Source organism: Lethenteron reissneri, chromosome 56, assembly GCF_015708825.2.
Source record: "Lethenteron reissneri isolate LAM-NWPU_2019-01 chromosome 56, ASM1570882v1, whole genome shotgun sequence".
NCBI classification, from domain to species: Eukaryota; Metazoa; Chordata; class Hyperoartia; order Petromyzontiformes; family Petromyzontidae; genus Lethenteron; species Lethenteron reissneri.
Window position 1 is genome coordinate 1,223,573 of NC_083834.1, and position 72,089 is coordinate 1,295,661.

Below are 72,089 nucleotides of genomic sequence, written 5' to 3' on the forward strand. Positions count from 1 at the left end.
TATCATCTCCGTAAGGCCACGCCGTGGAACGATCCGTCTAGGAGCCAATCTCATGGACCGCTCCATCTCCCCAGTGGACGTCCTCTGGCGGGCGCGTTCTATTCCGACCCCCGGTGGAACGGCCCGAGGGCAGCAGCACTCGCTACAGCTGGAGAGTTAAAGCTGCGTGCATTGTCTCTCTGCTGGAGGTGGGGGGGAAGAGTGTGTGCGAATATGACAAAGATCCCCCGTATAGCCTTCAACAGACCGTAGGGGCAAGTGCTGTGAGTCAGTAACACCTATGAAGGCCGGCACGCCACACGAGGGGGTGGGTGGAAAGCACCGCGCCCGGCCGCCTTTGCCTACCCAAAGTTTAAGGCTGAGTCAACCCAGGGGATGCCCTGCACCGGTTCAGATATTCGTCACTGGTGTTGGTGGCCGTGAACGGGAATCGAACTCGGGTGGCCGGGTTCGTGGCGCAATGCAGTGCTAACCATAGCGCCACTGCTCCTCACGCTCGCACACGTCGGTGGACATGACTCACACTGATTGAAAAACTTTATTTAAACCATCTCAGTAGAGCGGCGGGAGAGGGGGTTGGGCCAGTCGCGGGAGGCTGGGCAAGCTGAGTGGGGGGCCCGGGTAGTTGAGTGGGGGGCCGGGCTCGTTGAGGGGGGGGTGGGGGGGGGGGCGACTGGTTGAGGGGGGGGTGGGGGGGGCGACTGGTTGAGGGGGGGGGGGGGGAGAGGCCCGGCTGGTTGGGTTGGGGTCCCGGCTAGTTGAGCAGGCAGGACTCGTAGGTGGGCACCATGTACTTGATGTTGATGAAGGCATCCTCGCCGCCGTGGCGCTCCAGCGTCTCCAGCGTCTCCTCGATCAGCTCGCCCACGTTCTCGCGCTTCTGCTGGCTGTAGTCGATCTCGTCGCCAGAGTTCCCTACGGGGAGTGGTGGGGGGTGGGGTGTGGGGGAGGGGAACCGGGGAGAGCGTTACCGGAGTGGCACCTGGGGGCAGGCAGAGCTGGTAATGGTAGTGGTGGTGGTGGTAGTAGTGGTAGAGGTGGTGGTAGTGGAGGTGGTGGTAGTAGTGGTGGAGGTGGTGGTAGTTAGTGGTCATGGTGGTGGAGGTGGTGGTAGTTAGTGGTCATGGTGGTGGAGGTGGTGGTAGTTAGTGGTCGTGGTGGTGGAGGTGGTGGAGATGGCAGAAGTGGAGGTCGCCGTGGCGGTGGTGGAAGTGGTGATGGCCATGGTGGTGGCGGTGGTGGGTTTATCTTGGCTGATTGTCTCACGGTGTTCACTTCACTTGGACTCGTCGGGGACAGGCGCTGAAACGGGGTCAGGGCTGGAGAGAGGGTCACAGTCACAGTCGGAGTCATGGTTGTAGCCAGGGATAAGGTCGATCAGGGTCAGGGTTAGAGTCGTCAGGGTTAGAGACAGGAGCAGGGTCAGGGTCACGGTTGGGAGTTTCATATCCGCGCTGCACCGGAGCAACTCGGCGGTTGCTACACGCGATGCAGTAGATTCAACCTGATTACTATCTAAAACAATTTTGCAGGGTTCTAACGTTTTTTAGCGGTGAGAAAAAATGTGTGTACTGGGGCGTTGCACGTGACCGAGTTGCACGGGGCTGAGTTGCACGTGACTGAGTTGCAGCACGGGGCTGCTCGCTCGTGTGTTGGCGAGGAGTCCGGCTGGGTGATGGGGGGGGGTCGTAGGGTTCGAGTCTCCGCTCACGGTTCTTGTTCTTGAAGATGTTGAGGATGGGCAAAATCTGGCGGTAGTAGGGCACCAGCGCCTCACCCACCATGTCGGCCGACAGCACCAGGTGCTGCAGCACCTTGAGCGACGTGCACATCACCTGCGTGTTGCGCGTGTTCAGCGCATCTGGACACACGCACGAACACACACACAGACACACACACACCAACACTCCCGTGTAGCCATAGCACACACACACACACTCCCGTGTAGCCATAGTACACACACACACACTCCCGTGTAGCCATAGTGCACACACACAGACTCACGTGTAGCGATAGTACACACACACACTGACGTGTAGCCATAGCGCACACACACACTGACGTGTAGCCATAGCACACACACACTGACGTGTAGCCATAGTACACACACACACTGACGTGTAGCCATAGTACACACACACACACGTATAGCCATAGCGCACACACACACTGACGTGTAGCCATAGTACACATACACACTGACGTGTAGCCATAGCGCACACACACACTGACGTGTAGCCATAGTACACACACACACACGTATAGCCATAGCGCACACACACACTGACGTGTAGCCATAGTACACACACACACACTGCCGTGTAGCCATAGCGCACACACACATACTCCTGTGTAGCCATAGCACACACACACTCCCGTGTAGCCATAGTACACACTCACGTGTAGCCATAGTACACACACACACTGACGTGTAGCCATAGCGCACACACACACTGACGTGTAGCTATAGTACACACACACTCACCTGTAGCCATAGTACGCACACACACTGCCGTGTAGCCATAGCGCACACACACATACTCCTGTGTAGCCATATCACACACACACTCCCGTGTAGCCATAGTACACACACACACTCCCGTGTAGCCATAGTACACACACACACACTGACGTGTAGCCATAGTACACACACACACACACTGACGTGTAGCCATAGTACACACACACACTCACGTGTAGCCATAGTACACACACACACTGACGTGTAGCCATAGGTGTCTCTGGGTGCGTCTCTGGCATCTCGTCTGAGATGGTGTCTTCCAGGTGCTGAACCCCTCTGGCACAGGAGGACCTGTCCAGCGCCAGTGGTTCCATGCTGGAGGGATTCATGTTACAGTGCTTCAGCAGGTCCTTGCTGTGGTCGTTGAAGCGCTTTTTCTGTCCTCCAGCGTTTGGCTGCGCTGAGTTGGCAATAGAGAACTCGACGGAGGAGGCGGTGGTCAGACATGTGGATCACGTGGCCAAGCCAGTGGAGGTGTCATATGGCCATGCTTGCCTCAATGCAGGACGACTTGGTGTTGGTGAGGATCTCAGTATGTCGAACTTTGTCCTTCCAGGTTAGCCCGAGGATGCGCTGGAGGCATCTGATTTAGAAGGCCTCCAGGATGTTAATGTGCTGCCTATATGGGGTCAGGAGTCATGGTCGTCTGCATATTGCAGTTCAAAGATCTGTTGGGTTCTGGGCTTTGTGTGGGCTTGGAGGCGTCTTAGGTTGAGGAGATTTCCATCCAGACGGTACTGTCGCTGGATTCAGTCGATTGAGTTGAGGGAGTTGTGTGCCAGGCTTGTGATGGCAGCAAGGAGCCATGTTGAAAATGACTGGAGCCAGAACACGGCATTGCTTGACCCCGACCTCCACGTTGAAGGGCCCTGATTGAAGCCCACCAAGCACCACTCTGGCATGCATTCCTTCATGGAACTGTTTAGAATGCTTAGAAACTTGGGAGGCACCTCAAGTTTAACGGGCTGCTGCCAGAGTATCTCGCTGGTTGATGGTGTCGAATGCTTTGGTGAGGTCGATACAAGCTATGAAGAGGTCTTTGTTTTGCTCCTGGAATTTTTCCTACAGTTGCTTTTCCACATGCCGGCCTAGTACCCAGGCATTGAAGTCTCCCATGAGGAGTAGCTTGTCGGTATGTGGTGTGTTGTTAATGGCAGTGTCGAGAACTTTATAGAAGGCCTCCTTGGTGTCATTGTCTGCTTCTAGTGTAGGCGCATAGCCACTGATGAGCGTGGCAAAGCGCCCCCCATCCAAGGGAATGCGCCACGTCATCAGCCGCTCACTAATGCCAACAGGGGATTCAGTGACGCGTTGAACGATTGAGGTTTTCACAGCATGTTGGGAGCGTTAATCTTCTGGAACACCCTTCCAGGTGTAGCACCAACCTCTGTGAGAGAGTCTTCTCCATGTAAGTGGCTTTCACTGAGCGCTGCAATGTCGATGTTGTATTTCCTGAGTTCATGGGCCACGAGGGCTGTCCTTCTGTACGGTCTGTCGGTTTTTTCGTTGGAGTCCAGGAGGGTGTGGACGTTCCATGAAGCAACTTGAAGGAGTAACCCAGTCTTGGATTTCCTTGAGTTTTGGCCGCTGAATGGGATGTTCCGGTGGTAGCGGGTAACCACTCGGCGTGAGTGGAACAGACAGTTTTTAGACCACCTTTTATAGGTCCTTTCCCATCAGGGATGAGCAGTGCGGGGTTGCTCAGACATGATGGAAGCTGCCGAGGAGATACGCTGTCCCATCACTTGTCTTGGCGACCTACACGCCATCGCTGCCTACGTGCAGAGTTTGGCTAGATGCTCCCAGTCACATCCTTGACCTGCATGTTCTGCCATTCGCTGTCGCCGTAGGGCTTAATAATAAGGGGGGGGGAGGGGTTGGAGCAAGAAGCCTGCGCTGGGAGTGGAAAAAGGTGAGAGTCGGGGTGCGATAGTCCCTACGCCAACCATCTTCACTCAAGCCAAACAGACTCAGGTGGCATGAGGAACTCACTGCAACCTTCGTCTGACAAGAGCTGCAGAGGACTACCGGAGATCCGATTTGTTGAATACCACCATTGCAGGTCCCCACCACATATTTGGAGTCAGGGTTTTCTCCTCTAGCCAAAGTTTACCCACAAGGTAGTGGGGCAGTGGTTGGCAAGTTGTAGATGCCTCTGGGGACCACTGCAGCTCCGAGATCCCCTACTGGTTTGACCTGGTGTCGCGGGACACCCATTACTATGGGCTGCCAACGGGGAGGCACATTCGGAGTCTTGGTGATGGAGAGGCTCTGTACTGGCAAGGAATACTTACGCACTCGGCTTCCTGTTTCACCATGATGGCTAGCCAGCGGCAGCGTTTGAAAGCAAGGGTAGCAAAACATAGCAAGCAGAGCAGCAGGCAAGCAAGCAAGCGGGCATGCACCTCAGCTAATCGTGATTACTGCACTATGTGCATCACATCACCTTGTGATTTAGGCAACCACCAACCCACCAGCCATATTATATAGTACACACATAGTACACACACACACACACAGACTCCCGTGTAGCCATAGTACAACACACACAGTCTCCCGTGTAGCCATACAGACTGTACATACAAAGACAAAGATGCCCTGTATAGTCTGAGAAGACTGTTGGGGCAAGGCCGGCCTTCATTATCTGCCACGGTGCTCGAGGGCATGGGTGGCCAACACTGTGCCCCACCGCCTTTATCTTCCTAGTAGACTGGTTCAGATAATCGTCACATGGTAGGGATGATAATGATGGTGATGACGATTATAGTGATGGAGGCGCCGCTTACTCTTTACGGAAATGATGATGGTGACGACGAGGGTGACAACGATGATGGTCTCTCCAGTGTTGCCGCTTGTTCGAAGTGGAGAGACCAAGTACTACGAAAGCACTTGCAAATGGCAACATCATCACCTCTCGCACTTTCCTGTTTTTTCACCAGCCAGCCCAGGCCTGCCGGCATACTGGAGCTGGCTTCTCATTATTGATGGGGACGTCGAATTGAATCCAGGCCCGTTTTTCCCTTGTGGCGGCTGCGGCAAGAACGTCAATGCAAATTCTATCCAACGCAACGGTTGTCAAGCTTGGTACCATAAATGCTGCACTACTTTAGCCTACATCCCAAGTTCAAATTCCGGCTGGTTCTGCAAATATTGTACATTATCTACTCCAACAACTCCACCTTGTAAAATCACACTAGCACCACCACCTCATCCATTGCAACCACCGTTTCAACCACAACAAAACGTCCACAACAAAAACAACCTAAAAATCCTTCAACTAAACATCAACGGCATCAACAAGAAATCTCTTGAACTCAACACCTTCCTACAACAAAACTCCATTAATATAGCCGCCATCCAAGAAACAAAATTTAAATCCACTTCTCGTCCGCCCAACTTACAAAATTTCACTTTCCTCCGTCGAGACCTACCAACAGCTGGTGGCGGTCTAGCTTTCCTCATCCATAACAGCATTCAATTTGAAGAAATTTAGATCCCAATGCCTCCTTCTGATATCACCACAGAAGTCTTAAGCGTCCGTATCAAATCCCATCTAGGCCCACTTACTATAATCAATGTCTACATCCAACCAACCAGTTCTTGCCCTCCCAACTATCAGTTCAATATAAATCGACTTTTACCAAACAACGACTCAATTGTTATTGGAGATTTCAACGCCCACAACAAACTTTGGCACTCTTCCCTTTCAGACGCACGTGGCGACCTCATTGCCAATATCTTCAACGGCTCCCCCTATGGGGTACTTAATGAAAATATTCAAACCAGAGTTCCATCATCTGGCCCTTCATCCTCACCAGATATCTCAATATCGTCAGGAAACCTCCTTTCATCAATCGACTGGCAAGTCTTTACGATCCTTGGATCCGACACCTACCCATTGTGTTGACCCTCAATTATGCCAGTCCCATTTGGTGCCCAAACCTCTACTCTACAGGTTACCAAAAGCTCCAAACCGCCCAAAACCAAGCACTTATACTAGCCACATGATGCCACCTCATGGCGCCCATTGACCATCTCCACCAAAAAACCAAAGTTCTTACGATTAAAGAACACTGCAAGCTTCTCACTGATCAATATCTGGCTTCATGCCATTTGACAATGCATCCTTGCACAAAGCTACTCAAAGCCCCTGCACCTGCTAGGAAAAGTAAATCCACCTTGCTTTCCTTCAGCTCTGCCAACGTGCAATCTACTTTAAATGCTCTTCCACCAAATAGCACCACCAAATCAATTTTTAACCACTTGCACACCGCTGGCACCATGCACTGCCTGAACGCCTACACAAGCCCCCAATGTTGCGCTTGGGGGTTGGCCCCCACCCATAGCAAAAATCCCTGACCCGGGCAACTCGCACAAAACTGGCTAAACTCCATTCAGGTTACTGCTCCATGCTAGCCGATTACCAAAATCGATACAACCCAAACACCCCAAACTGCTGCCCTTTGTGCCAAGCAACGCCAAAAGACGTCTCCCATTTTCTCAGTGGCCCACAACGCGGACCAAAAATTAAATCTATTGTTCTCTGGCTAAACCCTTCCAAAGTGGCGACGCAACACCACCTATAAACGGAAAGTGCGAGGAAAACAACAACAACGATGATGGTGACGATAGTGACAATGGTGATGATGTTTGTGATGGTGACTACGATGATGATGGCGACGGAGGTGCCGCTGACTCTTAAAAGAGATGATGATGGTGACGATGATAGTGACGATGATGATGGTAATGATCGTGATGATGATGATGGTGACGACGGTGATGATGGTGATGGAGGCGCGGCTCACTCTTGACGGGGATGATGAGTTGCGGGATGACGGGGAGGACCTTGGCGGCGCCGTGCTCCAGGAGGTCGTGCACACCCTGGCGTGCAAAGAACTCGTAGGGGTGCGCCGTCTCGCAGAGGCCGTCGAAGAAGAGCGGCAGGTAGTGGTGGTAGTCCAACTTCTCAATCTCCACCTGGGGAGAGGCGCTCGCTAACTCGTCGGCTCACAGTCGTCTGCCTACTTCTCCACAGTCTGCCTACTCTTCCACCGTCTGCCTACTCCCCCACAGTCTGCCTACTCCTCCAGTCTGCCTACTCACCCACAGTTGACCCGGGTTGAGGCCAGGGTTGGTGGATCACGCAAGTGTTGTGCTGGTTCTGCCTCTTGGCGCCTCTGAGTCGCCCCCCCCCCCGCCCTCTCTCTATCTCTGGAGGAGCGAGCAGACGCCGCGTGGCGGCTGTGACTCTGCTCCACCGTTACCGTCCCAGGCATCTCCGGCAAACGGCGCTCTCCTGGTCCCCCCTCTCACCTCTCGCACCCCCTCCCCACCCCCACCGTGTCTGCGACTAGAAGCACCGCGTGCCCAGCAGTGCCACGAGGACCCCTCCTCGGCACCCTCCCCCCTTGCACTTCTCAAGCTGTGCCTCCTCCCCATCTCCGACCGAGTCCACCTCCTCCGACCGCCCACCACCAACGAGGCCAGCGGCGTGGCTAGCGGCGTGGCCACCGCCGCCTCACTGGGCCCCGATCCCCACGTGTCCCGCGCGCACGACGCGGCCTCGGCCGGCACCCGCAGCTCAACGACGACACCGAACCTCAAGTCCTCCTCCCCTTCACCGCCCACCGCTGTGCATACCCCTAACTCTGCACGTTCACGGGGGATCTGCATGCCCCCCCATCCACCCCTGCCGGTCACCTTCCACGCGATGCGGTTGCCCTTGGTGTCGTGCTCCAGGGCGATGGGGAAGTCTCCCCGCTCGTAAAACTTGCGAAACGCCGTCGGCTTGGAGGGGCGCTCGCGGAACGCGCCCGCCGACGGGGGGCCCAACACCTGGGACGAGGAGGGGGGACACGCAGGGGCGGGGGGGGGGGGGGGAGGCACGTGGAGAATGTGGTTACAGATGAACGGTACGGGGGGGGGGGGCATGGGTGCGAGTAGGGGACACGAGGGGGGGCACATTGTGTGTGCGTGTGCGCGCTCGAACAGTGCAGTGGTTGGCGCGCTGCGCTATGGACACGGCGACCCGAGTTCGATGGCCAACACCGGTGACCATTATCTGAACCGGTCATGGGCCTCTCCGAGGTTGACTCAGCCTCAAACAGATACGTGGTGTGGTGTGTGGTGCTGGCTACCCACGCCCTCGTGTGCCGTGCCAGCCTTCGTAGGAGCTCCCGAACAGCACTTGCCCCAAAAGTCGTGGTCCACAGAGACCGCCTTCCTACTAGTTCCCTGTCCTTCCCCCGCACCTCCGATTAGCACGGTTGGCTACGTACAATGCTAATGAAGTTCAGCGCACATACGAGGCTAAACCGGGGGGGGGGGGGTGTTTATTTGTGTGTTTTTAATCGATAGTGGGAGGGGTGGCTTAATGGTGTGTCCATGTAATATTGTGCATGGCCAGCTTCCACCAACTAGGACCACGATCCATACATCTCCCACAACCATCATCGTCGCAATTGTAAGATTGTCAACTCAAAATCGTACACATCAGTGGCATTAAATCATCACCACCACTACACCACCAGCAGCATTACTACCATCACCAACATCACCATTATCCCCCATTATCATAGCTAACATCACTGCTACCATCAACACCATTACCCACACTTCCCCATCACCACCATCACCACAACCAAGATTACCTACACTACCATCACCAACATCACCATCACCAAAATCACCGCTGCCATCATCACCACCACCAGCACACCACCACCATTGTCCACACTACCCCATCACCAACATCACCAGCACCATCACCACAACCAAGATTACCCACACTACCATCACCGCCACCACCACCACAGCACCACCAACGTTATTCACACAAACATCACTACTGCTAGCATCATAGCCACCATCACCACTTTACCATCAACATCACCGCTACCACCACCCTCACCAATATTACCACCACAACCCCATCACTAACATCACCACCCCTATCAACATTATCTTCACTTCCAACACCACCACCCCTCTGCCAAAATCACCACTACCATCGCCGAAACCACCATCAAGCGGATGTCACCGCCGCGACCATCACTACCAACAACATTACCCCCACAACAACATCACCAACATCGTTAGCGAGCACCTATAAGGGCCGACACGGAACATAAAGGGGATGGGTGGCCAAGACCACGCCCGACCGCCTTTGTCTCCCCAGTGGTGATGTTTACACACCTTCATCAGGTACTCATTTGAGGCTGAATCGACATAGGGGAGGCCCAGGACCGGTTCAGATAATCGTCACTGGTATTGGTTTTGTACTACTATCATGTTTGTGTGTTGTATTGTTGTTGGAACGTTCTTACCCGCCCCTACTGGGCATCTGTGAAAAAAATCTTTATAGGTCATCGGAGTCCTCCTGCAGTGTAAATACATATTCTGATCCCGGCTCGCCGGATTCGTAGCGCAGCGCGCTGACCGCTACACTACCGCTACCCCCACACCCCCATCACCAACATCACAACAACAACAACATTACCCCCACTACCAGAGCCAAATCACCGATACCAGCACCAACAACAACAACATAATCCACACCACCATCACCACCATCACCACCAAAGACTAAGATCCCCCGTATCGCCTTAGACTGTAGGGGCAAGTGCTGTTAGCGAGCACCTGTGAAGGTCGGCACGGCTTGCGATTGGGTGGGTAACCAGCACCACGCTCGGCCACCTTTGTCTCCCCAGTGGCGATGTTTACATACCGCACCAGGTACTCAATTTGAGGCTGAGTCGACCTAGGGGAGGCCCAGGACCGGTTCAGATAATCGTCACCGGTGTTGGCCGTGAGCGGGAATCGCACTCGGGCTGCCAGGTTCGTAGCGCAGCGCGCTGACCACTACACCACCACCATCACCACCACCACCATCACCACCATCATCACCACCACCATCACCAGCAGCAGCAGCCACCACGCGGATCTCACCACGGCGTTCTTCATCCTCGCCTTCACGGTGAAGCCCTGGGTCATAGCGCCATCTCCACTCCTGCCGCTGCTGCTGCTGCCTCCTCTCATCACCTCCATGGCCAGGGGCATCGCCACTGCACACACGGGGGGGGGGGGGGGGGGGGGAGATGATGGGGGAGACGTGAGGGGAGAGATGATGGGGGAGACGTGAGGGGGGAGATGATGGGGGAGACGTGAGGGGGGAGGTGATGGGGGAGACGTGAGGGGGGAGATGATGGGGGAGACGTGAGGGGGGAGATGATGGGGGAGACGTGGGGGGGTGGGGGGGAGATGATGGGGGAGACGTGAGGGGGGAGGTGATGGGGGAGACGTGAGGGGGGAGATGATGGGGGAGACGTGAGGGGGGGAGGTGAGGGGGGAGATGATGGGGGGAGACGTGAGGGGGGGAGGTGAGGGGGGAGACGTGAGGGGGGAGGTGATGGGGGAGACGTGAGGGGGGAGATTATGGGGGAGACGTGAGGGGGGGAGGTGAGGGGGGAGATGATGGGGGAGACGTGGGGGGGTGGGGGGGGAGATGATGGGGGAGACGTGAGGGGGGAGGTGATGGGGGAGACGTGAGGGGGGAGATGATGGGGGAGACGTGAGGGGGGGAGGTGAGGGGGGAGATGATGGGGGGAGACGTGAGGGGGGGAGGTGATGGGGGAGACGTGAAGGGGGAGGTGATGGGGGAGACGTGAGGGGGGAGGTGATGGGGGAGACGTGAGGGGGGAAGTGATGGGGGAGACGTGAGGGGGGAGATGATGGGGGAGACGTGAAGGGGGAGGTGATGGGGGAGACGTGAGGGGGGAGATGATGGGGGAGACGTGAGGGGGGAGATGATGGGGGAGACGTGAAGGGGGAGGTGATGGGGGAGACGTGAGGGGGGAGATGATGGGGGAGACGTGAGGGGGGAGATGATGGGGGAGACGTGAGGGGGGAGATGATGGGGGAGACGTGGGGGGGTGGGGGGGGAGATGATGGGGGAGACGTGAGGGGGGAGGTGATGGGGGAGACGTGAGGGGGGAGATGATGGGGGAGACGTGAGGGGGGGAGGTGAGGGGGGAGATGATGGGGGGAGACGTGAGGGGGGGAGGTGATGGGGGAGACGTGAAGGGGGAGGTGATGGGGGAGACGTGAGGGGGGAGGTGATGGGGGAGACGTGAGGGGGGAAGTGATGGGGGAGACGTGAGTGGGGAGATGATGGGGGAGACGTGAAGGGGGAGGTGATGGGGGAGACGTGAGGGGGGAGATGATGGGGGAGACGTGAGGGGGGAGATGATGGGGGAGACGTGAAGGGGGGAGATGATGGGGGAGACGTGAGGGGGGAGATGATGGGGGAGACGTGAGGGGGGAGATGATGGGGGAGACGTGAGGGGGGAGGTGATGGGGGAGACGTGAGGGGGGAGATGATGGGGGAGACGTGAGGGGGGAGATGATGGGGGAGACGTGAAGGGGGAGGTGATGGGGGAGACGTGAGGGGGGAGATGATGGGGGAGACGTGAGGGGGGGAGATGATGGGGGAGACGTGAGGGGGGAGATGATGGGGGAGACGTGAAGGGGGAGGTGATGGGGGAGACGTGAGGGGGGAGATGATGGGGGAGACGTGAGGGGGGGAGGTGAGGGGGGAGATGATGGGGGGAGACGTGAGGGGGGGAGGTGATGGGGGAGACGTGAAGGGGGAGGTGATGGGGGAGACGTGAGGGAGGGAGATTCATTATACAAGGAGGCGATGGGGGGGGGGTGTCAGAAGGGAGATGTAAGAGAGATGTAAGGGTACCACACGGGAGATGTAAGAGAGATGATGTAATGGAGATGTAAGAGAGATGATGTAAGAGAGATGTAAGATAGATGGTGTAAGGGAGATGTAAGAGAGATGATGTAAGAGAGATGTAAGAGAGATGTAAGGGAGATGTAAGAGAGATGATGTAAGGGAGATGTAAGAGAGATGATGTAAGAGAGATGTAAGAGAGATGGTGTAAGGGAGATGTAAGGGAGATGTAAGAGAGATGTAAGAGAGATGGTATAAGGGAGATGTAAGGGAGATGTAAGAGAGATGGTGTAAGGGAGATGTAAGAGAGATGATGTAAGAGAGATGTAAGAGAGATGTAAGGGAGATGGTGTAAGGGAGATGTAAGAGAGATGGTGTAAGATAGATGTAAGAGAGATGATGTAAGAGAGATGTAAGAGAGATGGTGTAAGGGAGATGTAAGAGAGATGGTGTAAGGGAGATGTAAGAGAGATGTAAGAGAGATGTAAGAGAGATGATGTAAGAGAGATGTAAGAGAGATGATGTAAGAGAGATGTAAGAGAGATGTAAGAGAGATGGTGTAAGGGAGATGTAAGAGAGATGATGTAAGAGAGATGTAAGAGAGATGGTGTAAGGGAGATGTAAGGGAGATGTAAGGGAGGTGCAAGGGTACCACACGGGAGATGGAGTCGAGACGCTGCGTTGCGGCAGAGAAGCGAGCGGCGCCGTTGGAGCGGCGTCGTCTCCACGGCTCCAGTTTGTCAACACCGGTTGCCATGGCGACCATCGCCACCTTGGCAACGGGGCCACGTCACCCCCCCCCCACCAAACTCCCCCCTCCACCAGCCCCCAGCCCCACTGACCCCGCCCCTCCCACCAATCGCCTCCACTCATCCACCGCTAATTGCCTATTAATTCCATCCGAATTCCATCGGAATTGCATTTTAATTGAAAACGACCACCGCTGCGGGTGCCCCCCGGGTGCCGTTGTCGCGCGCAGAGCAAACAACCCCTCGAAGGCAAAGGCCCCCCGGGTAGCCTTCGCAGACCGCTGGGGGCAAGTGCTTGCTGCGAGTAGCAGTGGACAGAGCAAGCGCCCATGACATCCGGCCGGCACTGCGGCGGCGCACGAGCGTTGTGGGCGGGCCAGCACCGTGGCCCGGCCGTCTTTGTCTCCCCAGTGTCGATATTTACTGCACCCCCCACCCAGCCGCCAGGCACATCAAGGAGGCATTGGTGCTGCCCGGGCACGGAGCGCTGCTTCCCCACGTGTCCCCCTCCTATCTTCATTATCTCTTAGACTTTCATCTGCATTATCTCTTAGAGATGTATCGTCATTAACTCTTACAAATGTATCTTCATTATCTCTTAGACTCGTATCTGCATTATCTCTTAGAGATGTATCGTCATTAACTCTTACAAATGTATATTCATTATCTCTTAGACTCGTATCTGCATTATCTCTTAGAGATGTATCGTCATTAACTCTTACAAATGTATATTCATTATCTCTTAGACTCGTATCTGCATTATCTCTTAGAGATGTATCGTCATTAACTCTTACAAATGTATATTCATTATCTCTTAGACTCGTATCTGCATTATCTCTTAGATATGTATCGTCATTAACTCTTACAAATGTATATTCATTATCTCTTAGAAATGTATTTGCATTATCTCTTAGACTTTAATCTTCATTATCTCTTAGAGATGTATCGTCATTAACTCTTACAAATGTATCTTTATTATCTCTTAGACTTTAATCTTCATTATCTCTTAGACTCGTATCTGCATTATCTCTTTGACTCGTATCTTCATTATCTCTTAGAAATGCATCTTTATTATATCTTAGAAATGCATCTTATCTCTTAGAGATGTATCTTCATTATTTCTTAGAGATGTATCTTTATTATATCTTAGAGGTGTATCTTCATTATCTCTTAGGGGCCGTCCATAAATGACGTCACGCACCTAGGGAGGGGGGAGTCAGACATTTGTGACGATGTGTGACGGGGGGGGGTGTTTGAGAAATGTGACGTCACATCAAAATGCACAACTTTAAATAAATATAGACAACACGTTCTACTTAATTAAATAGACTTTTTCATAAATTATTTTCCTACACATTAAATACGCACTACAATGACAATAGTTTAAAACGATTTGAAGCATGTTTTATTTTCAAAATGGAAATATGGTTCTGGTGACAAGAGAACAGGCGGGAGTGGTTAAGGAGGGGTGTGGGGTAGTGATGGTGGTAGTGATGGGGGTAGTGATAGGGGTAGCAGTGGTGACAGTGGTAGTGATAGGAGTAGTGATAGTGGTTGGGGTAGTGATAGTGATAGGGTAGTGATAGTGGTTGGGGTAGTGATAGTGGTTGGGGTAGTGATGGGGGTAGTGATAGGGGTAGTGACAGGGGTAGTGATAGGGGTAGTGACAGGGGTAGTGATAGGGGTAGTGATAGTGGTTGGGGTAGTGATAGTGGTTGGGGTAGTGATGGAGGTAGTGATAGTGATAGGGTAGTGATAGTGGATTGGGTAGTGATAGGGGTAGTGATAGTGGTTGGGGTAGTGATAGTGGTTGGGGTAGTGATGGGGGTAGTGATAGTGGTTGGGGTAGTGATGGGGGTAGTGATAGGGGTAGTGATGGGGGTAGTGATAGGGGTAGTGATGGGGGTAGTGATGGGGGTAGTGATAGGGGTAGTGATGGGGTAGTGATAGTGGTTGGGGTAGTGATAGTGATAGGGGTAGTGATAGGGGTAGTGATAGGGGTAGTGATAGTGGTAGTGATAGTGGTTGGGGTAGTGATAGTGGTTGGGGTAGTGATAGGGGTTCGGGTAGTGATGGGGTAGTGATAGGGGTAGTGATAGGGGTTGGGGTAGTGATAGGGGTTGGGGTAGTGATAGTGTTAGTGACAGACTGATAGTGATAGTGTTAGTGACAGACTGATAGTGATCGTGTTAGTGACAGACTGATAGTGATCGTGTTAATGACAGACTGATAGTGATAGTGGTTGGGGTGTGTCTGGGTGCAGAGAGTAGCGGTAGCAGCAGGATGATGATGGTGATGTTGGACTTGGGTAGCAGCGACGCGGGGAGGTTGTTTTCAGGTCGGAACGGAAGCATCAGCAGGGGCTGTGTTGAGCACGTTGACTTATTGCGATTAAGATGTCAACCACGTTAAGACTCGCGGCACACACCTCACCATGCGCATGCAGCCGATACCCGAGTGTGAGCGAGTGTGTGCGCGTCCCTGGGAGATCGGCGGGGAGCGGTGGAGTCGCGGTTAGCGCTACGCTGCGCTATGGACCCGGGCGACCCGAGTTCGATCCCCGCTCACGACCAACACCGGTGACGATTATCTGAACCGGTCCTGGGCCTCCCCTAGGTCGACTCAGACTTATACTGTATCCGGTGTTTTGTTTAAACGTCTTCACTGGGGAGACAAAGGCGGCCGGGCGTGGTGCTGGCCACCCACCCCCTCGTGTGCCGTTCTGGCCTTAATAGGTGCTTGCTAACAGTAAACGCAGGGACTCACAGATGTGCACGAACAGACACATACATACACACACAGACTCACTCAACATAGACTCACTCATACGTTGAATCATGCTCAGACTCACTCATAGACACAATGACTCATATTAAGACACGTAAACTTACACATACAATACTCACACATGGTAGGCGTGCAAAGTACGAGAAAGGTACATGCTCGAGAGACAAAGGCGGCCAGAAGCAGTGGGCCGTCCCGGCTTTAATAAGCGATCGCTGACAGAGCTCGTCCCTCCAGTCGACACCGGGGGGGGGGGGGGATCTTTGTCAGTGCACCGAGCCTGGCACAAGCCCCGTGGGGAGGGCGCCGTGAGGCTGCAGCGGCCCCGCTGTGGTGGCGGCGAGGGGAATGAATGATCCTGGCCGGTGATGAAGATGCACCACACACGCACGTGCATCTAGCTCACAACACAGACTGCGTGGTCTCTCCCGTGACGGCTGGCCAGTGAGGAAGAGTAGGCCAAATACCCCCCTCTAGAGGGGGGGCTCTGTAGAGGTCCCTCTAATGGAGGCCCTTCCGCCAGCAGTTGCACTTGCAGAGGCTGCGCCTTTTCCCGTAGACACAGTATTGATGTCGGTGTTGACGATGATGTTGCTGCTGCTGCTGGTGGTGGTTGTTAATGTTGATGATGTGATGATACTTGGTGATGATGATGTTATAATGATTATCATGATCCTGCTGCCGCTGATGATGATGCTCCACCGTCCGTCTAATTAACACACGGAACTCAACACGCAAAAATGTATGATGGGCGACGTTTCGGGTGATGACCCTTGTTGTTTGTTTATTTGTACAAAATAAGTGCCGACGTAAAAAAAGAACACGAATCGATCCCGAATTCCGCCACGACTCGTGACGAACAACTACATAGCTACGGGGGGAGGGGGCAATGGGGGAGGGGGGCACGGGAGGAGAGGGGGAGGGCACGGGAGGAGAGGGGGAGGGCACGGGAGGAGAGGGGGGGCACGGGAGGAGAGGGGGGGGCACGGGGAGAGAGGGGGGGACACGGGGGGAGAGGGGGGGCCACGGCGAGGGAGAGGGGGGGGCACGGGGGGAGAGGGGGGGGCACGGGGTGAGAGGGGGGGGGCACGGGGGGAGAGGGGGGGCACGGAGGGAGAGGGGGTGGCACGGGGGAAGAGGGGGGGCCACGGGGTGGGAAAGGGGGGAGAGGGGGGGCACGTGGTGGGGGGATGGGGTACGGGGGACACGGGGGGAGGGCAGAGGAGGAAGGATGCTTAACAAGGAAGCTGTTAAATAGGGCCCCCTACGTCACTAAACACGACATTCAATGAACCGTCCCTGGTGAATATACCCACACTTCAGCAGTGTGGGGGTTCTCCAGGGGCAGGCATCTCGCCCACTGGCGACGTGGAGACACGCCGACCCGCCTGGACTGCGGCCTGCAGCAGCAGAAGCTGTCTGCCAGCCAACGTGAAGACAAGGCCGGATGTGTAAGCGCAATATCTAACAATAGAGTGATGGTGGTGACGATGACGGTGATGATGATAATGATGTGCTGATGATGATACTGGTGATAATGCTGCTGCTTGTGATGACGTTTTTGATGATGCTTAACCACAGAGGCTGTGGTGTCAGTTGAGTGACAGGTCTAAATAATCCTGACGCCGTGACGTCATCATGTCACATCCACAACGACCTGAAGGTGATGTCACCATGGCACTCGTGCCAGGCTATGTACACTTTTTTGGCCACGTGGCGAGTCGAAGGCTATCCGTAACGCGCCCTCAGTCAGCCAGGGTCTCTGCAGAGAGAGGTGGTCTGGACCACGTACCCAAAATAGTCGTAGCAACTGGACACGCCACAGTCCTGGACATCACTCATTTCCCCTCGGCATCGGGAAGAGTGGGGGGCGACGGGCACGATGTCAACCCCAGCTGCAAGCGACGATGAAATTCCCGCTTCCAACTTTGATAAGCTAGCTTGAGACCAGGACACTGTGGGTTTGAATTATGTCCTTGGGCAGGCGCATCTTACAGATGGGCAGTGTGCAGATCAGCTCCACGGGAAGTCCTGGTGTCCCACATTTACTGTTGGATCACGATGTAGTCCAACAGATGTCCTTCGCTCAGACGCGGCGTGCATCCGTGATGTCGTGTGGATGTGCCGATGCCGGAACAGCGTGTTGCTGATTCCAAGCCAATGTGCTGCACAGAAGTCTCGCAGCCTCCTCCCGTTATTATTAAGCTTATCTGCCCCATGCCGTCCAAATCACTCCAGCCCAGGTGTCTGCGTCACGACCCACTCGGGCATTAAAGTCACCCAAGAGGATGACCCTATCCGGAGGGGCCACCTTAGCAGAACCTGGGGCAGGAGTTCTTTGAAGGCGTCTGACTCATCGTCCTCGCCACTGATGTGCATCACCCACACACTCGCAACAACCGCCATTCAGCACTAAGCGGCGGTGGTGATGTTACGAAGCGCTTGTGCCAGGCTAGGTGCACTTCACATACACGCACGCACACAAAGCGGGAACGTATCCTCCTCCTTTTCCTTCCAGAGAAGAGAGAAATAAATAGAGAGTAACACGAACGCGCACAAAAAAACAAACCGGAGCTACACTTAAAGCCGTTCGAATCATTATCTGCGAATAAAAAAAATGACAATAAAAATAGCAATACAAAATAAAATTTAACTTTAACGACAAATGACAGTGATAGGCTCTGTTGCTCTATCTGAAATGCTGACGGCAACCCCCCTCCCCCCGGCATAACCCGCCCCCCCCCCGCATAACCCCCCCCAGCCCCTCCACCCCGACCCCCCGGTTACCCTCTCCCACCCCTCGTCCCCTGCCCCCACCACGATCTGACGATATGATCGTCGCCAATCCGGTTCGCGGTTCGATTTCATACAACCAGAAAGAAAAAAAATGATATTCAAAGAAAAGTGTTGGATGGCGGGTAAATGGTAGCTACTACTGTAGTAGCTACTATAAATGTAGTAGCTACGGGCCCCGTACTTTCAAGGGCCCCGTGCTAAATGCTTTCAAGCTATCAATTCCTGTTTAGTGATTCTGCACTTGCTCTAGTACTGTAGTACTATACCGCCTTCAACTTTATGAACGATTGGGTGTTTAAGGTTAGCGATTTGGCGTCTGTGAGAAAGTGTTTGGGCAGCAATGCACCCAGGGATCACTGGGGTCCCGGGGTCTCTGCAACCCCCTTTAGCCCCTCGAACACTCAAGAACGGCGCTGGCCGCTGTGACTGCTGGTTACCCAGCAACATGGAGCGATGACAAAATGCGCGGCTGGGTCAAAGGTTAAGGCTAGGCTAATGGGTCATATGGTAAGCGTTAGGGATAGTCCAATGGCCCATCCGTTGTTGGATCAGGTGTTACGGTAATGGGTCAGTTGGTTGGGGCTAACCCAATGACCCATGCGTAATAGGCAAAACGGTGAAATGAGTTAGGGTCTAGGGTTAAAGATATGCAGGTTACCGGTTAGGGATCAGAGTTATGTTATAGGTAAGCCTCGGGTTAGATCTAAGATTCGGGTTCAGGCTAGGGGGTTGTAGGTGGGGTCTAGAAAAAGGGCTGCGGTTATGTCTCAGGCTACATTCATGGTGAAGGTTAGAATGTGTGTGTTAGTTGTTAAAAGTGATGGAGAGAGCTGGAGTTAGGGTCATGGTTCCGGCTAAGTTGCTGGTTAGGCGTCTACCTGAACACCCACGTGACATTTGACATCACCATCAGCCAATCAGCACGCCTCCCCCACCTCACTCTCCGCTCACCCCGCGCCTCTGCGTCTGCACGCTACACGGGCCGCTGGTAGGGCCGCCACACGGCCTCCTCCATGGCCCGCACGGCCCCCAGGGCCCCCGGCGAGACGCTGGGGCAGCTGCCGTCGCTCTCCGTGCCCTCGGCGCAGGCCCCCACGGACCCCGGCAGCTCGGGGGACCTCTGATCGGAGGCGCCCGCCACCAGCGACAGCTGATAGCCCCCCGCCGCTCCCGATGGGGGCGCGCCGTAGAAGAGCGCGTAGGGGCCCGAGGGGGGCCCCCCGTTCTGGTAGGCGGAGGAGGGGGCATGTCGCGGAGGAGAGCCCGGGTAGGGGGGGGGCAGGTAGGCGTGGTAGCGCGGTGAGGGCGGTGGCGCCGGGGTCAGGTGGGGGTAGGCGAAGGCCCCCGGGTAGTGGAGGCGGGGGTCCGGCAATGCAAACTGCCCGTCGTGGTGCAGGCCCATGCGGGATGGGTTGAACACCCCCTGCAGGTCTGTGTGGGGGGGGAACAGGGGGGGGGGGGTCGGTGGATCACATGCACACGCAGTCTCGTTTTCATTCGTCACATTTTCGGGGGCGGAGGGGGTTAGTCTGCATCGTGAATTTGCCCAAATGTGTTGTCGGAAGACCCTCCATCAGCAACATTTACTCGCTGTCTATAATCATCACCGTGAAGCATTTCCCGCAGCCCGAGACGCCGCGCACCAAACTTCGGTCAAAACTCGCTGTCTGGCGCTGCAACGGCAACGACCGGGGATGACCTCTGCTGCTTCCATCGTCGCGTTTCCCTCGGCACATGAACAGTTTTATTGCCGTTTGTTCCTGGCCGCTTGGCGGTCTCTGGGGCATGCGCTCCACGAGTGTGCGTTGCATTTGAAGGGCAGCATGCGGGTGACGGGCGACATAATGGGGGTGGGGCTAGGGTAACGAAGGGGGAGTGATGGGGTAACTTCTCAAATGCCTGCTGGTTTGATCACCACCAGCGTCCGGCCACCGGGTCGCCGCATTTGAACTTCTTTCGCACCCTACGGCAGCCACCCGTACTGATCGGAGAGCTTCGGGAGACCACGGAGACGTCTGTGGTGAAGGCTCTCGTCCAGTTGACGTAGAGTCCAGTTGACGTAGAGTTCGGTTGATAACGTAGCATCCGGTTGTTGTAGCAGCGCGGCCACAGCAACCGCCGCCTTCTGGGTCCCGACCCGTAGTCGACGCTTGGACTTCTCCGAGCGCTCCAGGCGCCCTTCTCTGACCCTTTACATGAGCGCCGCTTGCCACCGTCGATCTTCGAGAGAGCGGTCGCAAAGACGAAGCGCGCAGGGCCGAACGCGCGTGGCTTTGGTCGACCGCTGCCAAGATGAGCGACCCGCCGTCGTGACGCGCGGTTCGTTGAAGCGCTTCCCCCCCCGGCGCAGGTCTAAACGTGACCTCTGCCCTTCTTGGGGATTAACCAAGAGGCAGGGTGCAAACTGTGACGAAATCCGTGGACGCCACCGACCAACACCGCCGCTGCCATCACCGGCATCGCCAACGCTCTCCACCCTCCGCCATCTGACAGCGCAGCTGCCACGTGCCTCCCTGGGGCCGGTAACGCTCGTGGAGGTCCACCGTCGCCAGACTCGCACCGACCGCTGCGACCGCTGCGACCGTGGTCTCGGCAGCTGGTCCCCCCCACAACCACCCTGCACGCTCGTCCCACCCAGCGCGGCCGATTTGTTGCCCGATCGCACCCGGCAGGGATGCTCGTCAGCTCCAGGGGGGCTTCTGCACTGCACGTCCCGTCCTGGTTACGGCCGACCCGGGTCCCCGGAGCGTCACGGCAAGGGTTGGCGGGATCGGCCTGGAGGAGGGCCGCCTCGGACGAGGCCACTCGGGACAACTTGGCTCTTCCCTCGTGGTCTTCGAACGCTCGCGACAACTCCGTCCCCATCGTCGCCGCCACATCCCTCCCTTGCGTGCCGCGACTCCCCACCCCTCTCAACTCGCCCCACCACTCCCCCAACTCTCCCAGCCCTCCCCCTTCCCTCCCCTCCCTCCGGACCACCGTACCTTGCGTGGAGAGGGTCCGCGCCGGGGAGAGGGGCCCTGATGTGGACCCCATGCCCGATGGGGCCCCCACCCCCACCTGGGGTAGGTAGGAGGGGTACGGCTGCTCGAAGGGCCACGGTGGGGAGGTTTGCGCGCTGCGGGGACCCCCTCCCTCGGAGCCTGCGGGATATGGGGGGGGGGGGGGAAGCGGGGGAGGGGGGGAAGCGGGGAGGGGGGAGATGGAGGAGGAGGCGATGATGTGGAGCTGAGTGGACTTGCCGAAGACCGGTACCAGCGGCGGTGTCAACATGGGCCTCTGTGGAGGATGCTGCTGGGCCAGTTGGGAGGCAGTCGCCTTCCGGCAGCAATGGAGGACGGAGGAGCGACGCTTACAACAGCAAGCGGAGCGCACGGCGGATAAAACGCGGCGAGTTGGAACAGTAGAGGGCACAGGTGGTGCGTTGGGCCATTCGCCCATCTGTAACATCACGAAACCAGCGCTCGTCCGCTGTGTACCTGCTGCCGCTGCTGAGATCCACCCAGCTCGAGGCAGCCGAACGGAGTCGTTCATCTGCTGCACCGCTCAGTGCTCTGGAGCAGTCTCTGCCGACTGATGTGACAATCGGTGCTTTTACGACCGGAGTTAAAATATTGATTTTTTTCCCTTTTGCTCCTCGTGTATAGCTTTGATTTTGTTAGCGCCACACGCGCTTCCATCTCAGCTGTTTGCTGAATGCGCGCGTTACAATTCTTGGATCGATCGGATTGATTGAATTGTCTCTACCGGTGATCTCGGGTGGTCAACGCACGACACATGGGCCCCTGGCCCCGCGCGAAACGCCCCCTAACGGCGGGCCGAGCGTTGCGCACTCCACGTGACAGCCCCCCCCCCACTCCGTTGTGACGTCACCGCCACAGGGCGGTCACCGCCACAGGGCGGCCACCGACGGCTGTGACCGCACGTGCCGGCATGTCGATCGCCGTGCGTGTGGCGTCACGTGGCTAGGGTCTCACCATGCGTGGGGGTCACCTGGTTAGGGGCTGACCGTGCGTGGAGGTCACGTGGCTAGGGTCCCACCGTGAGTGGGGGTCACGTGGCTAGGGGCTCACCGTGAGTGGGGGTCACGTGGCTAGGGCTCACCGTGAGTGGGGGTCACGTGGCTAGGGGCTCACCGTGAGTGGGGGTCACGTGGCTAGGGTCTCACCGTGAGTGGGGGTCACGTGGCTAGGGGCTCACCGTGAGTGGGGGTCACGTGGCTAGGGGCTCACCGTGAGTGGGGGTCACGTGGCTAGGGGCTCACCGTGAGTGGGGGTCACGTGGCTAGGGTCTCACCGTGTGTGGGGTCACGTGGCTAGGGTCTCACTGTGTGTGGGGGTCACGTGGCTAGGGTCTCACCGTGCGTGGGGGTCACGTGGCTAGGGGCTCACTGTGTGTGGGGTCACGTGGCTAGGGTCTCACCATGTGTGGGGGTCACGTGGCTAGGGGCTCACCGTGTGTGGGGGGTCACGTGGCTAGGGGCTCACCGTGTGTGGGGGTCACGTGGCTAGGGTCTCACCGTGTGTGGGGGTCACGTGGCTAGGGTCTCACTGTGTGTGGGGGTCACGTGGCTAGGGTCTCACCGTGTGTGGGGGTCACGTGGCTAGGGTCTCACTGTGTGTGGGGGTCACGTGGCTAGGGTCTCACTGTGTGTGGGGGTCACGTGGCTAGGGTCTCACTGTGCGTGGGGGTCACGTGGCTAGGGTCTCACCGTGTGTGGGGGTCACGTGGCTAGGGTCTCACTGTGTGTGGGGGTCACGTGGCTAGGGTCTCACTGTGTGTGGGGGTCACGTGGCTAAGGTCTCACCGTGTGTGGGGGTCACGTGGCTAGGGGCTCACTGTGTGTGGGGGTCACGTGGCTAGGGGCTCACTGTGTGTGGGGGTCACGTGGCTAGGGTCTCACCGTGTGTGGGGGTCACGTGGCTAGGGGCTCACTGTGTGTGGGGGTCACGTGGCTAAGGTCTCACCATGTGTGGGGGTCACGTGGCTAGGGTCTCACCGTGTGTGGGGGTCACGTGGCTAGGGGCTCACTGTGTGTGGGGGTCACGTGGCTAGGGGCTCACTGTGTGTGGGGGTCACGTGGCTAGGGTCTCACTGTGTGTGGGGGTCACGTGGCTAGGGTCTCACTGTGTGTGGGGTCACGTGGCTAGGGGCTCACTGTGTGTGGGGGTCACGTGGCTAGGGGCTCACCGTGTGTGGGGGTCACGTGGCAAGGGTCTCACTGTGTGTGGGGTCACGTGGCTAGGGGCTCACTGTGTGTGGGGGTCACGTGGCTAGGGTCTCACTGTGTGTGGGGGTCACGTGGCTAGGGTCTCACTGTGTGTGGGGGTCACGTGGCTAGGGGCTCACTGTGTGTGGGGGTCACGTGGCTAGGGGCTCACCGTGTGTGGGGGTCACGTGGCAAGGGTCTCACTGTGTGTGGGGTCACGTGGCTAGGGTTTCACCATGTGTGGGGGTCACGTGGCTAGGGTCTCACTGTGTGTGGGGTCACGTGGCTAGGGGCTCACTGTGTGTGGGGGTCACGTGGCTAGGGGCTCACCGTGTGTGGGGGTCACGTGGCTAGGGGCTCACCGTGTGTGGGGGTCACGTGGCTAGGGGCTCACCGTGTGTGGGGGTCACGTGGCTAGGGTCTCACTGTGTGTGGGGTCACGTGGCTAGGGGCTCACCATGTGTGGGGGTCACGTGGCTAGAGGCTCACTGTGTGTGGGGTCACGTGGCTAGGGGCTCACTGTGTGTGGGGTCACGTGGCTAGGGTCTCACTGTGTGTGGGGGTCACGTGGCTAGGGGCTCACCGTGTGTGGGGGTCACGTGGCTAGGGGCTCACCGTGTGTGGGGGTCACGTGGCTGGGGTCTCACCGTGTGTGGGGGTCACGTGGCTAGGGGCTCATCGTGTGTGGGGGTCACGTGGCTAGGGTCTCACCGTGTGTGGGGGTCACGTGGCTAGGGGCTCACTGTGTGTGGGGGTCACGTGGCTAGGGTCTCACCGTGAGTGGGGGTCACGTGGCTAGGGGCTCACCGTGTGTGGGGGTCACGTGGCTAGGGTCCCCCCGTGAGTGGGGGTCACGTGGCTAGGGGCTCACTGTGTGTGGGGTCACGTGGCTAGGGTCTCACTGTGTGTGGGGGTCACGTGGCTAGGGTCTCCCCGTGAGTGGGGGTCACGTGGCTAGGGTCCCCCCGTGAGTGGGGGTCACGTGGCTAGGGTCTCACCGTGTGTGGGGGTCACGTGGCTAGGGGCTCACTGTGTGTGGGGTCACGTGGCTAGGGTCTCACCGTGAGTGGGGGTCACGTGGCTAGGGGCTCACTGTGTGTGGGGTCACGTGGCTAGGGTCTCACTGTGTGTGGGGGTCACGTGGCTAGGTTCTCACTGTGTGTGGGGGTCACGTGGCTAGGGTCTCACCCTGCGTGGGGGTCACGTGGCTAGGGTCTCACCGTGTGTGGGGGTCACGTGGCTAGGGTCTCACTGTGTGTGGGGGTCACGTGGCTAGGGTCTCACTGTGTGTGGGGATCACGTGGCTAGGGGCTCACTGTGTGTGGGGGTCACGTGGCTAGGGTCTCACTGTGTGTGGGGTCACGTGGCTAGGGGCTCACTGTGTGTGGGGGTCACGTGGCTAGGGGCTCACTGTGTGTGGGGGTCACGTGGCTAGGGTCTCACTGTGTGTGGGGGTCACGTGGCTAGGGGCTCACTGTGTGTGGGGGTCACGTGGCTAGGGTCTCACTGTGTGTGGGGGTCACGTGGCTAGGGTCTCACTGTGTGTGGGGGTCACGTGGCTAGGGTCTCACTGTGTGTGGGGGTCACGTGGCTAGGGGCTCACTGTGTGTGGGGGTCACGTGGCTAGGGTCTCACTGTGTGTGGGGGTCACGTGGCTAGGGGCTCACCGTGAGTGGGGGTCACGTGGCTAGGGTCTCACTGTGTGTGGGGGTCACGTGGCTAGGGTCTCACTGTGTGTGGGGGTCACGTGGCTAGGGGCTCACTGTGTGTGGGGGTCACGTGGCTAGGGGCTCACTGTGTGTGGGGGTCACGTGGCTAGGGGCTCACTGTGTGTGGGGGTCACGTGGCTAGGGTCTCACCCTGCGTGGGGGTCACGTGGCTAGGGTCTCACTGTGTGTGGGGTCACGTGGCTAGGGTCTCACCGTGAGTGGGGGTCACGTGGCTAGGGTCTCACCGTGTGTGGGGGTCAAGTGGCTAGGGTCTCACTGTGTGTGGGGGTCACGTGGCTAGGGGCTCACCGTGTGTGGGGGTCACGTGGCTAGGGTCTCAGCGTGTGTGGGGGTCACGTGGCTAGGGTCTCACTGTGTGTGGGGGTCACGTGGCTAGGGGCTCACTGTGTGTGGGGGTCACGTGGCTAGGGTCTCACCGTGAGTGGGGGTCACGTGGCTAGGGTCTCACTGTGTGTGGGGTCACGTGGCTAGGGTCTCACCGTGTGTGTGGGGTCACGTGGCTAGGGGCTCACTGTGTGTGGGGGTCACGTGGCTAGGGGCTCACCGTGTGTGGGGGTCACGTGGCTAGGGGCTCACCGTGTGTGGGGGTCACGTGGCTAGGGGCTCACTGTGTGTGGGGGTCACGTGGCTAGGGTCTCACCGTGTGTGGGGGTCACGTGGCTAGGGGCTCACCGTGTGTGGGGGTCACGTGGCTAGGGGCTCACTGTGTGTGGGGTCACGTGGCTAGGGGCTCACCGTGTGTGGGGTCACGTGGCTAGGGGCTCACTGTGTGTGGGGGTCACGTGGCTAGGGGCTCACCGTGTGTGGGGGTCACGTGGCTAGGGGCTCACTGTGTGTGGGGGTCAGGTGGCTAGGGGCTCACCGTGTGTGGGGGTCACGTGGCTAGGGGCTCACCGTGTGTGGGGGTCACGTGGCTAGGGGCTCACCGTGTGTGGGGGTCACGTGGCTAGGGTCTCACCATGTGTGGGGGTCACGTAGCAGGGGCTCACGGGACCGAGCTGCAGCAGCCTCTCGGGGAAGAGTCCCCCCATCGAGTTGGACTTGAGCATGTCCTCCTGCCTCTGTCTGTGTCCTGTGGTGGAAGGAAAGGGAGGGTGAGCGTCTGTGTGGGAAATCAAGTGACTGACCGCCTGGGTCAGTCACCTGGGTGGGTGTCTGGCTGGGTGAGTGTCTAAGTAGGTGACTGGGTGGGTGAATGTCTAGGTAGGTGTCTCGCTGAGTGTCTAGGTGGGTGTCTGGCTGGGTGAGTGTCTACCTGGATTTCTGGGTGGGTAACTTGATGGACAGTCTGTAGTGATTTAATGTGTAAGTGAACAATAGAGTGGGTGAGAGAGGAGTGGATGGGTGAGTGGGTGTGTGGCTGAGCGGTGGTGTAGCGGTTAGCGCTACGCTGCGCTACGAACCTGGCGACCCGGGTTCGATTCCCGCTCATGGCCACCGGTGACGATTTCCTGAACCGGTCCTGGGCCTCCCCTAGGTCGACTCAGCCTCAAATGAGTACCTGGTGCGATGTGTAAACATCGCCACTAGGGAGACAAGGGCGGCCAGACGTGGTGTTGGCCACCTACCCCCTCGTGTGCCGTGCCGGCCTTTATAGGTACTCGCTAACAGCACTTGCCCCTATAGTATGTAAGGCTATACGGAGAATCTTTGTCTTTGTCTTTGTGTGGCTAGGTGGCTGGGTGGCTGGGTGGGTGAGGGTGTGAGGGGGTGGGTGAGGGGGTGAGGGGGTGAGGGGGTGAGGGGGTGGGTGAGTCAGTGGGTGGGTATGTGAGCGAGCGGGGCTGGGTGGGTGAGTGCGTGGGTGAGTAGGTGTGTGGGTGAGTAGGTGTGTGAGTGAGTAGGTGGGTGAGTAGGTGTGTGGGTGTGTGGATGTGTGGGTGTGTGGGTGAGTAGGTGGTGAATGAGTGGGTGGGTGGGTGAATGAGTGGGTGAGTGAGCGGTCGGGACTGGGTGGGTAGGCGACTCACTCCGTGGCTCACGAGGCCCGTCCACGGTCACCTTGATGGCGCGTTGATAGGTGGCCACCTGTGGTGGGCTCGTGAACACGGTGATGGTCAGGTTGAGGCTCTTGCCTGGGGGGCGGGGCGACAGGCACGGGGGAAGGGCACAGTCGTTGGGTCACTCTCTGGAACAATGGACGAGGTTGGGAGGTCAATGCGAGGTTATGGGTCTCTCTGTGAGTCTATGGGTCTCTGTGTGAGTCTATAGGTCTCTATGTGAGTCCATGGGTCTCTGTGTGAGTCTATGGGTCTTTGTGTGAGTCCATGGGTCTCTGTGTGAGTCTATGGGTCTCTGTGTGAGTCTATGGGTCTCTGTGTGAGTCTATGGGTCTCTGTGTGAGTCTATGGGTCACTGTGTGAGTCTATGGGTCACTGTGTGAGTCTATGGGTCTCTGTGTGAGTCTATGGGTCTCTGTGTGAGTCTATGGGTCTCTGTGTGAGTCTATGGGTCTCTGTGTGAGTCTATGGGTCTCTGTGTGAGTCTATGGGTCACTGTGTGAGTCTATGGGTCACTGTGTGAGTCTATGGGTCTCTGTGTGAGTCTATGGGTCACTGTGTGAGTCTATGGGTCTCTGTGTGAGTCTATGGGTCTCTGATCCACCTGCCACTTTTTAAGTCGTTCAATACCCCCGACTCCAATGCCCCCACCCACCCGAGTGTTGCTCCTCCCCTCCTCTCCCCCAGTGACCCCCTTCTACCCCCCCCCACCACCCATGGTCCCTCCCTCCCCAAATCCAAAATCCCCCCCTCGCCCCCCCTTCCCCCACCACCGCCCCCCCCCCCCCACCTCGCCCGCTCCTCCCCACGAAGCGCAGGTCGTTGAAGCGCGCCACGTGGCCCTTCATGACGGCACTCGCGTTGCGCAGCTCCGCCGAGTAGTTCTCGTCGTTCCCGGCCATCACCGCCACGGGGGTGCCGTCCGGAACGTCGGCCATCGCCATCACCTGCGGGGCGTGCGGCAGTGGTGAAGGTCGTGACGTCGTGAGGGGTTTGGGGGGGGTAGTGGGCAGGGTGAGGGCGGGTATAGCGGTGCTCTGACGACATCGAGAGTCCGAGCGATCGGTCTCGGCCGAGGAGGAGGAGGCGGAGCGGCGTCTGTTTTCCCAGAGGGCGGGATTCAGTGGGGGTGACCACGCGGGAGTCACGTGATTTACGGGAGCCTCGAGCTGGTTTAGAGAGAGAGAGGTGTCGTGACAGGTCCACGTGACCCACCCACCCCCCCCCCCTTTGCTACCATTCACCACTGGTGCAAAGAATCGGCCGCTACCCCCCCCCCCCCCACCTCGGGGGTTTCCTCTCCCCTCCCTTTGGTTTCCGCGGTCCAAAATTTCCACCCTGAACCCATTTCCTCTCCAGCCACCTCGAGTTCGTTTCTCATCACCACCACCACCATCGCCACCACCAGCATCACCACCAGCATCACCATCACCACCATCACCACCACCATCACCACCACCATCACCATCACCATCGCCACCATCACCACCACCATCACCACCACCATCACCACCACCACCATCGCCACCACCATCACCACCATCGCCGCCGCCACCACCATCACCACCATTATCGCCACCATCACCACCACCACCATTGCCACCGCCACCATTGCCACCGCCACCACCATCGCCACCATCACCACCACCACTAACCACCACTGTCATCCAGCACTGTGCGGAGGCGGCAGCAGCGGCGAGGGTTGGTGGATCACGCACAGACGGTGGTGTGAGACTCCCCTCGACACGTGGGTGGGCTGTGGAGGAGGAGCCATAAGCCCGGTTCGCCGGCAGATGGCAGCACAGCAAAGTGCGTGGACTGATCTCCCCCTCTTCGTCTTTCGTTTGTTGTCCTTCCCCGCACCTCCGATTGGCAGGGTAGGCTACGTACGGTGCGAAAGAAGTTCTGCATACACATATACGTACCTCTGGCTCTGCCAGGAGAAGGCGGTGCAGCAAAGTGCGGTCTAATCTCCATCTGTTGATTCCGTCTGTACGGGGGGGGGGGGGCGGGGGATCGAGCGTTGCCCCCTCGCCCAAGGCGTCGGGTTTTCTCGGTGATTAATAAACCAAGCTCGTCCGTAAGCAGCTCCAAACATCCTACAAATAAACAGCCAACGCAGCAGCGGCAGCAGGACCCTCCTGAAGAACAGTCCTGCTACTCTTGGATAACCATGGGCACCCAGCTTGACACGGCGTAGGCTTTCGCGACCAATATTAGCGGTGAAAGAGGCGCCCGTGGCTGTCATGAGAGACGACGTCACAAAGACGTCACAGGGCGAGGTGGCACCGTGCCAATAGAGCAGCAACTCACAAGGCCGACACGCGGCTCGGTGGCAGTCACTGCTACACATTCACTTTGAAAGGATGACCATGCAGGCGAAGTTGAATGTCAAGCGACTGGGTACTGATCAGCCGAAAATCGACATCGACCGGCCTTCAGGCGACCGGGGGAAAGCAATACTTGAGGACATTTCGCCAGAGCTGGTGTGCTAGCAAGGCCTGGCTGTGTGGATGTGCAAATCAGAATTCACTTTTCTGTTTCCCTTGCAGACTGCTTCGCACTTCCACCTCAGACAAGACCTGGAGTGCCTCCCGTTGCTGGACGAGACGGTCACCTCACTTCCACGGCAAGGCCAATGGCACGAAGGGGATTCTCTTCGTGAGAACGCCGTCTCTTCAGAGGGCACTCACAACAGCGCCACCTCGTGGCAATGTCACGAGACGCCCCTGGGAGTGGAGCGGCACACTTCGAATCCGGGCCACCCGGATTCGATTCCAGCTCACGGTCAACGTCAGTGACGATTATCTGAACCGGTCCAGGACCTCCCCCGAGGACGACTCAGCCTTAAATGTGCACCCGGTGCGGTGTGTCGACATCGCCACTGGGGAGACAAAGGCGGCCGGGCTTGGTGTTGGCCACCCACCCCTTCGCGTGCCACAATACCGGCCTTCATAGGTGGTGCTACTCGCTAAAACACTTTCCCCAATAGTCTGTTCAGGCTATACGGGGGATCTTTGTCTTTTCGTGATGGTGGTGTTGGCGGTTTTAACGACACTGATATTTACACGATCAATTGATATTTACACGATCTATTGATATTTACACGATCTAACACCCCCCCCCCCAAAATAAATACATCATCTATGGATCACGAGCACCCCCCCCCCGCCCCACCTTGAAGGCGACGGGCAGAGTTTTGTTGCAGCGCCAGTGTGGGGGCAGCGCGGAGCAGAGGAAGTTGGGGCTGTCCGTGCGCAGCATCTCGCTGCTCTGCTCCCCCAGCCCCAGCGCCAGCCCGGCCTCCTCCGGGGGGGCTCCCCCCACCTGGGAGCCCGGCCCAGGGTGCCCGGCCTGAGCGTGGGAGGGGGTCTGCTGCTGCTGCTGCAGCTTCCCCAGGCTGAGTGGAGGGCTGCAAGGGGCAGACGGCTGCTGCTGCTGATGATGATGATGATCCTGGTGCTGATGATGCTGCTGCTGTTGCTGCGCGTGAACCTGGGAGCCGTGGAGCAGCGGAGAAGAGATCTCCACGGGTTTGCCTGGGACGCGGGGAGACACGGGGGTGGGACACGGGGATGAGACGCGGGGTGGGACACGGGAGACACGGTGTCTTGAGACTGCCTTGAGAACAGATTGCGTGACAAGATGCGTGCGTGGGTGTTACCAAGAGCACTTCCCAACTTGGGAATTATCATCACGACCAACCACGTGGTCATCATTACCAACATCCCGAACATTCTGTCACTGTCATCACCATCGTCGTCGTCACCATCATCATCACGACCACAAACATTCTCACTCTCACCACCACCACCACTGTCACCATCAGCAGCAGCCGTGCTGGACCCCACGTTTACAACGTTTATGGAAAAAGTCGAGGGCGGCTCTCGAATGTGAAACTTGTAATTCACTTGCTGACCAGCGGGTGGCAGTACAGCAACAAGGCGTCAGCTGAGCGAGGTTCTGCATCGCCCAAGGGGAGGGAGCTGTCTCCCCCCTCCGCTGGAGGTTTTTCTCCTGGCTCTCCACTTTGCTTGTATCAAATGCTGAACTTCTTTTGCTCCGTACGCAGCCAACCGTGCTTACTCGGAGGTGTGGAGGTGGGGGGACAGCAAACTAAACACAAAGAGCAGTGGTACAGAAATTCGTTTTCAATGTAGTATAGCGGTGTAGCATATAGTGTAGTGTATAGTGCACTGTAGAGTACTGTAGTATATCATGTATAGTGTCGTGTATGTTGAACTTGCTAATCGGAGGCACGGCACCGTGGGTGGGGGGAAGGACAACACTACTAAACACAAACGCAATTCTTAAGACATTTGTTTTCGATATAAATAATTTAAAAGTGCATATTGGTCCAGTGGCATCCTAATATCGGTTGATATCGTCACTGCAACCATCACCACCACCATTTCTATTTAGGGTGGAAGTGTGCATCGATTAATCGACGAGTACCAATTCGTAAGCGCCACGACACGTGCTTGCTGCATCACGTGTGTAAGAATTGACGATTGTCCCATTTGTGAACGTTGCATGCTTTAGCGTGGGTTCATGTAATCAGCGGCACCTTGGAAGTTGATAGTTCGTGATGTCACTGCTTACGAACGCTTCCTTAAAGAGTCTCCTTCAGGCTTGCAGTGCGTGGACGAGTTTGACACAGTGATGCGATGCAGCGAGTGGTTTGGCCAGCGACCCATAGATTCACGCAGTGATCCACAGACTCACACAGTGATACACAGACTCACACAGTGATCCACAGATTCACACAGTGATCCACAGACTCACTTAGTGACCCACAGACTCACACAGTGATACACAGACTCACACAGTGACCCACATACTCACTTAGTGACCCACAGACTCACACAGTGATACACAGACTCACACAGTGATCCACAGATTCACACAGTGATCCACAGACTCACACAGTGATCCACAGACTCACACAGTGACCCACAGACTCACACAGTGATCCACAGACTCACACAGTGATACACAGACTCATACAGTGATCCACAGATTCACACAGTGATCCACAGACTCACACAGTGATCCACAAACTCACACAGTGATCCACAGACTCACACAGTGATACACAGACTCACACAGTGATCCACAGATTCACACAGTGATCCACAGACTCACACAGTGATCCACAGACTCACACAGTGATACACAGACTCACACAGTGACCCACAGACTCACACATTGACCCACAGACTCACACACAGACCCACAGACTCACACAGTGTCCCACAGACTCACAGTGATCCACAGACTCACACAGAGACCCACAGACTCACACAGAGACCCACAGATTCACACAGTGACCCACAGACTCACACAGTGATTCACAGACTCATATAGTGACGAACAGACTCACACAGAGACCCACAGACTCACACAGAGACCCACAGACTCACACAGTGATCCACATATTCACACAGTGACCCAGAGATTAACGCAATGACCCACATACTCCGTGATACCAGAACGGAGAGATGCATGAATGGACTTGCACTGAGAGTCGGAGAGAGGGGCACGTGGATGAGAGCACACGCAGATTTATTGGCATCAACCAGCAGTGGATACTCCGTGACGATGAAGCATGGAGATATGCGTGTCTGGCATGACGCCCACAGAGGAAGGAGCACGTGGATTGGCGAGCACACGCAGTGTGATGACATCGTCGTCGTCACCACCACCATCATCCAAACGGCCAGAGGGGAGAGTTCGAATGATGGACGACGATGATCGAGACTGCCAACGGGAATGGGGTACGCGTATCGCTAGCGGCGTTCCCCCCGCACCACGACCGTGGAGGAGACGGAGCGGTGATGATGATAGTGATGCCAGTGGCAGGAGACCTCCTTAATCCAGCAGTTGATCGAACATGGCTGATGATCCGTCTGGACCCTCGTTCCCTCCCGGGGTCCACCGCTCGGTACCCCCTCAACGCCCTCCAACCCCCCGCCCTCGGCCACGAGCAGAGGTCCCGCGCGGTCCGCACGGGACGGGTTCGTGATCCCGCCCTCGTCGCGGCGCTTATCGCGGCCTCGCGGCCCCGAGTGGAAAGTTGTTATTTTAATAAATAAATAAATCGCGCGCGACGCCGATCCGCTGCGCGGGGGAGATTAGAGACGTGCGGTGGAGACGACAAAGCGTGGCGAGCACGATACAGCACAGCCAGCACAGCATAGCACAGCCAACACAGCCAGCACATCATAGCACAGCCAACACAGCCAACACAGCCAACACAACATAGCACAGCCAACACAGCCAGCACATCATAGCACAGCCAACACAGCCAACATAGCCAGCACAGCCAGCACATCATAGCACAGCCAACACAGCCAACATAGCCAGCACAGCCAGCACATCATAGCACAGCCAACACAGCCAACATAGCCAGCACAGCCAGCACATCATAGCACAGCCAACACAGCCAACATAGCCAACACAGCCAACACAGCCAGCACATCATAGCACAGCCAACACAGCCAGCACATCATAGCACAGCCAACACAGCCAGCACATCATAGCACAGCCAACACAGCCAGCACATCATAGCACAGCCAACACAGCCAACACAACATAGCACAGCCAACACAGCCAGCACATCATAGCACAGCCAACACAGCCAACATAGCCAGCACAGCCAGCACATCATAGCACAGCCAACACAGCCAACATAGCCAGCACAGCCAGCACATCATAGCACAGCCAACACAGCCAACATAGCCAGCACAGCCAGCACATCATAGCACAGCCAACACAGCCAACATAGCCAACACAGCCAACACAGCCAGCACATCATAGCACAGCATAGCACAGCCAGCACATCATAGCACAGCCAACACAGCCAACATAGCCAACACAGCCAACACAGCCAGCACAGCCAGCACATCATAGCACATCATAGCACAGCCAACACAGCCAACACAGCCAACACAACATAGCACAGCCAACACAGCCAGCACATCATAGCACATCATAGCACAGCCAACACAGCCAGCACATCATAGCACAGCATAGCACAGCCAGCACATCATAGCACAGCCAACACAGCCAACATAGCCAACACAGCCAGCACATCATAGCACAGCCAACACAGCCAACATAGCCAACACAGCCAGCACATCATAGCACAGCCAACACAGCCAACACAGCCAGCACAGCCAGCACAGCCAGCACATCATAGCACAGCCAACACAGCCAACATAGCCAACATAGCCAACACAGCCAGCACATCATAGCACAGCCAACACAGCCAACACAGCCAGCACAGCCAGCACATCATAGCACAGCCAACACAGCCAACATAGCCAACACAGCCAGCACAGCCAACACAGCCAACATAGCCAACACAGCCAACATAGCCAGCACATCATAGCACAGCATAGCCATAGCACAGCTAACACAGCCAACCCAGACCGCCATTATCCTCAACATGAGTAGTCAATGGATCGCCCGCGTGTGTTGCACAGTGGCTGAGCGCAGGGCCCCAAACGCCACGCGGCCAGCAACACACAGCACGACGGTGGGCGCCACGGTGGCTAGGAGATGTTAACTACCTCGACTGGTGTGCAGGAGGTCGTGGGTTCGATCCCGACCCTGGCTCCTGCTGCTGTATATTTGGAGTTTGCGTGTCTCTCTCCCACCCTAGTTACGTGGATTTTTCTAAGGGTCCTCCGGGTTTTCTCTCCACATTTAGAAACACGCGTTTAGAGTATTTGACTGCTATACTTTCCACACCGTGATAAGCCACTTCATTGTGCTATTATTTGTGGGCAGGTAGCTTCTGAAAAAGAGCTACATCGCTCAGTGGGCCTTACCTGGTAAAATAAACATAGTTTATCGTTTTAGTTTTCGCACTAACGATGATGCAATAGACGAGAGAGTAACGGGCGAGTTTGTTGTGAGGGCGTCGGGAGAGAAGAGACGACGATGGTGATGATGATGGCGATGATGATGGTGATGACGATGATGATGGTGATGACGATGATGATGGTGGTGGCGATGATGATGGTGATGACGATGATGATGGTGGTGGCGATGATGATGACGATGATGATGGTGGTGGCGATGATGATGGTGGTGGCGATGATGATGGTAATGGCGATGATGATGGTGATGGCGATGATGGTGATGACGATGATGATGGTGGTGGCGATGATGGTGGTGGCGATGATGATGGTGATGGCGATGATGATGGTGATGGCGATGATGATGGAGATGGCGATGATGATGGTGGTGGCGATGATGATGATGGTGGTGGCGATGATGATGGTGGTGGCGATGATGATGGTGATGGCGATGATGATGGTGGTGGCGATGATGATGATGGTAGTGGCGATGATGATGGTGGTGGCGATGATGATGATGGTGGTGGCGATAATGATGGTGGTGGCGATGATGATGGTGATGGCGATGATGATGGTGATGGCGATGATGATGGGAGGACAGAATTCCAGAGTGGGGCAGTGTGAGGAAAGAAACAGGGAGAGAAGTTATATGACCTGCAGCGTGGTGAGTGAGTGGGTGGGTGAGTAGGTGAGAGTGTGGGTGAGTGGGTGGGTGAGTAGGTGGGTGAGTGGGTGGGTGAGTAGGTGGGTGAGTGGCCGTGTGAGTAGGTTAGTGGGCGAGTGAGCAGGTGAGAGTGTGGGTGGGTGGTGGGTGTGTGATTGCGTAAGTGGGTGGTTGTGTGGATGAGTGGGTGGGTGGTTGAGACGTGTTGCTGTGGCATGCAGTGTGGTGGTGATGCTTCAACGAGGTGTGAATGATGAGACGAGCTTGAGTCATCCCAGCGTGGCTGAGCCGTGGTTGAGAGTGGATCTTCTACGTAGTTGCGGTAGTGTCGTGGTTAGCGCGTTGCACTGCGAACCCGGCTACCCGAGTTCGATTCCTGCTCACGGACGACACCGGTGACGATTATCTGAATCGATCCTGGGCCTCCCCTCGGCCGACTCAGCCTCAAATAAGTAGCTGGTGCGGTGTATAAACATGAGCACTGGGGAGACAAAGGCGGCCTGGCGTGGTGTTGGCCACCCACCCCCTCGTGTGCCGTGCCGGCCTTCATAGGTGCTGCTCGCTAGCAGCACTTGCCCCTACAGTCTGACCCCGCACCCCTCCTGGACACCTGTGAAAAGGATCTTAATAGATCATCAGATTCCTCCTCCAGGATAACTCAAGATGATGTCTGTACGTAAATGTAACTTCTTCCATACCGTACGTATCCAGCTGTGCTCATCCGATGTGCGGGGAAACACAAACTAAACACAAAAAGCAGCTCTAAAGAAATGATTCCAATGCACCACCTGTGTCCCCTCTTAGGCCAACTTGCTGAGTTTTATTCGCCCGGCGCTCCACTCGTTGTTGTGAGCGTTGCTCCTTTGTTGTTGTTGGAGGGCGACTGCCTCCAACTGCCCAGCAGCGTCCTTCACGAACCACCTCTACAGAGGCCGATATTGACACCCTGGTAGCAGTCAACGGCAAGTCCACTCAGCTCCACATCCCATTGCACCACATCAATCCATCTCTTTTCCAGCCCGTGCCGCACCCGTTTAGCCCCCTCGATCAGGCCCAACATAACGTGGGCACGCGGGTGGCTGCTGGGCTCCATGACCCAGCCAGTGCAGCAGCCTCGCCTGCAGGAGGAGCTCACACGTGAGATTGTGCTCAGATCTCCCAGAGCCCTCCACGTGTCGCAAGCACAGAGACCGAGAAGATCCGCAACTTCGTGTGGAACGTCATGCCAGGTAGCTTACACACACACGCATACACATTGACCCATGTACACATACACCCTAAACCGTACACACACAGTACACGCTGATCTGCCGTGATGTGCTAGATGGGCCAGAGAGCTGAGTGATTGCCGAGTTCCACATCTCTGCTCTGAGTCTGGAGCTCACGAGGCCACAGCATCACCAGCAGCAGCAGCGATCCGAGGAATTCACCGCGCGCGGAGTGTGACGCTGGTGCCGACAGAAAGCGACCGACGCACACCCAAAAGCAAAAATAAAGACGCAGACCCCCCGTGTAGCCTTCACAGACTGTAGGGGCAAGTGCTGTTAGCGAGCAGCTCCTATGAAGGCCGGCACGGCACACGAGGGGGTGGGTGGCCAGCACCACGCCCGACCGCCTTTGTCTCTCTCGAGACGATGTTTACACACCGCACCAGGTACTCATTTGCGGCTGAGTCAACCTAGGGGAGTCCCAGGGACCGGTTCAGATAATCGTCACGGGTGTTGGCCGTGAGCGGGAATCGAACTCGGGTCGCCGGTTTCGTAGCGCAGCGCACTGACTACTACACTACCGCTCCCCATACAAAGGCACACACAGAGACACTCACTCACAGTCTACCCGTGTAAACATGCGCGCACACACACGCGTGTGTGTTTAATATAGTGTTCCTTGTGCATATATACAGCATTGTATATGTGTACTAGTGTGTAGTGTGTATGCGAGTTTGTTGATGTGTGTGTAGGGAGCGGTGGCGCAGTGGTTAACGCAACAGCGTTAGGAATCCGGCAGTCCGAGTTCGATTCCCGCTCACGGCCAACATCGGTGAGGAATACCTGACCCGGCCCTGGGACTCCCCTAGGTCGACTCAGACTTATACTGTATCCGGTGTTTTGTTTAAACAGTCTTCACTGGGGAGACAAAGGCGGCCGGGCGTGGTGCTGGCCACCCACCCCCTCGTGTGCCGTTCTGGCCTTAATAGGTGCTTGCTAACAGTAAACGCAGGGACTCACAGATGTGCACGAACAGACACATACATACACACACAGACTCACTCAACATAGACTCACTCATACATTGAATCATGCTCAGACTTACTCATAGACACAATGACTCATACTAAGACACGTAAACTTACACATACAATACTCAAACATGGTAGGCGTGCAAAGTACGAGAAAGGTACATGCTCTTACGTAGATTCGCACATAGACGCACGATTAGACTCACTCAGAGACAAAGACATCGACTCACACATAGACACGGACATAGACTCACACATAGACACATAGACTCACACTTAGATACGTAAACTTACACCTAGACTCACGCTTAGACTCACAGATAAAGACAAAGACTCACACAAGGACAAACTCAGAGACAAACACTCATTCAGAGACAGACTCACTCAGAGACAGAGATTCACACAACAACTCACTCAGAGACAGATACTTACTCATAAGACAAAGACTCACTCAGAGACAGAGACTCATTCAGAGACAAAGACTCACTCAGAGACAAAAACTCACTTAGAGACTCACTCAGAGACAAAACCTCACTCAGAGACAAAGACTCACTCAGAGACAGAGACTCATTCAGAGACAAAGACTCACTCAGAGACAAAGACTCACTCAGAGACAAAAACTCACTCAGAGACTCACTCAGAGACAAAGACTCACTCAGAGACAGAGACTCATTCAAAGACAAAGACTCACTCAGAGACAAAGACTCACTCAGAGACAAAAACTCACTCAGAGACTCACTCAGAGACAACGACTCACTCAGAGACAAAGACTCACTCAGAGACTCACTCAGAGACAAAGACTCACTCAGAAACAAAGACTCACTCAGAGACTCACTCAGAGACAAAGACTCACTCAGAGACAAAAACTCACTCAGAGACTCACTCAGAGACAAAGACTCACTCAGAGACAAAGACTCACGACTCCGTGGCAGTTGTGGTTGAGGCGGCATAACGAGTTAACTAGAGGGGGGGGGAGTCACTGATGGGGGGGGGGGGGGGTAACTAATAGGGGAGTAACTGATTGGGGGGATCACGAATTGGGGGGCAGAGAGTCGGATGGGAGGAGGAGGGAGGGCGAGGGAGGGGAGTGATTGAAGCACCGCACGAAGGCACTCTGGGTAATTGCGAGCAAATCGAGCAAGTGACGTGCACCCCGTCTGTGAGTCTCCACAGTAGGAATCCGATGAGCGACAAAGCTCTTTTTCACAGATGCCATTTAGGGGCACGGGGTAAGAACGTCACAACAAACACTACTAAAACAAGATGGGAGTGCAAGTTATAGGAAAGGTACGCAAATCAATAAAAAGATACAAAATAAAACTAAAAATGTTTTTAATCTTGCCAGAATAAGCCCACTAAACTCTTGGGTTGTTTTTCAGAAGCGACGTGGCCATCACAAATGAAAACCTGACCAAGTGGCTTATCACGTGGACATTTATAGCAGCCGCCAAAATACTGTGTGTGACTCCCTCGTGAGTTTTTGTGATGTGACCCTAAATCAGTATTTGAAGGCGGACTGGTATGACGTCCACTACCTCGCCTGGTCTACAGGAGGTCGTGGGTTCGATCCCGATCCTGACGCCTGCTGCTGTATATTTGGAGTTTGCTTGTCTCTCTCTCATCATCATCACGGTGGCTATGAGATGTTAACTACCTCGCCTGGTCTACAGGAGGTCGTGGGTTCGACCCCGACCCTGACGCCTGCTGCTGTATAGTTGGAGTCTGCGTGTCTCTCTCTCATCATCATCACGGTGGCTAGGAAATGTTAACTACCTCGCCTGTCTACAGGAGGTCGTGGGTTCGACCCCGACCCTGACGCCTGCTGCTGTATATTTGGAGTTTGCGTGTCTCTCTCTCTGCGTGGATTTTTTTCTCCGGATCCTCCGATTTTTTCTTCCACATTTATAAACATAGATTGAGATTATTAATATTATTTTGCTGATATAAATGTCCCAATGATGAGCCACTTTGTTGAGCTCTCATTTGTGGTCGCCAGGTCGCTTCTGAACGATAAGTTCATACTGTACTTGAGTGGGCTTTGCGTGGTAGTTTGGGGATGGTTTCGTGTTGTATTTGTTTGTGTGTTGGGTAATTTGTTTACCTTTCTTGTACTTTGCACCCCTATCGTGTTTGTGTTTGTTGTTGTGATGTCCTTACCCCGTGTCCCGACTGGACATCTGTGAAAAAGAGCTTCATAGCTCATCGGATTCCTGCTGCAGTGTGAATACTACATTCTGATTCTGAACGTAGTGAAGTGAAAACGTGGGCCAGCGAAGGGATGGAGGAGTGATTTGGGACGCACCGAAGCCGACACTAAAAAGTCACGGAGGCAAACATGCGGCCTGAGGTGGACAGAGAACCCGATGGGTGATTTAAACAAAAAAATCCGGAACAAAATAATAGATAAAATTATAGAAAAATAATAGATAAAACAATGAATAAAAGTTCGCAAAGAAGCCCAGAGAGAGACGCGTGCGCGTGGCAATTACGTCGCGAGACGTCGAGAGAGGAACACGCGGATTAGAGAGATGCAAGCGGATGGAGTGGCATCATCATCATCATCCAGACTGTTAATGAGAGAGACGCGAGTGGGGCGTGGGGCAGGAGACGTCACGGCGAGAAGGGAGCGTGCCGACGGACGACGGGAATGGTGGCAGCGATGATCATGATCATGATGATCATCACAATGATCATCATGATCATGACCATGATGATAATGATCATGATAATGATGACCATGATGATGAGCATGATGATGAGATCAGTTGGCGTGTGCAGGCGACGTGCGGATTTTGGCATCCGAAGGGTCGGGAGAGGGGGGCCCGGCGGATTCGCGGAGGCCTTCATCCAGCAGTGGATTGGCCATGGCTGATGATGATCATGATGATTAGTAACGATTATTGGTTCAAGACGTTTCAATTAGCAAATAGGGAACGAAGTGATTAGCGTGATCACGCGCCATAGCGCATCGCACACACCAATCAGTAAACTCGCAGCTGAGTCTGTCGTGTGTGTGTTGTCGTGTGTGTGTTGTCGTGTGTGTGTTGTCGTGTGTGTGTTGTCGTGTGTGTGTTGTCGTGTGTGTGTTGTCGTGTGTGTGTTGTCGTGTGTGTGTCGTGTGTGTGTTGTCGTGTGTGTGTTGTCGTGTGTGTGTTGTCGTGTGTGTGTTGTCGTGTGTGTGTTGTCGTGTGTGTGTCGTGTGTGTGTTGTCGTGTGTGTGTTGTCGTGTGTGTGTTGTCGTGTGTGTGTTGTCGTGTGTGTGTTGTCGTGTGTGTGTCGTGTGTGTGTTGTCGTGTGTGTGTTGTCGTGTGTGTGTTGTCGTGTGTGTGTCGTGTGTGTTGTCGTGTGTGTGTTGTCGTGTGTGTGTTGTCGTGTGTGTGTTGTCGTGAGTGTGTTGTCGTGTGTGTGTTGTCGTGTGTGTGTTGTCGTGTGTGTGTTGTCGTGTGTCACGACCCAACCTCAAATGAGTACCTGGTGTAGCGGCGTGTAGGCAACATCACCACAAGGGAGACAAAGGCGGCCGGGCGTGGTGCTGGCCACCCACCCGCTCGTGTGCCGTGTTGCGGCCTTCATAGGTGCTGCTCGCTAACAGCACTTGACCCAACAGTCTGTTCAAGGCTATACGGGGGATCTTTGTCTTTGCCTTGTAAATTTGACACAGTCGCGTGTCTCGTGAATGTTGTCTGTATAACACAGCCAAAGATCCCCCGTATAGCCTGCAGCCGGCTGTTGGGGAAAGTGCTGTTAGCGCGCGGCTATGAAGACCCGAACGGCGCACGAGTGGGTGGTGTGGCCGGCACCACGCCTCCCCCATCGCTCACGTCGATCATTAAACGACACACCAGGCACTTTCTTAGGACTAAGTTTACTTGGGGGCGGGGGGGGGGGTCGAGTTGAGATGTTAGTGACTTGATGTTGAGCTGGAATCTAACGGATGCAGTGCGCCTGCTCGCCACATACATACAAAGACAAAGATCCCCCGTGTAGCCTTAACAGACTGTTGGGGCAAGTGCTGTTAGCGAGCACCTATGAAGGCCAGCACGACACACGAGGGGGTGGGTGGCCAGCACCACGCCCGGCCGCTTTTGTCTCCCCAGTGGCGATGTTTACACACCACACTAGGTACTCATTTGAGGCTGAGTCAACCTAGCGGAGGCCCAGGACCGGTTCAAATAATCCTCAGCGGTGTTGGCCGTGAGCAGGAATCGAACCCAGGTTCGTAGCGCGGCGTAAACCGCTACATTACCGCTCCACACATATATACATACACGCATATATATACACACATACACACACATATATACATACACAAACACACACATATATATATACACACATACACACACATATACATACACACACATATATACACATACACACGTAAATATACACACACATATACATACACACACACACACATACACACATATATATACACACACATATATATACACACATACACACACACATACACACATACATACACACAAATACATACACACACATCTATATATTCACGCGCGTGGTCACCGGTAACGAAATCCACATCACACGTCACGTGCACAGACACACACCACGTCACGTGCACAGACACACACACGTCACGTGCACAGACACACACACGTCACGTGCACAGACACACACACGTCACGTGCACAGACACACACACACACACGTGCACACACACACACGTCACGTGCACAGACACACACATGTCACGTGCACAGACACAAACACGTCACGTGCACACACACACACGTCACGTGCACAGACACACACACGTCACGTGCACAGACACACACATGTCACGTGCACAGACACACACACGTCACGTGCACAGACACACACACGTCACGTGCACAGACACACACCACGTCACGTGCACAGACACACACACGTCACGTGCACAGACACACACACGTCACGTGCACAGACACACACACGTCACGTGCACAGACACACACACACACGTGCACACACACACACACGTGCACACACACACACGTCACGTGCACAGACACACACATGTCAAGTGCACAGACACAAACACGTCACGTGCACACACACACACGTCACGTGCACAGACACACACACGTCACGTGCACAGACACACACATGTCACGTGCACAGACACACACACGTCACGTGCACAGACACACACACGTCACGTGCACAGACACACACGTCACGTGCACAGACACACACACGTCACGTGCACAGACACACACACGTCACGTGCACAGACACACACGTCACGTGCACAGACACACACGTCACGTGCACAGACACACACATGTCATGTGCACAGACACACACATGTCATGTGCACAGACACACACGTCACGTGCACAGACACACACATGTCACGTGCACAGACACACACACGTCACGTGCACAGACACACACACGTCACGTGCACAGACACACACACGTCACGTGCACAGACACACACACGTCACGTGCACAGACACACACACGTCACGTGCACAGACACACACACGTCACGTGCACAGACACACACATGTCACGTGCACAGACACACACACGTCACGTGCACAGACACACACACGTCACGTGCACAGACACACACACGTCACGTGCACAGACACACACGTCACGTGCACAGACACACACACGTCACGTGCACAGACACAAACACGTCACGTGCACAGACACACACGTCACGTGCACAGACACACACCACGTGCACAGACACACACCACGTGCACAGACACACACCACGTACACAGACACACACACCACACGTGCACAGACACACACCACGTGCACAGACACACACCACGTGCACAGACACACACACACACACACGTGCACAGACACACACACACGTGCACAGACACACACCACACGTACACAGACACACACACACGTGCACAGACACACACACACACATGCACAGACACACACACACGTGCACAGACACACACACACGTGCACAAACACACCCCACACGTACACAGACACACACACGTGCACAGACACACACACCACACGTGCACAGACACACACCACACGTGCACAGACACACACCACACGTGCACAGACACACACCACACGTGCACAGACACACACCACACGTGCACAGACACACACCACGTGCACAGACACACACCACGTGCACAGACAACACCACACACACACAGGTGCACAGACACACACACGTGCACAGACACACACACACCACACGTGCACAGACACACACCACACGTGCACAGACACACACCACGTGCACAGACACACACCACACGTGCACAGACACACACCACACGTGCACAGACACACACCACACGTGCACAGACACACACACGTGCACAGACACACACCACGTGCACAGACACACACCACACGTGCACAGACACACACCACACGTACACAGACACACACACCACACGTGCACAGACACACACCACACGTACACAGACACACACACCACACGTGCACAGACACACACCAAGTGCACAGACACACACCACGTGCACAGACACACACACACACACGTGCACAGACACACACCACACGTACACAGACACACACACCACACGTGCACAGACACACACACACCACACATACACAGACACACACCACACGTACACAGACACACTCACCACACGTGCACAGACACACACCACGTGCACAGACACACACCACGTGCACAGACACACATACACACCCACACGTGCACAGACACACACCACACGTACACAGACACACACACCACACGTGCACAGACACACACCACGTGCACAGACACACACCACGTGCACAGACACACACACACACGTGCACAGACACACACCACACGTACACAGACACACACACCACACGTGCACAGACACACACCACACGTACACAGACACACACACCACACGTGCACAGACACACACCACGTGTACAGACACACACCACGTGCACAGACACACACACACCACGTGCACAGACACACACCACGTGCACAGACACACACCACGTGCACAGACACACACCACGTGCACAGACACACACACACGTGCACAGACACACACACCACACGTACACAGACACACACCACGTGCACAGACACACACACACACACGTGCACAGACACACACACCACACGTACACAGACACACAACCACGTGCACAGACACACACACCACACGTACACAGACACACACCACACGTACACAGACACACACACCACACGTGCACAGACACACACCACGTGCACAGACACACACCACGTGCACAGACACACACACACACACACACGTGCACAGACACACACCACACGTACACAGACACACACACCACACGTGCACAGACACACACCACGTGCACAGACACACACCACGTGCACAGACACACACACACACGTGCACAGACACACACCACACGTACACAGACACACACACCACACGTGCACAGACACACACCACACGTACACAGACACACACACCACACGTGCACAGACACACACCACATGCACAGACACACACCACGTGCACAGACACACACACACACCACGTGCACAGACACACACCACGTGCACAGACACACACCACGTGCACAGACACACACACACACCACGTGCACAGACACACACCACGTGCACAGACACACACACACGTGCACAGACACACACACCACACGTACACAGACACACACCACGTGCACAGACACACACACACACACGTGCACAGACACACACCACACGTACACAGACACACACACACACACGTGCACAGACACACACACACGTGCACAGACACACACACCACACGTACACAGACACACACCACGTGCACAGACACACACACACGTGCACAGACACACACACCACACGTACACAGACACACACCACGTGCACAGACACACACACACACACACGTGCACAGACACACACCACACGTACACAGACACACACACACACCCACGTGCACAGACACACACACACGTGCACAGACACACACACCACACGTACACAGACACACACCACGTGCACAGAAACACACACACGTGCACAGACACACACACCACACGTACACAGACACACACCACGTGCACAGACACACACACACACACACGTGCACAGACACACACCACACGTACACAGACACACACACACACACACGTGCACAGACACACACACACGTGCACAGACACACACACCACACGTACACAGACACACACCACGTGCACAGACACACACACACACACGTGCACAGACACACACCACACGTGCACAGACACACACCACGTGCACAGACACACACACACGTGCACAGACACACACCCACACGTACACAGACACACACCACGTGCACAGACACACACACACACACGTGCACAGACACACACACCACACGTACACAGACACACACCACGTGCACAGACACACACACACACACGTGCACAGACACACCACACGTGCACACACACACCACGTGCACAGACACACACACGTCACGTGCACAGACACACACACACCACGTGCACACACACACACGTCACGTGCACAGACCACACATGTCACGTGCACAGACACAAACACGTCACGTGCACACACACACACGTCACGTGCACAGACACACACACGTCACGTGCACAGAACACACATGTCACGTGCACAGACACACACACGTCACGTGCACAGACACACACCTCACGTGCACAGACACACACCACGTCACGTGCACAGACACACACACGTCACGTGCACAGACACACACACGTCACGTGCACAGACACACACACGTCACGTGCACAGACACCACACACACACGTGCACACACACACACACGTGCACACACACACACGTAACGTGCACAGACACACACATGTCAAGGCACAGACACAAACACGTCACGTGCACACACACACACGTCACGTGCACAGACACACACACGTCACGTGCACAGACACACACATGTCACGTGCACAGACACACACACGTCACGTGCACAGACACACACACGTCACGTGCACAGACACACACGTCACGTGCACAGACCACACACACGTCACGTGCACAGACACACACACGTCACGTGCACAGACACACACGTCACGTGCACAGACACACACGTCACGTGCACAGGACACACACATGTCATGTGCACAGACACACAATGTCATGTGCACAGACACACACTGTCATGTGCACAGACACACACGTCACGTGCACAGACACACACCATGTCACGTGCACAGACACACACACGTCACGTGCACAGACACACACACGTCACGTGCACAGACACACACACGTCACGTGCACAGACACACACGTCACGTGCACAGACACACACACGTCACGTGCACAGACACACACATGTCACGTGCACAGACACACACATGTCACGTGCACAGACACACACACGTCACGTGCACAGACACACACACGTCACGTGCACAGACACACACACGTCACGTGCACAGACACACACACGTCACGTGCACAGACACAAACACGTCACGTGCACAGACACACACGTCACGTGCACAGACACACACCACGTGCACAGACACACACCACGTGCACAGACACACACCACGTACACAGACACACACACCACACGTGCACAGACACACACCACGTGCACAGACACACACCACGTGCACAGACACACACCACGTGCACAGACACACACACACACACACGTGCACAGACACACACACACGTGCACAGACACACACCACACGTACACAGACACACACACACGTGCACAGACACACAACACACATGCACAGACACACACACACGTGCACAGACACACACACACGTGCACAAACACACCCCACACGTACACAGACACACACACGTGCACAGACACACACACCACACGTGCACAGACACACACCATACGTGCACAGACACACACCACACGTGCACAGACACACACCACACGTGCACAGACACACACCACACGTGCACAGACACACACCACGTGCACAGACACACACCACGTGCACAGACACACACACACACACAGGTGCACAGACACACACACGTGCACAGACACACACACACCACACGTGCACAGACACACACCACACGTGCACAGACACACACCACGTGCACAGACACACACCACACGTGCACAGACACACACCACACGTGCACAGACACACACCACACGTGCACAGACACACACACGTGCACAGACACACACCACGTGCACAGACACACACCACACGTGCACAGACACACACCACACGTACACAGACACACACACCACACGTGCACAGACACACACCACACGTACACAGACACACACACCACACGTGCACAGACACACACCAAGTGCACAGACACACACCACGTGCACAGACACACACCACACACGTGCACAGACACACACCACACGTACACAGACACACACACCACACGTGCACAGACACACACACACCACACATACACAGACACACACCACACGTACACAGACACACACACCACACGTGCACAGACACACACCACGTGCACAGACACACACCACGTGCACAGACACACATACACACACACACGTGCACAGACACACACCACACGTACACAGACACACACACCACACGTGCACAGACACACACCACGTGCACAGACACACACCACGTGCACAGACACACACACACACGTGCACAGACACACACCACACGTACACAGACACACACACCACACGTGCACAGACACACACCACACGTACACAGACACACACACCACACGTGCACAGACACACACCACGTGTACAGACACACACCACGTGCACAGACACACACACACCACGTGCACAGACACACACCACGTGCACAGACACACACCACGTGCACAGACACACACCACGTGCACAGACACACACACACGTGCACAGACACACACACCACACGTACACAGACACACACCACGTGCACAGACACACACACACACACGTGCACAGACACACACACCACACGTACACAGACACACACCACGTGCACAGACACACACACCACACGTACACAGACACACACCACACGTACACAGACACACACACCACACGTGCACAGACACACACCACGTGCACAGACACACACCACGTGCACAGACACACACACACACACACACGTGCACAGACACACACCACACGTACACAGACACACACACCACACGTGCACAGACACACACCACGTGCACAGACACACACCACGTGCACAGACACACACACACACGTGCACAGACACACACCACACGTACACAGACACACACACCACACGTGCACAGACACACACCACACGTACACAGAACACACACACCACACGTGCACAGACACACACCACATGCACAGACACACACCACGTGCACAGACACACACACACACCACGTGCACAGACACACACCACGTGCACAGACACACACCACGTGCACAGACACACACACACACCACGTGCACAGACACACACCACGTGCACAGACACACACACACGTGCACAGACACACACACCACACGTACACAGACACACACCACGTGCACAGACACACACACACACACGTGCACAGACACACACACACGTGCACAGACACACACACCACACGTACACAGACACACACCACGTGCACAGAAACACACACACGTGCACAGACACACACACCACACGTACACAGACACACACCACGTGCACAGACACACACACACACACGTGCACAGACACACACCACACGTACACAGACACACACACACACACACGTGCACAGACACACCACACGTACACAGACACACACACCACACGTACACAGACACACACCACGTGCACAGACACACACACACACACGTGCACAGACACACACCACACGTGCACAGACACACACCACGTGCACAGACACACACACACGTGCACAGACACACACACCACACGTACACAGACACACACCACGTGCACAGACACACACACACACACGTGCACAGACACACACACCACACGTACACAGACACACACCACGTGCACAGACACACACACACACACGTGCACAGACACACCACACGTGCACACACACACACCACGTGCACAGACACACACCACACGTGCACAGACACACACCACACGTGCACAGACACACACCACACGTGCACAGACACACCACACGTGCACAGACACACCACACGTGCACAGACACACACACCACACGTACACAGACACACACCACGTGCACAGACACACCACACGTGCACAGACACACCACACGTGCACAGACACACACACACGTGCACAGACACACCACACGTGCACAGACACACACCACGTGCACAGACACACCACACGTGCACAGACACACACACACGTGCACAGACACACACCACGTGCACAGACACACCACACGTGCACAGACACACACACGTGTACAGACACACACCACGTGCACAGACACACCACACGTGCACAGACACACCACACGTGCCCAGACACACACACCACACGTACACAGACACACACCACGTGCACAGACACACACTCCACACGTACACAGACACACACCACGTGCACAGACACACACACACGTGCACAGACACACACCACACGTGCACAGACACACACCACACGTGCACAGACACACACACGTGCACAGACACACACACCACACGTACACAGACACACACCACGTGCACAGACACACACACCACACGTACACAGACACACACCACGTGCACAGACACACACACACCACGTGCACAGACACACACCACGTGCACAGACACACACCCACGTGCACAGACACACACCACACGTGCACAGACACACACACACGTGCACAGACACACACATCACACGTACACAGACACACACCACGTGCACAGACACACACACGTGCACAGACACACACCACACGTACACAGACACACACCACGTGCACAGACACACACCACACGTGCACAGACACACCACACGTGCACAGACACACACCACGTGCACAGACACACACACACGTGCACAGACACACACACACACACGTGCACAGACACACACACACCACGTGCACAGACACACACACCACGTGCACAGACACACACCACGTGCACAGACACACACCACGTGCACAGACACACACACACACACACGTGCACAGACACACACACACACACGTGCACAGACACACACGTCACGTGCACAGACACACACCACGTGCACAGACACACACCACGTGCACAGACACACACCACGTGCACAGACACACACCCCGTGCACAGACACACACGTCACGTGCACAGACACACACCACGTGCACAGACACACACGTCACGTGCACAGACACACACGCACGGTGCACAGACACACACCACGTGCACAGACACACACCACGTGCACAGACACACACACGTGCACAGACACACAACCACGTGCACAGACACACACCACGTGCACAGACACACACACGTGCACAGACACACACCACGTGCACAGACACACACCACGTGCACAGACACACACCACGTGCACAGACACACACACACGTGCACAAACACACACCACGTGCACAGACACACACACACGTGCACAGACACACACCACACATGTGCCACAGACACACACACGTGCACAGACACACACCACGTGCACAGACACACCACACGTGCACAGACACACACCACGTGCACAGACACACACACACGTGCACAGACACACACCACACATGTGCACAGACACACACACGTGCACAGACACACACCACGTGCACAGACACACACACACATGTGCACAGACACACACCACGTGCACAGACACACACACACGTGCACAGACACACACCACGTGCACAGACACACACCACACGTGCACAGACACACACCACGTGCACAGACACACACCACGTGCACAGACACACACACACACACGTGCACAGACACAAACACACACGTGCACAGACACACACCACGTGCACAGACACACACACACGTGCACAGACACACACCACGTGCACAGACACACACACGTCACGTGCACAGACACACACACGTCACGTGCACAGACACACACCACACGTGCACAGACACACACCACGTGCACAGACACACACACACGTGCACAGACACGTCACACACGTGCAGAGACACACACCACACACTGTTGGTGGCCGTGAGTGAGAATCGAACTCGCCTCACCGGGTCCGTAGCACAGCGCGCTAACCGCTGCGCCACCGCTCACCACTGACTCACCAGCAACAGAGACACACGCAGACTCACACAAACTATCCACACACTCACAGAGCCGCACTCACACAAACTATCCACACACTCACAGAGCTGCACTCACACACTCACACACTCACGGAGCCGCAGTCACACTTACACACACACACGCATGGACTTGCGCACAACTCGCACACACACACACTCACACACTAACCTCGACTCGCACACACACACACTCACACACTAACCTCGACTCGCACACACACACTCACACACTAACCTCGACTCGCACACACACACACTCACACACCTCGACTCGCACACACACACGCATGGACTTGAGCACAGACTCGCACACACAGACACTCACACACTCACACACTAACCTCGACTCGCACACACACACTCACACACTAACCTCGACTCACACACACAGACACTCACACACTTACCTCGACTCGCACACACACACGCATGGACTTGCGCACAAACTCGCACACACACTTCGACTCGCAAACACAGACACTCACACACCTCGACTCGCACACACAGACACTCACACACTAACCTCGACTCGCACACACACACGCATGGACTTGCGCACAGACTCGCACACACAGACACTCACACACCTCGACTCACACACACTTACACACATGGACTTGAGCACAGACTCGCACACACACACACTCACACACTAACCTTGACTCGCACACACACACTCACACACCTCGACTCGCACACACAGACACTCACACACTAACCTCGACTCGCACACACACACGCATGGACGTGCGTACAGACTCGCACACACAGACACTCACACACCTCAACTCACACACACTTACACACATGGACTTGAGCACAGACTCGCACACACAGACACTCACACACCTCGACTCGCACACACACACACATTTTGACTTCGACATTTAGAGTACCGAGTCGTCCCCTGTACTCTGTCGGTCCCCGTTAGTGAGTCTCCATTGTGACTGTGAGCCTCCGCGTGTCTCACCTCGTGAGAAGCTCTGCGCGTAGGGGCTCGGGAACGACTCGAAGATGCTGTTGGACGCCATGGCCCGAGTCGGTGGGTCCCGGAGCAGCGGAGCCGCAGCGAGAGGCTCGCGGCCAGACGCGACTCGCGGGGAGCCGCACGAGCGGAGAGCGGACGCGGGGTGCGGGGGGGGGAGGAAGGGGGGCGGGGGGGCGGGGGGAGGGGGGGCGAGGGGCGGGGTGGGGGGCGGGGTGCGGGGGGAGGGGGGGTGAGGGGCGGGGTTCGGGGGGAGCTGTGAGGGAGGAGACGCGCGGCGCTGAGCGACGTCGGGAACGCGAGGACGGAGGAGAGCGCTGAGTCCAGCGGTAGCCCAGGTAGAGTCCAGGTGTAGCCCAGGTGTAGCCCAGGTAGAGTTCAGGTGTAGCCCAGCTGTAGCCCAGCTGTAGCTCAGGTAGTGTCCAGCTGTAGCCCAGCTGTAGCCCAGCGGTAGCCCAGGTAGAGTCCAGCAGTAGCTCAGCTGTAGTCCAGCTGTAGCCCAGGTGCAGTCCAGGTGTAGTCCAGGTGTAGCTCAGGTGTAGCCCAGCTGTCGTCCAGCTGTAGCCCAGGTGCAGTCCAGCTGTAGCCCAGGTAGGGGTCTAAGTGTGTCCCAGCTGTAGTCCAGGTGTAGTCCAGCTGTAGCCCAGCTGTAGTCCAGCTGTAGTCCAGGTGTAGTCCAGGTAGAGTCCAGCTGTAGCCCAGCTGTAGTCCAGGTGTAGTCCAGTTAGAGTCTAAGTGTGTCCCAGCTGTAGCCCAGCTGTAGCCCAGCTGTAGTCCAGGTGTAGCCCAGCTGTAGTCCAGGTAGGGGTCTAAGTGTGTCCCAGCTGTAGTCCAGGTAGAGTCTAAGTGTGTCCCATCTGTAGCCCAGGTAGGGGTCTAAGTGTGTCCCAGCTGTAGCCCAGGTAGGGGTCTAAGTGTGTCCCAGCTGTAGCCCAGGTAGGGGTCTAAGTGTGTCCCAGCTGTAGCCCAGGTAGGGGTCTAAGTGTGTCCCAGCTGTAGTCCAGGTAGGGGTCTAAGTGTGTCCCAGCTGTAGCCCAGGTAGGGGTCTAAGTGTGTCCCAGCTGTAGTCCAGGTAGGGGTCTAAGTGTGTCCCAGCTGTAGTCCAGGTAGGGGTCTAAGTGTGTCCCAGCTGTAGTCCAGGTAGGGGTCTAAGTGTGTCCCAGCTGTAGCCCAGGTAGGGGTCTAAGTGTGTCCCAGTTGTAGTCCAGGTAGGGGTCTAAGTGTGTCCCAGCTGTAGTCCAGGTAGGGGTCTAAGTGTGTCCCAGCTGTAGTCCAGGTAGGGGTCTAAGTGTGTCCCAGCTGTAGTCCAGGTAGGGGTCTAAGTGTGTCCCAGCTGTAGTCCAGGTAGGGGTCTAAGTGTGTCCCAGCTGTAGTCCAGGTAGGGGTCTAAGTGTGTCCCAGCTGTAGTCCAGGTAGGGGTCTAAGTGTGTCCCAGCTGTAGTCCAGGTAGGGGTCTAAGTGTGTCCCAGCTGTAGTCCAGGTAGGGGTCTAAGTGTGTCCCAGCTGTAGTCCAGGTAGGGGTCTAAGTGTGTCCCAGCTGTAGTCCAGGTAGGGGTCTAAGTGTGTCCCAGCTGTAGTCCAGGTAGGGGTCTAAGTGTGTCCCAGCTGTAGTCCAGGTAGGGGTCTAAGTGTGTCCCAGCTGTAGTCCAGGTAGGGGTCTAAGTGTGTCCCAGCTGTAGTCCAGGTAGGGGTCTAAGTGTGTCCCAGCTGTAGCCCAGGTAGGGGTCTAAGTGTGTCCCAGCTGTAGCCAGGTAGGGGTCTAAGTGTGTCCCAGCTGTAGTCCAGGTAGGGGTCTAAGTGTGTCCCAGCTGTAGCCCAGGTAGGGGTCTAAGTGTGTCCCAGCTGTAGCCCAGGTAGGGGTCTAAGTGTGTCCCAGCTGTAGTCCAGGTAGGGGTCTAAGTGTGTCCCAGCTGTAGCCCAGGTAGGGGTCTAAGTTTGTCCCAGCTGTAGTCCAGGTAGGGGTCTAAGTGTGTCCCAGCTGTAGTCCAGGTAGGGGTCTAAGTGTGTCCCAGCTGTAGCCCAGGTAGGGGTCTAAGTGTGTCCCAGCTGTAGTCCAGGTAGGGGTCTAAGTGTGTCCCAGCTGTAGCCCAGGTAGGGGTCTAAGTGTGTCCCAGCTGTAGTCCAGGTAGGGGTCTAAGTGTGTCCCAGCTGTAGCCCAGGTAGGGGTCTAAGTGTGTCCCAGCTGTAGCCCAGGTAGGGGTCTAAGTGTGTCCCAGCTGTAGTCCAGGTAGGGGTCTAAGTGTGTCCCAGCTGTAGCCCAGGTAGGGGTCTAAGTGTGTCCCAGCTGTAGCCCAGGTAGGGGTCTAAGTGTGTCCCAGCTGTAGCCCAGGTAGGGGTCTAAGTGTGTCCCAGCTGTAGCCCAGGTAGGGGTCTAAGTGTGTCCCAGCTGTAGTCCAGGTAGGGGTCTAAGTGTGTCCCAGCTGTAGTCCAGGTAGGGGTCTAAGTGTGTCCCAGCTGTAGCCCAGGTAGGGGTCTAAGTGTGTCCCAGCTGTAGTCCAGGTAGGGGTCTAAGTGTGTCCCAGCTGTAGTCCAGGTAGGGGTCTAAGTGTGTCCCAGCTGTAGCCCAGGTAGGGGTCTAAGTGTGTCCCAGCTGTAGCCCAGGTAGGGGTCTAAGTGTGCTCCTGTCGCGCTTCTGTCGGGACACCGACGCGTTTGCGCATGCGTGCGTGTGTGTGTTTAAAGTGTGTGTAAGTGCGTGTGTGTGCGTGTGAGTGCGTGTGTGTGAGTGCGTGTGTGTGTGTGTGAGTGCGTGTGTGTGTGTGTTTAAAGTGTATGTAAGTGCGTGTGTGTGTTTAAAGTGTGTGTAAGTGCTTGTGTGTGTGTAAGTGCGTGTGTGTGTGTGTGAGTGCGTGTGTGTGCGTGTTTAAAGTGTGTGTAAGTGCGTGTGTGTGAGTGCGTGTGTGTGTGTCTCAGTGAGTGCGTGTGTGTGTGTGAGTGGGGTGGACCGGTGGCGCAGTGGTTAGCGTGCTGCGCTACGAATCCGGCTACCCAAGTTCGATTCCGGCTCCAGGCCAACATCAGGTGACATTTCTCTGAACCGGTCCTTGGACGAGTAGCTGGGGCTGTGTGTCAACGTCGCCATAAGGGAGACAAAAGCGGCCGGGCGTGGTGCTGGCCGGCCACCCCCTCGTGCGGCGGGGTCCGGCCTTCACTGGGGTTTTTGGCTCGCAGCACTTTCCACAACAGTCTGCGAAGGCTGTACGGGGCTTCTTTATCTTTGTTTTCGCGAGTGTGTGAGTGAAACACGAGCGTGTCTGTCATTGTGCACGAGAGTGAAAGTGAGTGTGTGAATGCGCGCACACACACGCGCACGCGCGCACACACACGCACACACGCAAGCATACGCACGCACGCACACACGCGCATACGCACGCACGCACACACACGCGCATACACACGCATACACACACACACACGTACACACACACACGTACACACACACACGTACACACACACACGTACACACACACACGTACACACACACACGTACACACACACACGTACGCACACACACGTACACACACACACGTACACACACACACGTACACACACACACACTTTCTCCGACCCCATCTTGCTCTGCAAAACTCCATCTGATCCCCTCGCTGCCTCGGATAAGGGGGTAGAGGTGTGTGTCCCCCCCCCCCTCCCTCCCCTGGGGTCCCCTTCTGCTCGTGGGCCCTCTTAGTGAGACCCCTTCCATTGGGGGCCGGGGATCCCCGCAATCACGGGGGTCGTGGCGGGGGGGGGGGTCAGGGCTCGAGGGGAGGGGGGAGGGGGTGTTTGAGAGGCGTGTCTGTGTGTGTGTCTAAGTGTGTCTCTAAGTGTGTGACTAAGTGTGTGTCTAAGTGTGTCTGTGTGTATCTAAGTGTGTGTGTCTAAGTGTGTGTTTAAGTGTGTTTGTGTCTGTGTGTCTAAGTGTGTGTGTGTTTAAGTGTTGTGTGTGTGTCTGTGTGTGTCTCTGTGTCTGTGTGTGTGTCTAAGTGTGTTTGTGTGTGTGTGTCTGTGTGTCTAAGTGTGTGTCTGTATGTGTGTTTAAGTGTTTGTGTGTGTGTGTCTAAGTGTGTCTGTGTGTGTGTCTAAGTGTGTGTGTCTGTGTGTGTCTGTGTCTAAGTGTGTTTGTGTGTCTGTGTGTGTGTCTAAGTGTGTGTTGTGTCTGTGTGTGTGTGTCTGTGTGTGGGGAGCGGTAGTGTAGTGGTTAGCGCGCTGCGCTATGAACCTGGCGACCCGGGTTCGATTCCCGCTCACGGCTAACACCAGTGACGATTATCTGAACCGGTCCTGGGCCTCCCCTAGGTCGACTCAGCCTTAAACGAGTACCTGGTGCGGTGTGTAAACATCGCCACTGGGGAGACAAAGGCGGTCGGGCGTGGGGGCTGGCCACCTACCCCTTCGTGTACCGTTCCGGCCTTTATAGGTGCTCGCTAACAGCACTTGCCCCTACAGTCTGTTAAGGCTATACGGGGGATCTTTGTCTTTGTCTAATTGTATGTGTGTGGGGAGCGGTGGTGCAGCGGTTAGCGTGCCGCTCTACGAACCCGGCGACCTGAGTTTGATTCCCGCTCACGGCCAACACCAGTGATGACGATCTGAACCGGTCCTGGGCCTCCCCTAGGTTGACTCAGCCTCAAATGAGTACCTGTGCGGTTTGTAAACATCGCCGCTGGAAAGACAAAGGCGGCCGTGTGACGTGCCAGCCTTTATAGGTGCTCGCTAACATCACTTGTTAAGGCTATAGGGGCGATCTTTGTCTATGTGTGTGTGTCTCTTTTTAAATCCTTTATATTAAGTTCGCTTGCTTGCGTGCTTGCTTGCTTAGGACCGTGCAAATCTTTCGGTCGTTTTTTAACCCACTTCCCGTGATCCAATCGAGCTGACATTTTCCACACAGACTCGTTGTGCCAGACAATTAATGTTCGTGAAAAAAAATTCCCAAAATTTTACACTTTTTAGGCAAAAAAAAAATATTTTACATATATTCAAAATAACTCATTCTTGGCTTTGGCTGAACGTCACAGTATAAGAGCCCAGAGCGTAACCCCTCCACAGGCCGTGGCGGAGTAGCACAGTTGGTAGCGCCCTCGCTTCCCATGCCAAAGGTCGCGGGATCGATCCCCGCGTCCTTCCTCCACAGGCGAATATATTTTTAAATCCTTTATATTAAGTTCGCTGCCACGCATATAAAGGATTTATAGTGAAAAACTTTGTTTTTACGGGTTATACTTATTAAAGAAAGCCTTCATACCCACGATCCATCCTGAATTTAACCAGACTGGATTGTGTGAGGAGTTCACATATTATTGAGAGATCTGAACAAAGTCCTATCGGTGAGCTCCTCCGGCAGGCGAGGCTGCATTGGCTGGGTCATGTATCCCGCATGCCCGGCACGGGCTAGAGAAGAGATGGAGTGATGTGGTACAAGAGGACGTGGAGCTGAGTGGACTTGCCGATGACTGCTACCAGATCGGCCTCTGTGGAGGAGGAGGAGGCTCGTGAAGGACGCTACTGGGCAGTTGGAGGCAGTCGCCCTCCGGCAACAACGGAGGGCGGAGGAGCGACGCTCACAACAACGAACGGAGCGCCGGGCGGCTAAAGTGCAGAGCTGACACAGTAGGGGGCACAGGTGGTGCATCAGCCAGTCATCTCGGTCATCTCAGTCAGTCAACCCACGGCACCTGCTGGGTCTGCCCTGTGACCTCCTGCCAGCGAGCCATGGCCACTTCACGTGGCCTCGAAGTGCACCTAGTCCTGGCACAAGCGCCCTGGTGACGTCACCGCCACTGTGTTGCGAATGGCGGTTGTTGTCTCTGTGTCTCTCTCTGTGAGTCTCACTCCTAGGTCGCCTCAGCCTCGAATGAGTCTCTGCTGCTACGTGTAAACATGAGCACGAAGGAGACAAAGGCGGCCGGGTGTGGTGCTGTCCACCCCAGCCCCTTGTGTGCTGTGCCGGCCTTCAAGAGCATCTTAGAGGCTATACGAGGGACCTTTGTATTGTGGTGAGTGTCAGTCGTGGGGAGCGGTGGCGCAGCGGTTGGCACTACACTTGGGCTACGAACCTGGCCACCCGAGTTGATTGGGCCTCCCCTAGGTCGACTCAGCTGTAAATGACGGGGCGTGGTGCCGACCTCCCGCCGCCTCTTGTGCCGTGCGGGCCTTCAGAGGTTCTGCTCACGAACAGCACTTGCCCCGCCAGCCTGCGCGGGCTACCTGGGGGCTCTTTGTCTGTGTGTCCGCGCGCGTCTCTCAGTGTCAATGTGCCGCACGTCTGTGTTGAGTGAACTGGATGTGTCTGTGCGTCCCCTAGGTAGACTCGGCCTTAAATTACCGTCGTACCTCGTGCACTGCGCAACATCCGCATCGGTGGAGACAAAGGCGTCCGGGAGCGGTCCGGACCCACCCCAGCGGGACTTTCACAGGTGGCTTGCTGGCTCAGAGCACTTGCCCCGCCAGCCGGCGCGCGCTACCTGGGGGAGCTGTGTCTGTGTGTGTGTGTGTCACGCCCTTGGGGTGATTCATCTCGTTCCATTTCGCGAGAAATGCCGCGACGCGCGCACGTGCCTGTACAGTGCGCGCGGTGCACTGTACACCTTTTAACACAAAAAAGGCAAAGTTCCCTCCCCCACCCGTGTAGCCTGCGGAGGCGGTGGGGGCAAGTGCCGTGAGTAGCGAGCAGCAGCTATGAAGGCCGCCACCGCGGCACACGAGGGGGTGGGTGGCCAACACCGCGCCACGGCCGCCTTTGTCTCCCCAGGGGCGATGTTTAACACACCGCACCGGGTACTCAGTTGAGGCTGAGTCGACCTAGGGGGAAGGCCCAGGACCGGGGTTCGTGGTGTGCCGCTCCACGACTACACAAAGACAAAGATCCCCCGTGTAGCCTTCACAGACTGTTGGGGCAAGTGCAGTAAAGGCGGCACACGAGGGGGTGGATGGCAGCAGCGCGCACAACCAAACACCACCAAGTTTCCCCACGTCCCCAGAGGGGCGCTCGTGCCAGGCCAGGTGCACGCTGAGGCCACCACGTCACGTGTTGAAGGAGGAGGAGGGGGTCCCAGGTGGTATCGGCTTGGCTGACGAGATGCACGAGAGACAAAGGCGGACGCGCACGTCCAAAATCACGGCGCGGTGTGGGGATAAGGTGCACACAATCACATAAACACACAAACACACAAAACACAATCACATAAACACACAAACACACAGTCACACAAACACACAAAAACACAAACACACAATCACATAAACACATCGACACGCAAACACACAGTCACACAATCACCCAAACACACAAACACACAATCACCCAAACACACAATCACACAATCACACAAACACAATCACACAAACACACAAAACACACAATCACATAAACACACAATCACACAAACACATAGACACATAATCACACAAACACCCAAACACACAAACACACAATCACATACACACACAATAAAACAATCACATAAACACACAATCACATAAACACATAAACACACAAAACATCGACACACAATCACACAAACACATCGACACACAATCACACAATCACACAAACACACAATCACACAATCACATAAGCACACAAACACATCGACACACAATCACACAATCACATAAACACACAATGACACAATCACACAAACACAAGCACATAACACACAATAACACAATCACACAAACACACAATCACACAAACACATCGACACACAATCACACAATCACACAAACACACAATCACACAATCACATAAACACACAAACACATCGACACAATCACAATCACATAAACACACAATGACACAATCACACAAACACATAACACACAATAACACAATCACACAAACACACAGTCACATAAACACACAATAACACAATCACACAATCACATAAACACACAATCACACAATCACAAACACATCGACACACAAACACATCGACACACAAACACACAAACACACAATCACACAAACACACAATCACACAATCACACAAACACACAAACACACAATCACACAATCACAAACACACAATCACAAACACATCGACACACAAACACACAATCACACAATCATAAACACATCGGCACACAAATACACAATAACACAATCACATAAACACAAACACACAATCACACCAACACACAAACACATCAACACACACAAACACATCGACACACAAACACACAATCACACAAACACATCAACACACAATCACATAAACACACAATCACACAAACACATCAACACACAAACACATCGACACACAAACACATCGACACACAAACACACAAACACATCGACACGCACTCGTAGACACGGACACACGGACACACCCTCGTGCAAACACGCGCACAGTCTAACGAAGACAAAGATCCCCCGTGTAGCCTGTAACAGTCTGTAGGGGCAAGTGCTGTTAGCGAGCACCTGTGAAGGCCGGCGCTGTGGCACACGAGGGGGTGGGTGGCCAGAACCACGCACGGCCGCCTTTGTCTCCCCAGTGGCGATGTTTACACACCGCACCAGGTACTCATTTAAGGCTGAGTCGACCTAGGGGAGGCCCAGGACCGGTTCAGATAATCGTCACTGGTGTTGGCTGGGAGCGGGAATCGAACTCGGGTTACCGGGTTCGTAGCACAGCGCGCTAACCACTGCACCACCGCTCCCCTACAGTCTGAACACACACAGTCACACCCTAATGCAAACACACCGCTACACACACGGAGACACACCCTCGCGCAAACACACGCGCAAACACACACGCGCAAACACACACGCGCAAACACACACACGCAAACACACACGCGGAGACACACACACGGAGACACACAAACACACACAAACACACAAACACACACAAACACACGCACACACAAAGACAAAGATCCCCCGTGTGAGTCTTTAACAGACTGTTGGGGCAAGTGCCGTTAGCGATGCACTTAGGAAGGCCGCCGGCCACGCCACACACGTGGACTCAGAAATAGCCAACACCACGCCCGGCCGCCTTTGTCTCCCTCGTGGCAATGTTTGCACACTGCAGGACTCATTTGAGGCTGAGTCGGCCTAGGGGAGGCCCAGAACCGGTCATGTAATCGTCACTCGTGCTGGTGGCCGTGGGCGGGAATCGAACTCGGGTTGGCCGGGTTTGTAGCGCAGCGCGTTCACCGCTGCACCACCGCTCCCCACCAACTCCACAAACTCCACTAACCATAACTCCACGAACCATAACTTCCACTAACCATAACGTCCACGAACCAAAACTGCACTAACCACCACTACACGCGCGCACACACACGTACAGTTACACAGACACACCCTCATGTAAGTGCATGCATAGGTACAAAGAGAGTTACACACACACGCACTCACCCGCGTGGCGGAAGGAATCATCTACCTGGCGACTCTATGTACTATTGATGCTATTCAATAATCAATAAAACTAATTCAGCCCATTATTCATCGAGGGTTGATGCATTGATTAGAGTACCACTCCAAATTGATAGACTCACCCTCGCCATAGGAATGTGGTATTTCCACCGCTGGCTCTACAGGGCTGCAAACACAAGATGAGCACCGCCTCATTAGTTGTTGGGGCGCCACGGTGGCTAGGAGATGTTAACTACCTCGCCGAGGATACAGAAGGTCGTGGGTTCAATCCCGACCCTGACGCCTGCTGCTGTATATTTGGAGTTTGTGTGTCTCTCTCTCTCTCATCATCACGGTGGCTAGGAGATGTTAACTACCTCGCCTTGTATACAGGTGGTTGTGGGTTCAATCCCGACCCTGACGCCTGCATATTCGGAGTTTGCGTGTCTATCTCTGCCGGTGGTCGCGTGGATTTTTCTCTGGGTCCTCCGGTTTCTCTCTCCACATTTAGAATCAACGTGAGGCGTTTACAGTATTTGGCTGCTATACATTTACACGTGATAAGCCACTTCGTTGAGGTATCATTTGTGGCCAGGTCGCTTCTGAAAAAGCGCTACATAGCTCAGTGGGCCTTACCTGGTCAAATAGCAAAAAAAGTAAAATAATTTGTCGTTCGAGTAGAATCTTTTTTTACAAATCCCATCAGCCGCTCGGAATTCTGTAAGTATTGAGTCGAACTCGGACCCGTGTCTAACAGAGAGGGCCCTTTGCCTGGAACATCTGGCAACTGAATCAGAATTGGTTCAAGCGAGCCTGACTCTGCTCATGTGACTCTGAAAGTCGAAATCGGTCATTGTGTAATAAAAGACCCGGTCAGGCACTGCTGGTCTCCGCTTGTCTTTAATTCAGGTTCTTCTCCGCACCCCGCTGGTCTCCTCCATGGATCAGGGTCGTCTCGCGCGCGCCCCGCGCACGCTTCCTCTCGCGTGCCACGCACGCTCCTCCGTTAGCTCCTCTACTCCCGCACTCCGCACACCGCTGGCCGACGGCGTGCTGAGGTCCTTCGGCCACGTGGCCGATGGCACGGATCTTTTCCTCACCACCCAACGTGGCTCAGACTCTTAACTTCCCCGACTGCCCCGATCTCTTCCGGGCTCCCACTTATCCCCATTCCCCCCACGTGACCCTGACTCCTCCCCTTCCGGATCGTCAGATCCGGCCTTCCCATACTACCCCGCTGGCTCCGCCCCCATTCACCTTGCCTCCCATTGGAGCCGAGGTGAATGGTGGCCCCTCCCACACGCCGCTCAGACCAGGCTCCGCTCCCAAATACCCCGGGCCGTGTGATTGGACCAGAGCCCAGCAACAACCCCATTTACGCTCGCATTACATGACCCCCCCCCCCTGATGAAAAAGCCAGCCGTCCCGGCTGCAATAGGACAAAATAATGCAAGCGACAGCATCACAATCAGGAATCACCAGACACAACGGAGAGTATAACAACAACACAATTAACGAAAGGGAAGGGATTTGGAACGAGTGCGGGTCGCCGGCCCGTCCTTCACGAGAGGCGGCGCCCTCAAAGGTCGCAGTCCCGACAGGGTTTGAGGAGCGGCGGAACCGGAACCATCCACCGCTGGTGGAGGCCTGTCCGTCCCAGCACCCTGTTCCCCAGAGAGGTCCGTAATCGGGGCTCCCTGCAACTGCAACCGCGGCGGGGTTGGAGGGGCAGCGGGGCCAAGTGTCCCCGTCGCCGTGGTAGGCCCACCCGGTGCAGGAATCGCTGTGTCCGGCAGGATCACAGCCGCCCGTCTACAGGAGGCACGACAGGCGCGCTTGCAGGTTAAACAGGCAAAGTCAGTGGCGCGTCAGACGCGACAGACACCGGCAAGGCAACGTTAGGAGATGACGCATCCACTCGCGGGGCCACGTAGGGTTTCAATCGGGACGTGTGAACGTACCAACGCCGCGATCCGACCCGAACGCGCGCGGACTGCGGGCGAGGGACCTCAATAAGCACAACCGGCCCCTGCCAGGGTTTGTGCAACTTAGGGGAGGTCCCCACCGGTACCTGTGCGCAGTGGAGCCAGGCCATGTCCCCCACTCGCCAGGGGGACCCACGATGAGAGCGCCGGGCACAACCTTCGTTCCGGGCCTGGGTCCTGGCCGTAGCCAATCGGGCCGCCTCCTGCGCTTCCGCCGCGCGCCGTGCGGCATCACGAATATACTCTGGGAGGGGCTTAACAGGACCCCTCGCCCGCGTGCCAAGTTGCACTTCCACCGGCAGCACATTCTCGTGGCCGTACATCAAAAAGAAAGGTGAATACTCCGTTGACGCATGTGGCACCATCCGGTAAGCGGAGAACACCCCAGGGATATGCAAATCCCAATCGGCCTGCTTCTCGCTAACCGTATGACAGAGCATGGCCGACAGGGTCCGGTTCAACCGTTCAACCATCCCATCAGTTTGTGGATGGTAGGGAGACGTCCGAACTTTCTTAGTCCCCAGTGCGTCGCACACATCCCGCAATAGGTTGGAAGAAAAATTTCGCCCTTGGTCTGTAAGCAACCTTTCCGGCGCCCCCTTGTCCATCATATATCCGAACAGAAATGATAGACGCCGCCGACTAGTCGGGCAAAGGCCAGGCCATCGGCCACCGGGAAAGATATTCAACCCCGACCGGACGGGGGAAAGGGCCCCAGAATATCCAACGCCATCAACTCGTTAACCCCGCGACACTTGTATCGACTGCACTGGGGGAACATACGGTTGCTTAGGCGGCTTCCGCCGGGCACAGTCGGAGCACGCCCGAATATGCCCGACGACGTCAGTCGTCATGCCGTGCCAAAAATAATCCCGCTGTAACGTCAATAAGGTTTTCTGCACCCCGAGATGTAACAACTTCTCAGCGTGCAGAATCCGAATCAACTCATATCGCAACAACGACGGCACAACAAGACGCCAGCAATCGTGCAAGCCTTCCCTCCACATCAACAAGCCATCACGGAGAGCCGCTCCTGGCATCCCATCGGACGACGGATATTCCTTCTCCTTCGCAGCCCGACTCCGTAAGGCCCCCAGCGAATCATCGAGCAATTGCTCTCGAATCCACACGGAACGCGGCAAATAAAAAACCCCGTTGGCCGGTTCCGGACACGTGGAAGCCCCGGGCATCTCCACAGCAGATATGACAGGTCGCGGGGGCTGTGGAACCCGCGTGCACCTATTCGTGCCAGAGGCACAGGCGCAGGTGGATCCCTGCGACAATCGGGAGAGCGCGTCCGCATTTGCATGACGCGACCCCTTACAATATTGAATCTCAAACGAAAATTCCTGAAAAGTTTCCAACCATCGCGCCAATTGGCCAGACGGTTGGTCAACTTTCAGGGAATATTGCAGAGCCGCGTAGTCCGTGCGCACAATAAATTTGCGGCCATACAAATACGGGCGGTATTGACGGACAAAATGCACTATAGCCAACAGTTCCCGGTGGGTAACGCAGTAGCGGGTCTCCGCCGGAGATAAAACGCGGCTCCCGTAAGCCACAACGCGCTCGACGCCACCCTTAAACTGCGATAGGATGGCCTCAATCCCCGTGTCACTAGCGTCGGTATCCAGAATAAAAGGCAGAGTGAAATCAGAGTAGTCCAGCGTCGGCACTGACGCCAAGCGATCGCGTAGGCCATGAAATTCCACCTTCTCCGCTGGCCCCCAGCTGAACCTCCGGTTCTTTGCCGTAAGGAGGAGCAACGGCTTAGCGATCGTAGCAAAATTCGGAACGAACCTGCGATAATAGGAAGCGAACCCGACAAAACGACGCACGTCACCCACCGTGGCCGGAATCGGCCAGTCCCGGACGCACGCCGTTTTCTCCGGGTCCGTGGCCACACCGACAGAGCTGACTATGTGGCCCAAATAGCGCACGGATCGTTGCAAAAGGTGACACTTCTTGGGCTTAAATTTCAATTTGGCGGAACGCACCCTAGCAAAAAAAGCATCCAATCTCTGAAGATGCTCCTCAAACGTACGGCTGAGCACAATAACATCATCCAAATATATCAAGCACGTGTCCCACTGCAGACCGGTCAACACGAGTTCCATCAACCTCTGGAACGTAGCAGGGGCGGTGTTCAACCCCATGGGAGACAATTAAACTGAAACAGCCCTGCGGCGTATGGAAAGCCGTCTTTTTCCTCGAGGACTCGTCCAGGGGGAGCTGCCAGAGCCCCGAAGAGAGGACAAGAGTGGAAAAAAATTTCGCCCCGGACAAGGCATCGAGGGAATCATCCATACGCGGCAGGGGGTAAGCGTCCGCAACCGACACTTGTTTAACCTCCGAAAATCAACACAAAACCGCAAATTATCATCTTTTTTCTTCACCAGGACCACCGGAGCGCCCCACGGGCTGTTGGACGGAGAGATAATGTCAGCGGCTAGCATATCATCCACTGCGCCGCGTACATGATCCCTCTCTGCCGGGCTCAACCGATGTGGATTCATCCGAATGGGAGCAGCATCCCCGGTATCAATATGGTGGGAGAGCAACGAGGTGCATCCCAGATCGAAATCGTCTTTACTAAAGACATCAGAATATTTTTCCAACAGCGCGCGAAGTGCGGACCGCTGGTACGTAGTCAAGGACGCATTTTCTTGGCACAACCCGGCGATCCATCGATCGTCCTGCGACGTCGAGGCCGAAACCCCCCCTACGAGGCCCCGGTGAGCCGGATCGTAATGGGCCGTGAAGGCGGTCGTAGCATGGGCCAGAACTGTTCCGTCCGGCACGACGACATTGTCCGCGCCTCCATTCAACACTTGCAAAAATGGAGGCTGACCCGGCCGAACAATCGTCCGTGCCGCGACCAGCGCCAGGCCAGCTGTAACTGCGTTGGACAGCAACAACAACACCCCCGCCACCCCCTCGACCCCAGGCACGGGTTTCCGATAACGCAGTGGAATGAGCATCTGCGAGACAGGTGGAATGTCGACCGAAACATTGGACAGCGCCTGCACCTGTCGGTCCGGGGCGGACTGGCCCCACAGGCGACGGCAAAAAGAAAATCTTCTGGCCCGCCGGTAACTCAATACAATTCTGATCTACCCTTATCTGAATCAGGCATCTTTGCCAGGAAATCGGTCCCTAACAAACACGGCACAGCGAGGGACCTGGAGATTAACACCGAAGCTGACACACCCCCAACCGAAATACGCGCCTCCACCTGACCAACGATGCCCATACTCCCTCCGTTCTCCGCAACACATGAATCGTAAACCGGTCGTACCCGCGACGGTGGAATGGACAGGAGATGGAATATCACGTCCGAGATGATAGTTGCGGACGAGCCCGAATCTACCAAAATCCGCACGTCGATCCCCTGTATCGAATCCGGCACGGTCGACGACCCAGTAGCGGCTGCGACCACCCTCCGTGCCAATTTTCGCCACTATGTCAGCGAGCGACGCGGATCCCTTAGAGTCCCCCCATTAAAACAGGCCCCCGGAACGCATACCGACGGTGATGCATGAGATGACAGGCCTTGCCGGGTGTCTGATGCGTACCGACTTGCCTGACACGGTTGACTCTCCGGCGTTGACGTCGCGTCCCTCGCCGGGGACTCCGGCTGAAGAGGCGGGCGAGGGCGACTCCGACAGTCCCACGCGAAGTGTCCAAGACGCCCGCAGCGGTAACACGACGAGTCAGCCCGCCGCCCGGCTCCTCCCGTCTCGGCGATCCCTCAGCGGTGGCCAGGAGCGCGACTCCGCTCCCCCTCGAGGAACCCACTGGGCCGCCACCATAGTGAGATCGCCAGGCCCCCTCTCGTCCGGCACGAAGACGGCCTTCGACGGAGTCCACCCGACGGCGTCTCCCTCCACTGTCGGGCTCCCCGTCCTGGATACGCGGCCATGGCCAGCTCAAGCACAGCGCCCCGGAAAGCCACAGGCGATTCCTCCGTTGCCCGTTGCCTCTGGACGAATCTGCGGTGTGCGTCGTCCGGAGGCTCGTACGCTTCCGCCATTTCGTCGAACGCCCCTTTCAGCATCGCCTTCTTCGCAGCTGCGATGGAGCGGAAGAATTTCAAAGACTTGTCATACAGGAGCGTCGGCAGAACTTCCAAGGCCTCCGCATCCGTCCACTTGGCGGATCGGACGGCCGACTCAAAACGCCACGCAAATGCGCTCCAATCTCCTTCAACTGAGAATTCTTTAATCGTCGTCAGGCGATGGCTGCGAGTCCCCGAGCTGCTATCTTCCGATGCAGGCGTCCCATGAGGCGGCGACAAGATGGCGGCATCCCGCCGTGGCGGCGACAAGATGGCGGCTTCCCGCCGCGGCGGCGACAAGATGGTGGCCCCTCCGACACGCCGCGCAGACCAGGCTCCGCGCCCCAATACCCCGGGCCGTGTGATTGGACCAGAGCCCAGCAACAACCCCATTTATGCTCGCATTACAATTGTATATCAACAATCTGGCAACTCACCAGCATTGGACGAGGTGGAGTGATTTTGCTTTCTGTTGGACCCAATGCTGCTGGAACTAGGCGCTCTCAGAAGGAAGGCTATGGGGCTGATGGGGTGTCTAAAACAAAGAGGACTTGTCCATGTGAAGGAACCGACGATATAAAAAGTAGGCCAATTTGCGTGTTTGTTTATTCAGTTCAGCGACAATAGGGCCACGTGTTCAGCCCCATTTTGTGTTGGTGGTTTCGACAACGCTGAGAAGCGTTGATGGGAGCCGTGCCTCCTTTGCTGCTTCTGCTGCGAGCGGCACTCCGTGGGGATGGAGAGAGGCATGGAGAGAGGCATGGGGAGAGGGATGGAGAGAGGGATGGGGAGAGGGATGGGGAGAGGGATGGGGAGAGGGATGGGGAGAGGGATGGGGAGAGGGATGGGGAGAGGGATGGGGAGAGGCATGGGGAGAGGGATGGGGAGAGGGATGGGGAGAGAGATGGAGAGAGGGATGGGGAGAGAGATGGGGAGAGGGATGGGGAGAGGGATGGATAGAGAGATGGGGAGAGGGATGGGGAGAGAGATGGGGAGAGGGATGGGGAGAGGGATGGGGAGAGGCATGGGGAGAGGGATGGGAGAGGCATGGGGAGAGAGATGGGGAGAGGGATGGAGAGAGGGATGGGGAGAGGATTGGGGAGAGGGATGGGGAGAGGGATGGGGAGAGGCATGGAGAGAGGGTTGGGGAGAGGGATGGGGAGAGGGATGGGGAGAGGCATGGGGAGAGGGATGGGGAGAGGGATGGGGAGAGGGATGGGGAGAGGCATGGGGAGAGGGATGGGGAGAGGGATGGGGAGAGGGATGGGGAGAGGGATGGGGAGAGGGATGGGGAGAGGGATCGGGAGAGGGGGGGGAGAGGGATGGAGAGAGGGATGGGGAGAGGCATGGAGAGAGGGTTGGGGAGAGGGATGGGGAGAGGGATGGGGAGAGGCATGGAGAGAGGGTTGGGGAGAGGGATGGGGAGAGGGATGGAGAGAGGGATGGGGAGAGGGATGGGGAGAGGGATGGGGAGAGGGATGGGGAGAGGCATGGGGAGAGGGATGGGGAGAGGGATGGGGAGAGGGATGGGGAGAGGCATGGGGAGAGGGATGGGGAGAGGCATGGGGAGAGGGATGGGGAGAGGGATGGGGAGAGGGATGGGGAGAGGGATGGGGAGAGGGATGGGGAGAGGCATGGGGAGAGGCATGGAGAGAGGGATGGGGAGAGGGATGGGGAGAGGGATGGGGAGAGGCATGGGGAGAGGCATGGGGAGAGGCATGGAGAGAGGGATGGGGAGAGGGATGGGGAGAGGCATGGGGAGAGGGATGGGGAGAGGCATGGGGAGAGGGATGGGGAGAGGGATGGGGAGAGGGATGGGGAGAGGGATGGGGAGAGGCATGGGGAGAGGGATGGGGAGAGGGATGGAGAGAGGGATGGGGAGAGGCATGGAGAGAGGGATGGGGAGAGGGATGGGGAGAGGCATGGGGAGAGGGATGGGGAGAGGGATGGGGAGAGGGGGGGGAGAGGGATGGAGAGAGGGATGGGGAGAGGGATGGGGAGAGGGATGGGGAGAGGCATGGAGAGAGGGATGGGGAGAGGGGGGGGGGGGGGTTTGGATTCGCGGCGCTCTCGGTCCCCGGTTGCTCTGCAATGAGTACGGACTGCGACCGAATCACCGGATCGCGCAGATGATGATGCTGCTGCTGCTCACTCTGAGACGGGAGGTGGAGACGCCTCTGCTGAACCTGCAGAGTGCTACTAAGAGATGGCGCCTTACCATCAACCTCACACAAAAAGACAAAGGACCTGCCTGGGTGTTTAATTTCATCGAATGCTCCACCCTTCAGCTCCTCGTGAGTGATGCGGCATTTGTGGCGAGAGTGGAGAAGTTGACGTAGTTGACGTAGTTGGGAAGTGTGCTTATGATCAGCTCCGGTTTGGCAGCGGAGGTCTGACTCCGAAATAGTCGAGCGGCATTATCTTTTCATCAGCGACGTGAACGCTGTGTGGAAGATACCTGATCTGTCGCTCCATGGAAATCTCCGGGTCTTTTCGGCCACATTTATAACCTCCCGTTTTGATGCTTGAGGAACGTGGAGCCGGTTGCAATCATTAAGGTTGGCCTGCCTACGATCCGTATTGGGTTTAACTGGGCTGGATTGTGTGAGGAGCTCACAGATTCTTGACAGATCTTGACACGGTCCCATCAATGAGCTCCTCTGGCAGGCTGCTGTGGCTGCACGGCCACTGCATGCCCAAACAGTTTCTGTTTGACTGCGTAGAGGGGGCTCAATGGGCGCGGCACGGCTCGAGACGAGAGGGGCTGGTGCGGTGCAGGGCGACGTGGAGCTGAGTGGTCTTGCCCACGACTGGACAGAATCTCCATCAGAATCTTGATTTAGACCGGAGGAATCCGAGGAGCTATGAAGCTCACAGATGTCCAGTAGAGGCGGGTCAGTGGCGGTGTCAAGATCCGCCTCTGTGGAGGATGCTCGTGAAGGATGCTGCTGGACAGTTAGAGGGAGTCGCCCTCCAGCAATAGCGGAGGGCCGAGGAGCAACGCTCACAACAACGAGCGAAGCGCCGGGCAGCCGGGTGGCTAAAACGCAGCATGTTGGCACAGTAGGGGGCACAACTGGTGCATCAAGCCAGTCATCTCAGACAGTGAACCCATTGCACCTGGGTCTGGTGGTGTCAGGATGATCCTGGTGGTGGTGGTGTCAGTATCATTGTGGTAGTGTCAGTATGTTCCTGGTGGTGGTTAGTGTA

General features: G+C 56.0%; 2 protein-coding genes across 4 annotated transcripts; both read right to left on the reverse strand.

Annotated features, from left to right (window-relative positions):
* Positions 1 to 529: 529 nt before the first annotated feature.
* Positions 530 to 13,050, reverse strand: PACRG (parkin coregulated). 2 transcript variants are annotated; one of them, XM_061574747.1, is made up of 6 exons: positions 12,915 to 13,050; positions 10,469 to 10,584; positions 8,222 to 8,356; positions 7,327 to 7,498; positions 1,712 to 1,861; positions 530 to 915 (listed from the first exon to the last, which is right to left on the reverse strand). In XM_061574747.1, the coding sequence occupies exons 1-6, from the start codon at positions 13,021 to 13,023 to the stop codon at positions 755 to 757; spliced, it is 843 nt and encodes a 280-aa protein (XP_061430731.1). In that variant the 5' UTR covers positions 13,024 to 13,050; the 3' UTR covers positions 530 to 754. The 2 variants fall into 2 exon arrangements, with proteins under 2 accessions (XP_061430731.1, XP_061430732.1); XM_061574748.1 differs by having other exon boundaries at positions 535 to 915; positions 12,910 to 13,041.
* A 5,517-nt stretch (positions 13,051 to 18,567) lies between these two features.
* LOC133357060 (runt-related transcription factor 3-like) lies at positions 18,568 to 53,603 on the reverse strand. Of its 2 annotated transcripts, XM_061574808.1 has the most exons (7): positions 53,462 to 53,603; positions 30,703 to 31,064; positions 28,316 to 28,472; positions 27,496 to 27,600; positions 26,484 to 26,597; positions 21,571 to 21,729; positions 18,571 to 20,017 (listed from the first exon to the last, which is right to left on the reverse strand). In XM_061574808.1, exons 1-7 carry the CDS (start codon positions 53,520 to 53,522, stop codon positions 19,560 to 19,562), a joined length of 1,416 nt encoding a protein of 471 aa, XP_061430792.1. In that variant the 5' UTR covers positions 53,523 to 53,603; the 3' UTR covers positions 18,571 to 19,559. The 2 variants fall into 2 exon arrangements, with proteins under 2 accessions (XP_061430793.1, XP_061430792.1); XM_061574809.1 differs by lacking the exon at positions 21,571 to 21,729 and having other exon boundaries at positions 18,568 to 20,017.
* Between the last annotated feature and the right edge of the window lie 18,486 nt (positions 53,604 to 72,089).

Bases quoted from the DNA above. Each gene is read 5' to 3' on its own strand.
- LOC133357060 (XM_061574808.1), bottom strand. From the start codon at position 53,522: ATGGCGTCCAACAGCATCTTCGAGTCGTTCCCGAGCCCCTACGCGCAG. The intron at 27,601-28,315 runs GTGGGGGGGGGG...CCCGCCCCCCAG, and splicing joins CGTGGGGAGGAGCGGGCGAG to GCAAGAGCCTCAACCTGACC. The intron at 26,598-27,495 runs GTGAGTCGCCTA...CTTCCACCACAG, and splicing joins CGGGCCTCGTGAGCCACGGA to GACACAGACAGAGGCAGGAG.
- PACRG (XM_061574747.1), bottom strand. From the start codon at position 13,023: ATGGTCGCCATGGCAACCGGTGTTGACAAACTGGAGCCGTGGAGACGA. The intron at 10,585-12,914 runs GTGTGGTACCCT...CCGTGTGTGCAG, and splicing joins GCGTCTCGACTCCATCTCCC to TGGCGATGCCCCTGGCCATG. The intron at 8,357-10,468 runs GTGAGATCCGCG...TCCTCGTCCCAG, and splicing joins CGAGGATGAAGAACGCCGTG to GTGTTGGGCCCCCCGTCGGC.